The sequence below is a fragment of the Euprymna scolopes genome, chromosome 42 (genome assembly GCF_053919585.1).
Source record: "Euprymna scolopes isolate OS-2025 chromosome 42, ASM5391958v1, whole genome shotgun sequence".
NCBI lineage: Eukaryota > Metazoa > Mollusca > Cephalopoda > Sepiida > Sepiolidae > Euprymna > Euprymna scolopes.
Genome location: NC_136523.1, coordinates 63,637,287 through 63,709,375, shown reverse-complemented (window position 1 = coordinate 63,709,375; position 72,089 = coordinate 63,637,287). Strand labels below are relative to the sequence as shown.

General features: G+C 34.6%; 1 long non-coding RNA gene across 2 annotated transcripts; it reads left to right on the top strand.

Annotated features, from left to right (window-relative positions):
• Positions 1 to 28,290: 28,290 nt before the first annotated feature.
• LOC145267106 (uncharacterized) lies at positions 28,291 to 59,812 on the top strand. 2 transcript variants are annotated; one of them, XR_013864825.1, is made up of 2 exons: positions 28,291 to 28,525; positions 59,531 to 59,812. It is a non-coding gene; the product is annotated as an uncharacterized LOC145267106 (long non-coding RNA). The 2 variants fall into 2 exon arrangements; XR_013864824.1 differs by lacking the exon at positions 59,531 to 59,812 and adding an exon at positions 54,700 to 55,300.
• Positions 59,813 to 72,089: the final 12,277 nt, after the last annotated feature.

Below are 72,089 nucleotides of genomic sequence, written 5' to 3'. Positions count from 1 at the left end.
CTTTTTCCAACAAAGTTCCTAATTTTCATACCACCAATGTGGACCTTCTCTTTCAACATTGTTAGAATGTTCATCATTCCCTTTTCCAGCAATCTATACCTCCTTTCAAGCTCGTTCTTAGCTTTCTGTCCTAATTTAACTCCTTTTCTTATTTCTTCGATTCTACTAATGTCTTTCCGACACCGTTTAATACTTTCTTCAAGCTGCCTCTGCCAGTATGGCATTCTATCTTTTCTTTCTTTCTTTTTCTTCTGTAAGACGATTCGCAACAACATATAACGCTGCATATAAAAGCCTGTTAAGTTCCGTAATCGATATGTTCTTTCTTATGATGTTGTGAATTACTCCTTGAACAATTTTTACCTCGCTTTTCGCCTATCACTACTCTTCATGTTTGGAATATATATGATCTCCTCTCCAAGAAGAACCTCTCTTAACTTCTGAAGTACTTCTTTTTCTACAGAAGTCAAAGCTCGAACTTCATCACCACTTCTCCATACATCTGCTCCTTCCACTGGTTCCATTGTCTCTAAGTCATTGATCTCATCTGCCTTAGACCTTTCAAGCTTCTCATCATTTCCCCTAACGATAGGATTCCATTCCTCCTCAGTTGCCCGCCTCCCATCATCGCTTACATTTCCCTTCTGCACTTCCACTCTCTCAGTTCTTTCATCAGAGTTAGTTTCATCAATTTTACTTTCGCTATTCATTTCATTCCTAACCATCCGTTCAATCTCTTCCCTTACAATCACAGAAAGTAGGTTGTTATTTTTAATTTGTTTTAACTGGGATACCAAACTCGCCACACACCTAGCTCCTCCTCCCTTCGATTCCCACTCTTGCTTCACTTTTCGAATATATCCACCAGATTTGGTACTTCCACTTCTTACAAAGCATTACCACAGTACTCTTCTTTCCCCATCCGTCCATGTTTTTGTTGAAATTTCCTGTTCCAACTCCCTTCGTGTCTGGGGACATTCTCTGTCAATTCTCACTGTCCCTACACCCACTCACATCCCCAGAATTTCGAACAGTTGCATGATAACGACAGGACCCACCCTGTTGACCAGTGGGACACCTGCCGGACGCGAGACCCACGCAAAATGTTTCAGCTTCATTCACGTCGTTATTTTCAATATTTTGATTTGACATTCTCCCATAAATGGGGTTAGTGAATTTTACGTTACACCACCACCGATAGTTTGTTTGAGACATCATTTCTAGGAGGGTTCCGCACAAAGGATAAAGATCCTCTCTCGATCTTTCTCCTCCCCCACCACAACTATTACCACACGACGACCACCACCACCAACAACAACAACAGATATAAAATTGACAATAATAATAATCACAGTAATATCGATAGTAATAATAATACTAGCAACAACAATAGCAATAACAGCAAAAACAACACCAATAAAATTAACAGCTAGAATAACAGCTAACAATAAAAACATACTACTAATACTACTAATACTACTACTACTGCCACTACTACTACTACTACTACTACTACTACTACTACTACTACTACTACTACTACTACTATTACTAAAAACAACAAAAATAATAATAATCATAATAATAATAATAGCAATAATAGTAATAACCAATAATATTAAATGATTGGGAATGAATTTTTCCCTCCTCTCTTTCTCTCCCCGTCTTTTCCGTTTTTTTTTTTAAATAATAACTTATTAATCAATTAATTAATTATCGTTTTTTGTTTTTTTTTGTTTTTAGTTAACATATTTATGAGTAAATAAACAGATCCATCACATACGAAAGGCTTGTCCGGAGAGTCGCTTTTTCCTGTCTTTTCGTATCAATTCAAACATTGAAATAATAATAATAATAATAATAATAATAATAATAATAATAATAATAATAATAATAATAATAATAATAATTCTGATTTCGTTTATCCACGTCTCTCTGGAAAGGGATGGGATTCATTTCCAGAGGATTTCCCTTAATCCCGGCTTCAAACCAGGAGCTTCAATGATTAAGGGTTTTCCTAAGGATGTTGGTGGTACCTACAATTGCAGAGGTCTGAATGCCACCTGAAACATCGTTTTTTCAATTGCCCTTCCAGACGACTTGATACTACTCCTAGTGTACCAACTACGACCGAGATTATTTGTGTTTAAACCCCGTGTATCGCCTTATCTCCAAGGCCAATGGACCATAATTGCAAATGAGCATTTCTCATTCTCTCTCACATTCCTCTCATTCTCACATTCCTGTCCCAGGGTACTGAAAAGTCTACAATCTGCCAATGATGACCAAATCCGAACAATTATGTTCTAATTGATTGGTCGTTATGACACTTTTGTCCAACCATGACTCTACCTTGCCATCCTCATTTGTTCTCACATCATCAGGCTCCTCCTCAAACCATTTTCCAGCACACTTCACCCGAACCCTCTTACACACCTCCCAATATATCCGAAGTCCCATGCGATCGTGTCTTTTGCGGTACTCTCTCGGTACCAGTCCACTACACCCTATACAAGGTGCGTAATTAACTCTGAGGTCTTAGCACAAATCCGGCATTCTGCAGCAACTTCCTCTGCTAGAACCATTTTTTGAACAATCGTGTTCCTAATGCTTGCTCTTGTGCTGCATAAATATTATTATTATTATTATTATTATTATTATTATTATTATTATTATTATTATTATTATTATTATAATAATAATAATAATAATAATAATAATAATATTACTACAACAACAACAACAACAACAACAACAACAACAATAATAATAATAATAATAATACTTGTAAATTTTGTAATTGCTATTTTTAAATTGCTTATTTATGCATTTTTTATGTGTTGTTATCCTAAGATAAAATTTATTTTGTGCATAAATATGTTTGCTATTTCACTGCTGCACTTTAATACATTTTGGGGTTCTTTTAAATTTATAATAGCTAATTTTTCAGTTTACAGAGGTCGTCAAAGTTTCTACATGTGCTGGCTTGCCGTTCTTCTGTCCAATCGACTATCGGCAAGGGTCCAATTTTCTTGAGCTCTCGGTAGTGGTTCGTTAATGCTGTTTTTATTCGGCGTTTTTTTGTTTATGAAGGGCATTTGACATCTTCCTTCCAAACATTTGCACATGATTGAATTTGTCATTGTACGTCGTTGTGGTCTTGAAGATCTACACGGCCTGCGAACGGTAAGAAGCGCTAAATGTCGGATTGACTATCGACTTTTGAGAGCTAAGCTGACGATCAAACTTCACTCAAGACACAGGCATACCGCCACCAAATGTTCAAAAACTTTAAATGTCTCAAAACTTTGTCTTTCTCCAATTTTTTCAAAATGCGATAAACAGCATTGAACTAGAAGGAGATAATACATGGGCGAATTTCAAAACTAAAATGCTTTCAGCTGCGCATAGCAAACTGAGAGTCTAAAAAAGGCGCATGCTGGTTTGCTGGAACGTTTTCAGATGAAGAGACCTTTTCTTGTCATCAGCCCTCTATGACTTTATATTGTCATCAACCCTGTATGGCGAAGAGAAAGAAGTATCTGGTCAAACACACAAAGAATTAATACGTTAACTGCAAAACTCATGATCATCAAAAAAGCAGAAGACCAACTGTAAGCAGTAAAAACTCAAAACTAATTTATCAATTTAATAAAGAAATGTATGGACCATATCTGCTCCTGTCAATTAAGAAGATAGGAGGCTCACCATAACTCAACCGCAATTAGGTACGTTTACCGAAACCCAATTATAGATGAGTCTGTGCTGAATGCCGTTGAACAATGTGAAATTGTCGTCTCTCATGATAGTATTCCTTTCTGGAATGAAATAAAAACTGTTAAAATAATGAGTAAAAACGAAATTGATGATAACAGCAGATATATTGAAGCTTGGCGGGGACAAAATGGTTGATACTTTTGAAAATGTCATTAGTGATGTGCGGCAGTTTCATAGAACTAGAAATATGCAATTCTTGTGTTGTTTACATTATAAAGGCAGACCGTGAAACTTCCAGGGGCAATTCATTGATCTCTGTGGTGGGTTAGATCTTCTTTGCAATCATCTTGAACTGAAGTGCAGTGTGGATTTCGTGCTAACCGTGAGACAATAAACATGATCTACAGTGCCCAGCAGCTGCAAGAAGAATGAATAGAGCAAAATCATCTACTGTACCATTGCTTTATTGACACTGTGAACAGGTCAACTATTTAGAAGGTTCTATCAAAGTTGAATTGTTCTGAAGAATTGGCGAATCGGATTTGTTTCTTCCATAATGGTATAACAGCGAGAGCAATTCTGAATGGAAATCTTTCTGTCGAAAATGGAGTAAAGCATGGCGACATTTCTGCACCCACATTATTCACCATCAAGTTTGCAATAGTTTTTATTGCATTAGTAAAAGTTATTCAATCTTAGCAAACTATCGACACGCACAAAAATCTCTTCTCTGTTGACAAAAGAGCTTCTCTATATGGATGCTTGCAACATCATAAAACACCCCGTCGATAAGTTGCAACATATCATTCTTTTTACACGTGGATATGGATTTTTTGCTGCATAGATAAACCTCACAAAGACCACAACTAAGCCCCTGGATATCCTATATATTATGAATAAATGAGAAAATGTAGATTCGGTTGTATGAATAAATGAGAAAATGCTGATTTGTTTGTGTGTTTTAGTAGCACGATTTCAGAAATTTGTACCTTTGATAATGAGATCTCATTACGTATTGAAAAAGCTTCTGGCACACCTTCTCGACTTGAGAAACTTGTCTGGTCTCAATATATCAGATTGGAAAGTAAGATCGTGGTTTATGACGGCTCTTTCGTAAGAACTCCACATAAACATCAGATAAGGACACTTGGATGCTTTCACTAGTTATGCCTGAGACAACTATTAGGTATCACATGGCAGTACTACATCTCATATGAAACTGTGTATAAAAGATACTAATTTCCTAGTATCAAATCCATGATCAGGAAGAACCGTCTTTGCTGAGCAGGGCATAGTGTTCGAATGGATGAGACACAGCTGTTTTATGGTGAAATGTAGAATGGTAAAAGAAATGTAAATCCAAGAAACGATATAAGGATTCAATTAAGTTGGTTTCAGTTAGACAAGTGTTTTTCGCGAAAGCTTGTCAATAGGGGGGGGCATAGATTGGAGATCAGACGAGCATTTGCCATAAAAATAACGATAGAGAAGAGACGGCTAGTAACGTATATTCTGTGGGAAAGGGATTGAAGAGAAGAGAAAAAGACATCTCCTACTAGGTTGCGGTAGGTTTTACACTCTGTCAAGGCAAGATAGGTGGCTTCGAGTAGCTCCTGCCCAGATATGGCAACAATACTTCATCGTAAGACGTACTTGAATCTTACAGAGGTAGAGAATTCCAAGACACCAAGAAAGTGAGATATCTACTGGAGCGGTAGAATGATCCCACCATTTTCCCAACAACCTTAGCAACAGATTTGATGTATGTGTTCCAGTTCAGATCAGAAGTGAAGGTCAGATTCAAAAGCTTGTCAAAACATGGAGTCTCCCTAAAACGAGGTATATTCATTTCAATTGGTGCTAGACGGGTGTCAGAGTGTTGATAATAGAAAAATAGAAACTTGGTTTTAAATGCATTAAAATTAACCAACCACCTCTTTCCCCATTGCACCATATGATTAAGATCAGAAAAGAGAGAATCAGATAGATCTTTGTCATTTACGACCTTTGAAGTGTTACTTTTATTTATCTTAGTTTAACACACGAGACGATTGCCGACCATTCACGAAACGCGGCTAGCAAAAACAGCAACGAAGAGAATAAAAAACATCTCATGTAAAAAAATTTAAATTCTTATTGAAAATTGTACATTAAAAAAGTTTTTGTTTCATTTTCTTTTTGATCCAACGACGTTTCTAAAGTTTCTATTTGTTTTATCGTGTTAGAACATATTATATGTTCTCGTGTAAGAATATATTATAGGCACAGCCAAAACGGAAGGAGGAAGAAAGTGTTTTTTGACGGAGTTTCTCTTTAAAATCTACCAAAATTCAAGTAATCATCAAATCCGTACGAAATTTCACCAATTATTAAATTAAGAATGAACCTTATAACGGTGTACTAGTTTTTTTCATAATCGAAATTTATATATCTATTGGCTTCTTGAACAAAATATATTATATTGTGGGGAGGATGAGGATTGTAGATAAAACAAAGAAAACAACAAAAACAATCGCGCACGTATAAGATTTTAAGGTTGAAAATTCGAATTTTGAATGTGTTTAATTTTTCATCTTTTGTGTTTGAAGTGTGAAATTAGCGGAATATGCTAATTATAATTACTATCTTTCAGATTAGCAAACAAAATTATATATTTTCATTATTTCTAAAAGTATTACTTTTAAATCTTTAAAAAATAAATGAATACTTTTCTTTTAGTGAAACCACTGTAATCTGTGTGATACATTTTTATTTACTGTAACCTGTGTGTGATACATTTTTATTTACTGTAACTTATGTGTGATACATTTTTATTTACTGTAACTTATGTGTGATACATTTTTATTTACTGTAACCTGTGTGTGATACATTTTTATTTACTGTAACCTGTGTGTGATACATTTTTATTTACTGTAACCTGTGTGTGATACATTTTTATCACTGTAACCTGTGTGATACATTTTTATTCACTGTAACATGCGTGTGATACACTTTTATTCACTGTACCGAGTGTGATATTTTATTTACTCTAACCTGTGTATAATATATTTTTATGCACTGTAACCCGTGTGTGATACATTTTCGTTCACTGTAACCTGTGTGTGATGTATTTTTATTCACGGTAACCTGTGTGTGATATTCTGCCAATCTGAAACTTATGCTTAAATAGAATTTGTACTGCTTATAAAATTTTACTTCATCTCGTGCTATACACAGTAAGTGAAAACCATGAACAAATTCTGAAGTTATAAAGCAATTTACGAATAAACGTTTTTCCCCAAAATGACTGGTACTTATAAACAATGGTTTTAACGTGGATTTCAGTACTTACGGAGTCAGTCGCAAGTATCAACGGAAAATGCTAAATCAGTCATTTAACTTAATCCTAACACTTCCTATGTTTAGTGTCATTTGTTTTTGACATTTTGTCACAGCATTCAAATATTTCAAGGACTGGCTATAAATTTTCCGTTGATACTCATAACTGACCACATAAACAATGGAATCCTCTGGATACACACTCCTCACAATTACTTATTACTTAATTCCCAAAAGGATCGATAAAGCTTAAGAATTAATTTAATTTTTGTTAGTTTTGATCTTTCATACAATTAAAACTAATAAGTTACAACCACATAAAAAGTAAATAAGTTTTTTAATACAGTATCCAACCCCACCATTGCATTAAACTTTATATTTTTCGATTAGTTAAACTTTGATGTTATGTTTTCAGATTTTCAGAAACAGCTGCGCGTTAGTCGATTTTCAAATTGCATTTGAAATTTACATAACAACAATTAACTGACGTTTTTGTTTCGGAAGTAAATAATACGTTAAAATTGATACTAATAACATCTCTAAAACAATAGTTTTTAAAAAATATCTTTTAGATTCCAGACAATATTTTCTCAATGTTTCGACCGATTTAGTCATCAAACTCTTTTCAAACCCGGAAATTTATATTTAAAACTGAATCTTTTATTTTATCTTAGATTTCTTTCTGTCATCTACGAGGGGCGTGCGATAAGTAATGCCCCTGACCCACTTCCAGTTGTCTGATCTAGGTGAAACTTTGCATGTGCAATGATTTATATCTCTACGGGTTATGAGGCAAATTACAGCTCTGAACTAATTGTGGTTTCTGTTTTACGGGTGTTTGAACTGAGTCAGGTGTGAAATGAAGCCCGTTGAATGTCAAGCAGTGATCCGGTTTTTGTATTTGAAAGGACGCACACCACAGGAAACTTTTGATGAAATGAAAGAAACTTATGGTGATAATGCCCCATCATATGACCTTGTAAAACGCTGGCACCGTGAATTCAAACATGACCGGAAGTTTGTGGAAACAGCTCCCAGACCTGGTCGCCCCCTTCTGCCATTGAGGAGGCATCTGTCCGTCAAGTTGAGGCTACCATTTTGGAAGATCGGCGCATTACTATTCGCCAAATAGCCCAAGATGTCAAGATTAGTACAGGGTCTGTGGAAACTATCATTTATGACCATTTGCATATGCATAAGGTGTCTGCCAGATGGATTGCCAGGTTGCTCACATCATTCCAGAAGCGAGAACATGTCAAGTGCTCGAGGATGAAATTGGAGATGTGCCAAGAAGATAAGTCAAAGTTTTTCAAAAGACTGATTACACAGGATGAAACCTGGGTCCATCACTATGATCCAGAGACCAAAGCCCAGTCAATGCAGTGGAAGCGCTTGGACTCACCACCTCCAAAGAAGGCAAGGGTGCAGCCCTCCGCTGGCAAGGTCATGCTCATAGTCCTCTGAGACCAGGACGGAGTAGTGATGACAGATTTCCTGGCAAAGGGTACCACAATTACAGGAGCCTATTATGCTTCACTTTTGAGGAAATTAAGGGAAGCTATCAAAATCAAGAGGCGGCGCATGATCAACAAAGGTACCCTCCTCCTGCAGGACAATGCTCCGGTCCACAACTCGCATGTCGCCAGATCAGAAGCACGGGCGTGTGGTTATGATATCCTCTCCCATCCTCCCTACTCTCCTGGCCTTGCACTCATCATTTTCACCTCTTCCCAGCCATGATGTTGTTTTTAAAATGAAAGCGTTTCCCAGATGATGCAGCCTTGATTTCTAAAGTCACATCGTGGTTGGAGGACCAACCTGGGGTGTTCTACAAAAACGATCTCCAGAGCTGCATCAAACGATGGGAGAAATGCATAACTCTGGGTGGTTCCTGTGTAGAGAAAGACTAATAACTGTGCCAAGTTTCGTTGCTCTACTGCCATGAGAAGTGGGTCAGGGGCATTAATTATTGCACGCCCCTCGTATGACCATGTAGAATTCTTAAGTATTTTTTATTTTATTCTTATTTTTAGATAGTACTGCTTATGAGTATTGGACTTTTAATTTGCATAAACATGGCACTTAAAAATGGCTACCACAAATCACCGTTATTCGTTGCGTTTGAGAAACAGTTTCTATTTAGAATTCGACAAGATGCATTTAAAGAAGGAAGGTGCGAGGTTACATTGGCCGAGGCGTTGCAGAATTAACATCCAATAATAATAATAATAATAATAATAATAATAATAATAATAATAATAATAATAGAATAATTCGAATATTACAAATAATCCTCATTAAATAAAAATGTTGACATTCGATTTTAATAGGAAACAAGCTTTGGGCTAGGAGCAAAGTGTAGCATCTATTTTGATATTAAAATTCTTTTTTTAAATACAATCCTTCTAGACAGAGGCATTTTTTATTTTTGTTCTAATCTAGAGTGCCCTTTTTATAGAACTGCATTTCTCTCCACATTAAAAACTGACCTTATCTCTAACAATATCCTCGTGGAGAGGCAAGTAAATAAGAACAAATATATGCAAGTGATAAAGGAAAGAATGGGATGAACATGCTAATGATTAAACAAAAGAATCTGCTTATAAATTTCAGGAGAAAAACAAACTAAAACAAAACAAAAAAAAAAAAACAAATGCTGGAAAACCTGAGAAATAAAGTCACTTTTTCGCGCTTAAATTCGTTTCGTGTTCAAATCTTCACTTTCTGAAAATTAAAAAGAACTACAGGATTGAGCGATAAATTTGTCGCACTAAAATACTTTAGCTTTATTTTAAAACTTTTATTGAAAAAATCAATTCAGGTAACGACAACTGTAGTAGAGCTGACATCTATTCAATGTAGCCGCCTTCAGCCTCAACCATCGCCTCGATATGGGTCCGGAACTGAGAGCATTCCCTTTCCACAAGCGCCGGCGGAGGCTCTGCGAATACTCGGCAGATGGTGGCGATCAGGCTGGCTTTGGTGTTGTGGGAGGTCAGGTTGGTGATGTTCTCGATGTATGACCAAACGAAGTAGTCCAGTGGGTTCAGGTAGGGGAGGAGGAAGGTCAGTAAGAGAAGGGTACAAAGTCGTATCACTCCTTCTGAAGCCGGCGCGGAGTTCTGCTGCCACACCCACGGTCTGCCAGCAGCCACCTGATTTGCACCAGGTGATCACCACACTCTTCATTACATCCAGGTACACTTTGGTGTTAACTTTCAAACCGAGTTCGAAGATGTGAGGTGGCATGATGTGGCTCTCACTTGAAACCACACCAAAGACCATAACCGTGGCTGGAAACTTTATTGAGTTGAACATTCAGTTTTCACATTAGTTGTTAGAGTTAAACGGCAATATCTATGTATGCAAAGACACCGCCACATTTGTACGTACGTTATCACTACCCGTCTTTTTATTAAAAAATGACCTTAAAATAGAAAAAGTAACTCTGATTTCACGAATGTCGAATGTGAAACTTACTTGATGTTAAGGCGAAGCTGAAAGTGTGGTATTTATTAAAACAACAACAACATCGTACAATAATATCGTGTGGTTTGTGTTCTTTCCTAATGAATATGAATATATAGATTTTGGGGATAAACAGTCATATTTAGATTTATTTTAAAACTGCATTAGTTAGATAAGTATGTTTTGGTTTGAACGAAGATGTTAAAATTCTATCGTGCGGCCTGCGTTTGCGCAGAACATCCATAAAATGAAAATATGTTAGAAAATCCTTTTAATTAGCAATATAGAAAAGATGAACGATACGACTGTGGAATTTTCGCGAACCTCTCTAGTAGTAACAATAGTAAAAGAGTTAAAACTCAAAAGATGCGTAAAAAAAGTCAAAAGCGGCATATAAGAGTGAAAGTAAATAAGAGAGACTTGATCGAATTGCGAAAGAAAAATAAATTCAAAAAACAAAATGGTGGCAAGGGAAGGAGCACATCCAAAGGAAATAATCAGAGTTGACGAAGTAAAAAGTAATAAAGATCATATAAAAAATTCTGCTAAAAAACAAACATGATTCTTAAAAAACTCTTGCAATCATATTGTCATTTTAATTCATTTTAACGACAAGCAACTAAAACAAACAAGCAAAAAATTATTTTGCTTGCTATGTAGGATCGGTGTTAATTGCTCTAATTAATTAAGAACAATTAATTTATTCAAGTCTTTTTTCGGACTTGCTGAGTTATTTGTACTTATTCGCCCAATTTTACCCACTTGAACTAATGCACTCGTCTGACTACAAAATCTCCATTTATGGCTACTATTTCTTTCCTTTCGTCTTTGTTTCTGCACTGTTTTCTTTCGAGTGTGTGACAGTAACCTAATTCCAGAGTAGAAATATGAAAAACTTCTACCTAAAACAATATTGAAAAAGAAAAATGTAGTTTGCCTGAAACATTGCTGATAAAAAAAGAATGATAACAACGCAGAAAAATCGAAATGGTAAAATAAAGTATGAAATATAATATTTACTAATTGATCCAAATAATAATATTTGACTAAAACTATTCGACTGTTTCCGCTTTATATAAATATTAAAAAATTAACCGAAATAAACAAAATAAATGAAAATTATTAAATAGCAACAATTTTAAACGACATAAATATTGATAAAATCCTACACCATGCCGGATTTTTGAAAATTAATATTTAACAATGATTTACTAATTTGATATGAGAAATATGTTTTAAAATATGTTACTTAAATACTTCGTCTTCGATTGTTTTATTCACACCTTCTTTCACCATTCCGAGTTTTCTGCCTGCTTGCTATGCAGAAAATTCGAGAAATAAAAAGACTTACTCCCTTAATTAGGACGAATACCTTCAGTAAGCTTACTATGTTCGTTAAACGAATATTTTCTTCTTCCGTCCTATATCTGTCTTGGCGGCCATATTGTTAAAGGTGACAAATAAAAGTTAAACATAACGATATAGTTATATATTGCCACACCGATGAGACTTCGTTAAGATGAAACATATCTATATCGTAAATAAAATATTTATTATAAATAGTTATTTATCTAACAATAACAATATATATATATGTATATATATATATATATATATATATATATATATAGAGAGAGAGAGAGAGAGAGAGAGAGAAGAGAGAGAGAGCGATAGAAAAAGAAAAAATAGAGAATTTACCTCTAAACTCTGCAAAATGTAGTCATTAGCTATCTGCCCATTGCCCGTCCTCGCTCGGACCTCAACCCTCAACATGGTCGCTAATAAAACGAATGTTGCTACAGTTGTGGGCAACTCTTTTACACATTAGTGTACTGAGGTGATGAATAAAATAAGGATGAGTGGATGATTCATTTGTAAGTTACAATCTTCTGTAAGTTTAAGGTTCAATTTCCAGTGCGGGCGACATTCAAAAGACCATTGCAAATTACTTAGGACTTCTATCCACTCATGCTTGACGAAACGAAAGCATGCTACCCTCGTAGGTGAAATAAAGGGTTCCGTTTGAAATTCCGTATAGATTCGCAAGTTCGGGAGAAAAATTCCCGAATTGGACAAGACACATCTGAAAAAAAAAGGCCAGGGCTAATATCGACCGAAAGGTTGTAAAAATCACATTTAAGATGGGGACAGTAGTCCGAAGAATGCAAATAATATTAAAATCAGGAGGGTGAACTAAGGATCATTTAAAACCCTTACAGCAAACGCTTTCCACCCTCTTTAAACCTAGCCACCCAAGCAATCTTTATCTTCAAAATATATCGTACTCCTGATTAGCAACCAGGATGATTACGGGATTCTGCACGCGTGCCTACAAAGAACAGCTCCAAAGATTAAACTTGTCTTTATTTGAGTGACGGGCGGACATCATTCAGGCATTCAGCATCATAAAAGGGAATTTAAATCTGCTTTTTAAATCCTAACGCCAGTCACCATTGACACCTCACATAAAAGAAACCCTACCGTTACTACTTTTTTTTCAATAGAACAAACGCATCATTCTATATGTTTCTGATCCCTGAAACAGCCTCCCAGAAATGGTCTTTATGATTCTTATCACATTGAGGTTTAAAGTTACCATGGTCAAACATTCAGACAGTATTTAATGCACTATCTTTTTTTTACATGACTTTCTCGAATATTTTTAAGAGAAGAATTGATTAGAATTGATATTGACATTGGTGGACACCTTAAAATTTTCTATCCAGCTGTGTTATTCTCTATTATCGAACGTTTGTCGTTAAACATTCATAATATTGACAATATTATGTTGCCCGAAAGTCCACAGTATGTTTTTATATTTTAGGTAGGATTTATAAAATAAATTAAATTATTATGGTATTATTTGATTATGAAAGTATTTTTTTATCATGCTATCTACTAAAAACTTATAAAACTAAAACTAATCTTATTATGGTAAAACCCTCCAAGAAATTCCAACAAAATAAAACGAACAGCCTGAATATGCTGCTGACATTGCACATAGAAACACCTACTTGAATAGCTTTAAACGCAATAAATGTTTTGAAAGTAAAGTCGCATTTAAAACGACCAGCAATTCAATGCAATAGAAAACGCAAGAAAGTCATATGCTCAGTTCATCAAATCCAAAATAGAACAAAAGCTTGGTTCTCATGAGTTTTGGCGAAAAACAGAATCCTGACCATCATTAACGAGGTGGTTTCGTCAGCATCTGACAAAGTCAAACTCTTTGCTAAGAACTGTGCAGCAAACTCAATCCTGTGAAATTAGAGCCACTTACTTCCTGAATTTCCTCCCGAGACCGACAATAATCTGTTGATAATGTTGCCACACTCATAAACAACTTTGATGCCAAAAAAAAAAAAAAAAAAAACAAAACTGGTACTGACAATATTCCAGTCATAGTACTAAAATGCTGCAATCAGAACTAGCACTAATTCTTGCAAAGCTGCTCAATCAGTTCCCAAATGGGAAATGCTTTCCAACACCTTGATAAACCTCATTAGCCTAATATTTAAAAGGAGCAAAGATCGGTATTTTGTATCTCAGCACAGAAGAATTAGTTTTCTGTGTGTCATGAGGCAAGTTGTTTGAATCCGTGTTAAATAGAGCAATTGTCAACCACCTCAGCAGAAACAATTTACTTGGTGCAAGATTTGCAGCTGATGTACTGATTGTAATTTCATATCAATGAATCTATCGACAGGTGTTTCTTCTTTAGAGCAATAGCTCTGGACACATTCTATGATAACGTTTGGCATAATGGTCTAGTACACAAGATTTCCAGCTATGGAATATCTGAAAATGTTTTCTCAACGTATTTATTCTAGGTTTATACAAGAGATTGTTGGTTGACAGAAGTCCGAAGTTCAAAGTATCAAGAATCTCGGACCCAACGCTCTTTTTTTTGTTTTCATTAATGATCTCTAAAATCACATTCCAAGCGCATTCATCGGCACATACGAAAACAGGACTACTATTTATGGCAACACTTTCAAGGCAAACGACGACTACGATCTCTCTAAGTCTCTCTCCTCCGATCATGAGCACGTGGGGCAATAGGTCAATACGTGTCGAGTTAATTATAACGCATTCAAAACTAAGCTTCTATCTTTTCATCACCAACGCTCTAATCTCCAATTGGCTCCAATTCACATGAATAGCTTCTCGTCTCAACGACAAGCTTCTGGGACTAACCCTAAACTCCTTACTTGATATGGAAGACCCATATAAAATCTGTTGCAAATCTGTTTTTCAGGAAAAATGGGTGCATCATTCTGCCTCTTCACTCCCGACGACAAGAGCCGAATACGTGCCACATCTAGGAAAGAGCTGCTCCAAGTATCTATCTTGCCTTGATAGAGTTCGAAACCTAGTAAGTGATGCTCTTTTCGTCTCCCTGTACACTTTTTATTAGAGAAGAAATGTTGCGAGCCGTATTTGCTCTATCGTTATTTTCATGGAAAGTGCTTGTCTAGTATCCTCCTGCTAAGCATTAACAAAAAGCACTTGTCTAGCTCCAACCACTATCAACAATTACCCTACTCTCTATCTGGGCCTAAGTATAACAGCAAATTTCACGGACAAAGTTTCTTTCTTAGAACCGCCTGTAGAACTCTGTACTACAGGCCTGTTTTCCAACTGACTACAACTCGGTCGTCTTCAAGTCAAATGTAAACAAGTTCTTGTTGAGTTGTGCCATCAAATAATCAAATTCTACTAAATTCCAACAACTAACGATCGCTATGCTTTTGTCTCAGTGAGCATCTTACACTGATTAACAATTATCTTTAAGTGGGTCCCTTGTAAAAATATTGCTTTAATTTCTATGTATAAAATTGTTGGATGTTAATAGCTTCCAAAAACTTTCAATCTATTGCGTTTTTTACCCGCCACTTGTTTTACCATATTTTATCAAATTCCAATCGCTAGAGAATTCCGTTTGGTATGTATTTTCAAACTGATATTTTAGAATTTCGAATAGGAATCATTATTTTATATAAATTTAATATAAAATTATCACTGATTTTTTTTACCATCACCAGTGATTTTACCATCACCAGTGATTTTACCATTACCATTACATTAAAATTTTTAATTTTTAAAATGTATTTTTTACAATAGTAACAATATATATGTTTTTACATTGAAAAAAAGGTCTGTTTTATCGATCAATTTTTAGATGTTTTCTTTACTTTTTTATTTTATTTAGTGATTGATTTTCTAAATAATTTCCACGATTCTAAATTCGTGCAAGTGATGCATGTAAGTTTTTGTTTAACTAAAGCTCCGAATTTGTGTATTAATTCTGAAGAAGACCACACACACACACACACACACATATATATATATATATATATATATATATATATATATATATATATATATATACTAGCTGTACCCTACCACGCGTTGCTGTGGCGTAAATGGTGTAAATCAACTAAAAATGCATGTGTCTGATATGTTTAATTTTCCAATACTTGTGGATACACAATATTCTTGGTGGCTCCTGATTCAGTGTAAATGAAGAGATTGCCTTGTTTGCCGACTCTAGGACATATAATTTCCCATGTGAAAAGCAATCAGTGTGTAAATATAAGCCGCACAATTCTAAAGATTGTCCCTGTGTTTTGTTGATCGTGGTAGCAAATGCCAGTCTAATTGTGAATTGCAATCTCTTGAATTGAAATGGCATGTCATAGGACTGTGGAATCAGGACATCCTCACCTTTGAAAAGCCCCGTAAAAATTGTGGCTTCTATTAGGTTATTCATTATTTTTTTTTTTACTGAAAGACGTGTGCCATTACAAAGCTTGGGCTGGTCAATATTTTGCAACAGGATGATTGGCACGCCAGTTTTCAATTGTAGTACATGAGGTGGAATCCCTGGCAAATCTAGCAAATTCAAAAATTCTGTTGGATAGTTGACTGCTTCGTATTCTTCAAAAAAAGTGTCGACAGAGTTGTATGTGACTAACTCACCAGGAATGTTCAACTGAATAGTACTGTTGAGTTCATGAACATCTTTGTTTTTGGGTGCAAGAATGGCTCGTTCACTCAGCCAACTGGGGTCCTTATAGCCAAATTGGATGTTCGCAAAAACTTTTTTTAATCAAGTCTTCTTTTGTTGTCACTAAATTACAGAATTTTTGTGGCAATAAAATTCGCCCTGAAGTCACATTAGCCGGCACTTTTCCATCCCCAATTTTCAGTAATCGATTTGAAAATAACTGCTGAGTGATCTTTTGCTGCTGGACACGCATATTTCTAGTCAAGTGGAATGTTCTCACATGTCGCCAGAAAGTGGAATATTTGAGGCAAGCGTGTATTTCATCTGCTGGTGTTGATCGAGGAATTATAGGTAGCGTTTGCCTGAAATCTCCAGCTAGCAATAATACTGCATTTCCAAAGAGTCAGTCATTTTCACGCAAGTTATGCAATGATCGATCCAGAGACTCCAGTGATTTTTTGTGTGCCATTGTGCATTCATCCCAAACAATAAGTTTCCATTTCTGCAATAACTTTCTCATACTCGATGTTTTGGAAATGTTGCACATTGGAGTTTCCATAAATTGCATATTCAATAGTAGTTTTAAAGCTGAATGAGCAGTTATTCCACCTGGTAGTAATGTTGCTGCTATTCCAGATGATGCAAGAGGCTATGTCATAATGTGATCGAATGGTTGCCAAAATTAATTTAATTATGAAGGTTTTACCAGTTCTTCCTGGCGCATCTTAGGAAAAATTTCTCCCACCCTATTATTGATAGTCCGCATTACTTTGTTGTAAATTTCTTTTTACTCAGGAGTTAGATTTTTAATATTCGAAAGAATGTACAATAAAAGATCATCTGTGTTTTAAGTTTGTTCCCGACGCAATTCTACATCAAACAAAGTCGCAGCAGATCGATTCGATGACGTCAATCCCAATTGACTGAGAACTTTGTTTGCAATTTCTAAGCACAAATTTTCAATCCGTATCAATACCTCATTATAAATTTCTGCTGTAAAATCCAGGTGGGTATTTGCAGTTTCAATGCGTCTTTGATGCAAAATATCTTCGCCCATGTGTGATTTATATTTCTCCCATAACTCTACTGGAGATGAAGGGGAGCAAGTTGTCAATATGATGGCAAACAATGTACGAATTTGAATTGGATGCGATGTGTTACATGCATCATTAATGCATTCATCCCCGTGCCCGTCATTCTCCAATAAATAAGGAGCTTGACATGCACTGCGAAAAGTTACATGTGTTACACCATTGACAATTTTAAGTGCTGGAAAGACGTTGGACCAGAGACATTTACCAACAGCATGCGAAGAAAAAAAACATTCATCTTGTTTGGGATGAGTAGTATACAGTCGGCCTATTGTTTTTTCTTTGAATATTCCAGGGTGTCCGTCTACTCTATCTCCTCGTTTGCGTCGTTCAAATAATTTTCTACTCCTATTCCATGTGTAATACATGGGCACTTCCGAATAGAGCAGTGTTGATGCAAAGGCGTCATTTTGACATAACGTGAAAAAAGCCGTTAATGTTGTCGCCGGGGGATTAAGAGCTATCTGTTGCACATTTGAAAATGTAAAGTAAACGCGTTGTCCATTTTCTTAATGTACTAATAAGTGAAAAATAGTTGGACTTCGTTCATGTATGGGAAATGAAAGAATTCGCCATACAGCTTCATTACTGCTTATGTATCTTCCAGCTTGAAACTGTGCAATTTCATTGATATGTATGTTTGCATTTCTATCATTTCCTTGAGTTTATAACCCAAAACTCCCATATCGCTGCCTTTATTCACATACTTGCAAATGTATTTGATGGACTTAACTGAGTTACAGTATTCCACATTAATGTGCGATTTGTATGCTTTTGATAGCAAAGGTGAATATGGAACAACCCACCATTTATCGACTTCAATGTCACCATTGCGCATTTATATGATTGCTAATTTGTATGATTGCTAATTTATATGATTGCTAATTTGTATGATTGCTAATTTGTATGATTGCTAATTTGTATGATTGCTACCGCCATTTTCTATTGATCTTCTCCTGTATAAATGATAATCCGTCATTTCCTGTAACTGTCTCTGATAGTAATGCCCGAGGATATCGCTTAGAGCATTTTCCATCTTTCATACATGGTGAATTTGGATTTAATATACCACAAGGTCCATGTATCATATGTTTGTTACAACTTTATGCAAATCTTTATCAATGCCAGCTTCAGGTATTTCAGTACCTATTACATTATCGATTTGATCTGGACTGATTTGGTTATAGAGTCAGATTAGTATGTGTGAGTGTGTTAATCCTCTCTTTTGCCACTCCACTGAATACATCCAGCAGCACACAGACCCAAAGACTTTATGCTTGGCAATGAAATCTATTAGCGATTTCAGCTTTTGTGTGAAAACACGTGTTGTAATATCATGCTTATCCACTGATTATTGTCCAGAAAGTAATAGTTGCTGTATATCATCTCAAGCAGGGTTGCATGTGAATGTAAAGTACAGGTCAGGGCGGCCATACTGACGAATATAAGCAAAAACTGAGTGTACTCATGCATAAGACGTGGACTACCTAAATATGAAGATGGCAACGTTTGTTGCATTACCATCGATATGAACTTCATCTCGCAAATGAACATATTCTCCAGAGCGAAGTTTGGACTAATTCAAACGTATGAATAGCAAACTTTCAGATTCAATTTTTGCGTACATGTCGTAGAAGTGTAGAAGCGTACATGTAGAAGTGTAAGCCATGTTTAGTTTCAGAACAGTTTCCGATGGTTCGTTGTTCTAAACAAGTATTGAGAGGTGATTGGTTTGCAGTAGACAGAACAGTTTCCGATGGTTCGTTGTTACACACAAGTCCTGAGAGGTGACTTGTTTGTAGTAGACAGTTCCACAGAGCAAAATATTCTTACCGTGTCGAGACGGAAACAACATGCGAAATTGCTACAGAAAAGGTTTAATATTTATGGAGAAATTCTGGTTTCTGATTGGTTGGTAGCAGAACGTGAATTAATTCGATTCGTCAGTTCCTAGCAGCATCGTTTATAAATAGAATCGCCCGACTGTGTAGGATCATACCCCATTATGAATAAAAAAATATCGCAACATCTACGATATATTGGCGGAACAATTGGTAGCATTTCAGAATGTGATTAGTTTCATTTTCCCGAATCATTAATCGGTATGAATTATAGTTCATTGCGCTGCATTTTTTTATTTGTTTCCTCACCAGTTACTGGATTTATCATTGAAATGATATCCATCAGCACCATCCCAGAAAATAATTGGATATTGCAGAGCATCATAGCATCGATGAGTTTCTACAATGTTTGTCAACTGATCATTTCTCCTATGAAGGACAATATCCTTCGGTTGAATTTGATCTCCAACTATAACAATTGCCACCTCATCTATAGTTGGAGCATTGAATCTTCGCACGTGTTCTCCAGTAGGAGCTTTGTCAGCAAGAATAACAATATTGTGTATCAGATGGCATCATTTCAATTGCAGTTTTGAATAAACGCACTAAATTGTTTTTATTATGAAGCAGGTCTTGCAGTTCGGAAACAATGGACCTTCTTGTGTCAATTGAAATTCCACAGCGTGCATTCAGTTCATCATTTTTATCACCGATGAAATACAGTTGTAGAAATCTATGATGACCATCTGGGCAGGGAAGCAGAGATTCAACTTTATGGTAAATTTGTCCCTTTACTTTAAAAGTTGGCATAATTTGTAAAGAAAAAGCAGGAAGCAAAAAAACATGTGGAGTTTTGATAACGTTCGAGGTTTTATGTTTATTTTTATTTTGTTTGTTTATTGGTTTTGTTTTGGTTTTATTTTGCTTTGTTTTGTTTTATTTTTCATTTGTTTTATTTACCTTATTTTAATTTTAATTTTAATTTTAATTTTATCCTTGCGTAGTTCTAGTTATTGCCTAGTTTCAGTGCGTGTGTGTGAGTAAAATAAAACGAATAGGATATATCCGCTTCTGAATATCTGTATTAACGTGTGTGTGTGTGTGTGTGTGTGTGTGTATGTGTCTGTGTGTGAGTGTGTGTATACATGTATGTGTGTGGATGGGTGTAGATTAAAAGACACCGGTCAGTACTCAGTGACCATAAGAAATGTTTTTAATTTACGGACTGCAAGACAAAAATACTAAATTCTCAAGTATCTTATGCCATAAAAACCAAAAGATGAGATAGATAAAAAGAAAGGGAAATAAAAAAGATGTTTATTATCTTCAAAGACCTCACTTGTCCTCCCCCCGCTTATAACTCCCACCCAGGTTACATTCTAACTTTGTAAACGAAATAAGAAAATGTTTTTGTTTGAAATATCAGTTCTCGACGGTAATTCTTGGCTTGAAGACGTAATCCCCCAACGCGGGTGATTACAGAAACATGTATGCACATATGTAGCCATTAATGTTTGTATAAATAAATTTAATATACCTGCTCTGTTCACTCATTGAGCACTCTTTGGTAGACACATGTTGTTTCATTGGATGTACTTCTAGGAAACTAAACTCTACTGGCTATATATATATATATATATATATATATATATATATATATATATATATATATATATATATATATATATATATTCTAATGCTTTATTTTGTTAATACAACAGAAACTGGCAGACGAGCAGAGCTCGTTAACGTCATTGCTTGACTTGTGTAGCCTATACGCGAAATGCCTTACATTTTAAACATAAAATGAGAAATAAACCACAAAAAGTCTAAAAAAGCGAATACAAGTCAGAAAATTAAAATAGGAAAAATTGCCAAAATTGGTTACTTCCCACATACAAAAATATCTAGAGCTAATACGCTAAAAAGTCAAATTTCGTTACTGCATAATAATATTAAAGCTAATGTTATTATGGCTTGCGTTCTATTCTGTCCAAAAATCTATGATGGTCAAGATGTAATCTTACGTTAGATTTATATAAAAAATTATCTCCTATCCTAAAGACTAAAGTACTGGCTAAAAAGCAAATTCTCTAAAGACATACTCGATAAAGGTACACAGAAAGTAAATTTGGTAAAATTGGTGATAGTCAGAAAGTAAGTTATCATTTTACATTAAATTTATATGGGAAAGCGATCCCATTATAAAATCTAAAATAACAAAACAAAAAGAAACAAACAGAATTCTCTAGCGGCATGATTGATAATTTCACACAGAAAAACTGTGTGTAAAAATGACTAAAATAAGGATAAATACCAAAAAAGTTATAATTTTTTGATAGATGAGGAATTGCTAAGTATTGAAATTCTTTCAAAAAGAAGATATACTTTAGGAAATATATTTTTAGAACTTAAGGAAAATAATTCATTACATCTTTCTTTAGATGTTTAAGAAATGACTGAGTAAGGAAAGCATTGTCTAAAGTTTTCTTAACTGGAATAAGTATTTTTCCCAAAAAGCTAGTGGGAAAAAATATAGTCGTTTCAAGAAGATGAAGCAAAAAAAAAAAAAAAAAAAATAGGCAAATTCAAAATATCGATATACCATACATATTACTATTTAAGCACTATTTTGAATATTCCACAAAATAACTATATATGTTTGATATTATTCGATTTTATTTGTGGTTAGCTGCAGTCCAATTATTGGGGTAACGTTGCTTAAATTCTGTGATATCATAACACGCGATGCATCAACGTGATTATAATGTTTATAGGATTTTCTTTAACTTCATCCATGACTTATTTTTTTTTCAATATTTCTTTCCTCTCTTCGCTCGTAGCACTTTTCCTTTCCTATTAACTCATCTTAATCTTCGTCTAGTTCGCCAACTTATTTATAAATATCTAGTTGTATTTCTCTGCGACGGACAACATCTGCTGTCCTCCCACTTCCTTTAGATCCTCCCCTTCCTTTCACTCCCATTAAATGTTACATTTTTACCACCATGTTTTTGGCATTATATTCTTTGCGTTTACACAGTCTAATGTTACTTTTCGTAGCACTTCGGCTTCATTTTTTTTCTCTAAAATTCTTATTTCCTTTAATAATCTCGTCTGACTAAAATCATTTCTGTTGTAAGAAATAAATCTGACAAAAAATAATCAAGTCTAAATGTCTAGAATTCATTGTAGTTTCATACTTTCTAAATTCTGTCCTCCGATTGTAACTTTCTAAAAGATGGCGCTTACAGTGTATAATCTCTTTTGCTTTCTATAATCTAGAAATATATTTTCTGAACATGTAAATGTCAGCTTGTCATGTTTGATAGTTTAATCAGACAAAAGCTTATTGTTGGAACAAAAATTAAAATTTAAAAATTCATGACAATCTGTCGTACGTAAATATAAGCTATACAGACTTTCTCTGCATAATCGACTATAATAACAATATATATATATGTATATATATATATATATATATATATATATATATATAACTACTTCATTTACTCACATAAAATTAGTATACGAAAGTATAGATTTATGCGTAAACTTTAAGTATTTACTTCAAAAGAGCTCAATACGTAGGTAGAGCTAGTTAGTAATTTATAAAATATATATGGCGATTAAGCTACACTGAATATTCGGCGTTTCATCCACTCTAGGATTCGTCAGGCTTATGCGCGAATTCTGTGGTTGTTTCTTGTTTTTATATGGCCCTCTTCTGTTGAGGATTTTAGGTATCCAATCAGCTTTCTAGTATCCACCGCGCCCCTTCCTATCAGCCAATGGGCATGCATTTTATCGAACAAAGGATCTGTTTTAGAACTAGGTTAGTGGTTTAAGGCAGACATTTTCCTTTTTTTGTATATAAATATACATATGTGTACATACATATATGCACATATATATACATATATATATACATATATGTGTGATCGTTTATGTATATTCATGTTTATCTAATTTATTTATTTGTTTATTTTCTATTGTTTTTGTTAGTTTTAAAGCTATTTTGTATCGCTATCCTAGAGTAAGTTTTATTTTGTGAACACAGTTTTTTGCTATTTCTCTTCTACAGTTTAATAGATTTTGGGGTATATATAACTGTACAGAAGGTCAGAAAAACATTCGTACAGTCGGTTTCAAGCGTAACATAAGGGGGACCAGTTAATGGTAAATAATGTTAGGCTCTCGTTAGCCATAGTGTTTTCTGTGTGAGGAAAATTCAGGATCGCACATAATGTTTATAATGATGTTCATTTTTATTTAACTATAGTTTGTTTGTCTCTATTTTTATATATTTAATTTTATTTTAATATCAATGTTTCAATTTTTTATTTAATATTTTTTAGTGAATATAATGTTTAAATTTATTTTGTCCTATTCGTTCCTAATTGACATGGCTTCCGGTCTTAACCGATTGTTCCTGACCGGTCTAAGAGAGATAATTAATCTATCTTATTAATTCTTTAAACTTTGGTCTTTCTTTTATTTTAATTAAAGGAGGAAACTCATGAATCTTTGCTTTTCTATTTTATTTTATTTTATATATATATATATATATATATATATATATATATATATATATATATATATATATATATAATGAATCTTTGCTTTTCTATTTTCTATATATATATATATATATATATATATATAAACATCTAAACATCTAAGTAAATCGCGATATATCCAGACAGTCGTGTGAGATGGGTCAGTGGTAAGAGGTTTAGGCTCATTACCATGGGGTTCCGATTTCGAATCTCGCTAGATTCAGCCCCTCTGATGAGTCGTAGACGACGAAACACGTCAGTGGATAATTATATATTAAAAATAATATATATACCGCTCGCTATGTGGGGGTACCGGATTGGTTAAAGCGAGAATTATTCCCAACTCGCATATAGGTAAAAATGTACTTTCGTAAATAATTGAATTCGTTCAAAACATATCGCTAAAACCAAAACAAAGAAACATCTCTCTCTCTCGCTCTCTCTCTCGCTCTCTCTCTATATATATATATATACTTTGTTATGTTTTATACGCTTATATTTTTTATTAATCAATCAATATTCCATATGCTGTTATTTTATTTTACTATGTATCTGGGTATGTTTAAATGGTATCAGGTTCTAAGAGATCTTATATAAGCTATTTTTATTTCATTTACTTAATTGTAATGTCTAGGAAATTCGAGTGTATGGTATTCTTTTATATAGCCGTAAAAATTCCGAACTCTTTAATTAAAGAGTTAGGAATTTTTACGGCTATATAAAAGAATACCATACACTCGAATATATAATTAATTAAAAATTGCCTAAATATCTGTTTTCACTTTTGCTAAACTATTTTATGCGTTAATTTGACTGCATTTAGACTAGTCTTGAAGGATTTCCGTTATGTAAGGTCTTCATTTGTTGTTCAGTTTGTAAGGAGCTATTATCTGCTATGTATACAGGCCTTAAGGTTTTCACTGCAGACGTTTAAACAGGTCTTTTGGGGGTCATTTATAGTATTATAATGTGGTATTTTTCCGCATTACAAAGGGGGCACCGTTTTGAGGCTGGTGAGTATGCCGGACTTCTCTCTATGATCTTCCACTTAACGCTGAGTGGTGTTTCGTTGTATTTTAACTGCCATATTCAGGCAGCTAATGCTGTCTTTATCCTTGTTTTTGCCATAAAGGAACTGTTATGCATATAAAATCTCTGCTTTAAAGTCCCTTGTGTCTTACAAGAGTTAGGAACTTTTACAGCTATATAAAAGAGTACCATACTAAATCCGGTTTTAATCCACTTTTGCTGATAATTTCTGGATGGTGCTTCCACTGTGGAAGATCTGCAGCACACACCCACTCATCGGCTACACTTAGAAGATTCTGCTTGTAGGGCTTGTTTTTTTTTGGCCAGATGTCTTTGCCTCCTGCTGCGTAGAACTTTGCTGCTGGTTCTGGGCATTTAGCCTTACTCCTGTTTGCGAATTCTTTTAGCACTTGATTTTGTCGCCACGTGTATCTTCCTTGTGACAGAGCTGTTTTGCATGAGCTCAATACATGTTCAACGGTTTGTTTTTCTTTACAGATGGGGAAAGTAGGGTATTCAGATTTTCCACACTTCACGAGGTTAACATTGAATTTGTAGGAGGTCGTACACATATCCTATGATGAAACTTATTCTGAGCGAGGCCATGTGCCATAAATCATTCCAAATGAGGCTTCTTTGGAGGGCACTTTCCTCAGATGTCCACGGACCTTGTTGACCTTGTTGACTTTGTTGCACGGCTTTCTGGACCCTTGGGTGATCTTCTTCACCATTTCCCTTTTTGCTTTCCTTTTAGTTTTGTGACAACCATTCCACTTTGGATGATCCCAGACCCGGTCTTGGTGTGTCCCATGAACCCCATAATCCTCAAGCGTTTCTTCGCTGATTCGGCAACTTCTATGCTCTTTCATTTCCTGCCTGTTTTTAATTCTGGTTTGACAGATTTCACAAAGCGGTCATTTGGGTCTTCCAGCATACAGCTTTTCCTGTATTTATATTCTTCAAGGGTGGATTTAAAAGGGTGTTTCAGCTTCCCTTGTTGATAGTAAAATACGATGACTATGAGACACGGTGGGACCTAAATCCATTTGCACTTGCTGACCTTTGCCTCGATTGCTTACACTATGCTTGTGCATATGTTGTATATCAGCAGTGGCCATAGGAGCTTTGGAATGAGCATTTGAATTTGCAGACAGCAAATCACAATTCTCGATAGTTTTGAGTCCTTCTTCTACCATTTTTCTGGTCTGTTTCACCTTGTTTGTATCCTTAAGAGAGCTATCGTACAACCTTCCAAGGCTTTTGACCGTTTCATCCGAAACAGTCGAGATGGACTGATTGAAAGTTACTACCTCTGCCATTTTTCCTTTCCCGAGGGACAGGTTTCTGGACTTTTTTGGTTTGAACTTCATCACAGCGTCTACTCAGGACTTTGCGATTGCTGATCTAATTTGTAGAGATGATAGTTGTGTCATCCATAAACGGTTTCAGAGGAGGTTGAGGAGGTATCAGGTACCCATCGCCAAGATCTGCTGGTTCTGCATCACTGGAAGCTGTTTTTAGTATGACTTCCATTGCAAGCACGAAAAGTATTGGGGAAATAACACAGTCCATTGCGATGCCAACGTCGAGGTTGATCTAGTTGGTTGTGTATTCCTTTGTTGAAAATCTTATCAGAAATTCATCAAAGTACTTTTTCAGCATTTCACGAATATTGAGTTGCACATTATATATATATATATATATATATATATATATATATATTCGCTAGTAAATAGTTTCCTGACAAATACATTTGAAAAAGCAATAGCAATTCAGACAAACCTCGCACTTCAATTTATTTCCATAATAATGCGTTCCATTTTCCTTTTTTCCCTTTCTATACCGATTTATATGGTTTTTCTTATTTGTTATAAATTTTTTAGTTTGTGACTTTTCTTAATTTCGTAATCTTTTGAGAGAGTGAGCTAAATCGTATATTATCTTCGTTCTTAGTCAGTGAATATATTTTCTGAACGTGTAAATATCTGTTATGTCTGACAGTCTAATCAGACAAAAGCTCACTGTTGGAACAAAAATTTAAAAATTCATGAAACTCTTTCGTACGTAAATGCAGTCTTTCTCTACATATTTACATACATGTTTACAGAAAAAAATTATGGTGCGTTATAGTCTTGAAAAATAAGACATAGAACGTTACTGTAAGATATACTGTTGTGTCAATTAGAATAATTACTCGATTGTAGTATTAGGTAAATATTAATATATTTTCATCGTATCCTAAAATTTTAGCCTGGATTCACTCCATGATGAAATCATAGTGCAACTGTTTTCACGTCCGATATGTTTAGCATCAAACGAAAGAGATATGACCAATTGTAGTTCTCTTCTACTTGACCGTTCATATACTTGATACATAATCTTGTATATTTTGTTATTTGCATTTAATCATATTTTAAATGTTAATGTTACTGTTAAATGCTAGTTGATTTTCTTCCAACGACTAACGATTGAACGTTTTGTTATTGCAAGGGAAGTAACTCTTTGTGTTGCATGAGAGGTCTGTCCCCTTCTCCTGTAAGTGGGAAGACATACTAGATATGTAAAAATGATATTAGGTTAGAATCGAATCCTGTAGGCAAGTGTTAAAGATAATGGAAAATGGAATGTTAGAAATTCAGTCCATTGTTAATTCTATTAGAAATAGTTAAATATTGTTAATTCTATTAGAAATAGTTAAATATTGTTAATTCTATTAGAAATAGTTAAATATTGTTAATTCTATTAGAAATAGTTAAATATTGTTAATTCTATTAGAAATAGTTAAATATTGTTAATTCTATTAGAAATAGTTAAATATTGTTAATTCTATTAGAAATAGTTAAATATTGTTAATTCTATTAGAAATAGTTAAATATTGTTAATTCTATTAGAAATAGTTAAATATTGTTAATTCTATTAGAAATAGTTAAATATTGTTAATTCTTTTAGAAATAGTTAAATATTGTTAATTCTATTAGAAATAGTTAAATATTGTTAATTCTATTAGAAATAGTTAAATATTGTTAATTCTATTAGAAATAGTTAAATATTGTTTATGTCGGAAAAAGAGTCAAATGTCCATTCTTTTAGAAATCTGGATATTAAGTATGTCAGTTAAATGAATGCACAATGCGAGTTAAAATATATTGTTTAAAAATAGGTTCGAATTAGAACTGAGGATTCTTTTGTTTGCCAAAAGTGTGTAGTCACGTTGGTAAACACACTTCTGACGTCATAAACAAAGGAGATGTCTAAATATAGGAATCTGAGGATTCGAAATTAGAGAGTTGATGTGGATCAGATATTCAGAGCAGATCACACACGGTGATAGTCAGTGGAAGAGGAGAGTCCCTTAGAAGCGAAAGGAGGAAAATAGACGATGTAAATCGAAATTTGAATTAATGACGTCACCGATCGGTCGCTTGAATAACAAAGGAACCATCTATGTTTGTAATTGTTTGTGTCGTGTCGTCATTCTTTACAACCGAAAAGGTAAATGTGTTTATCATCATCTTGTAACGAACTTTGTACAACCCTTCCAAGTATTATGTGCTTCCGCCCTCAACAATAATGTATCTCCCCCCCTCCATATTTATCATCACAGTCGTCATGATGTTCAAAGAACTGTTATAAATGTCTTTCCCATCAGAATCGTTATTCGTGTATTATGAGCCTCGTTATATGTACCCCGTTAATGAGCCCCCCCCCGTTGCCACATAATATTTGCCCTTTGTTGTCTTGCTTGACCAAAACAGTATTTTAGAAAACAGGGTTGTGTTTTTTATCCGATCAACTGATATTGAAAGAACAAAATTCAATGAATTCCGGCAAACTTTTCCAGAGTGCTTAAACGTAACTGCCTAAAAAGTAAAATCCCATTTTAGTTTAGAGGGATGATTTAACCGAGGATATTTATTATTATTATTATTATTATTATTATTATTATTATTATTATTATTATTATTATTATTATTATTATTATTATTATTATTATTATTTTTATTATTATTATTATTATTATTATTATTATTATTATTATTATTATTATTATTATTATTATAATAATAATAATAATACTAATAATAATAATAATAATAATAAAAAAAAACAAAAAAACTTTACTATAGTAAAATAATCTATTAAATTTCTACAACGATACATTAAAATTTTAACATGAAACAAAAAAAACATATTAGTAATTAATTTTAATTCATAAAACACATTTTTAAATGTTTTTACAATAGTTTTAAAAATACATGTACATTTTAATGCTGGCAAAATTAAAACTCATGAAGTTTAGGGAGTATTTATAATTAATGCCTAATACCTTTTGTCACCATTTTAAAAATATCGAAAGTACTTGAATTTTAACAAGTATCTCGCATCAAAATTAATTATGATCGAATTAGAATATAAGAATAAATGCTATACACACAAATATGTAAACACACACACATATAATATATATGTGTGTGTGTGTGTATGTGTGTGTATCATACACACAAATATATAAACATATATATACACACACACGTAACTTTGTATATAGTGATATATTATTGTAAATAAAACATGAGTTCGTTTCAAACATTCTTACACGCATTCAAACTGACAAAACGGAAGTGGATGTTGAAGCGAAAACAGCAACAATACTTTAAAGCAAAACTATTATCTGTATGCATTAATTTATTATGTACGATTAAGTAACAATATTTTCGTTTTATTTCAATTATTGTCTTCTTTCAATGTCTGCCTTGCTTTTTATTGTCTTTTTTCTCCGTTTTCAAAAGCAATGGACTTTGTTTTCAGCTCAACCAACGTTGGCCAATTACATAAAACAAAAGGAAATGTATAATAATAAAGGCAGTTCATTTATCGTTTGTCTTAATTTCTACTCAGTTTCGTCTCGAGCTGACGTCTGCATTGATTACTGACTTACAATATAGTCCATGTCTACAAATATGACTTATCATTATTTCTGCAAATGTTCATGAGTGCACGAATATTTGATTTTGGTTCATCGACTTTTCTTGTAGGTAGTGGCAATATGTTCTTAAGTAAAATAAAATGTAATTCGACTTAATTTCTAATAGAAAAATAGTTCGTCCAGGTCGGAATTATTTTCAAATAGGCGCTATTTAAAAACAACAACAAAAAATATTTAGAAAGCAAAAGTAAATGCAAAACAAATAAACAAGACAATCAACACCTGTTTATGACAAAAAAAGCAAGGTTAGGTAGGTACAATTACACACGCACATAAACATACATTTATATCATGCACGCACGCCGATTGGTTGTAAAAAATAGGTGTATTAATAACAACAATCTGATTGGTTAACAAGCAAACTCAGAATATATAACACACACGGTAGCATAAATTCTATGTAATATCCTGTGTAGCTTAAATGCCATATATATATTTTGCAAAATTACTACCTTGCTCTCCTCACGTATTGACCACTGTCGAAGAAAAATACTGACAATAGATAGATAATTTTTTTATTTTATTTAGATCGATCGATCCCTCCGTTCAGTCTCGAAAGACAAAGGATACCCCCTGTAGGGGTAGCTGCGCGTGAAATTGTGAGGCAAGAGTTGCGCAATCATCAACCACATCGTTCCTGAATCGGCACTGTTTGCGTCCAGTGGCAAGGAGAAGTCCAGGACGACTGGTAGCAATGCCGAAATAAGCCGAGAGCACATACAGCACTTGGAATTTCCAAATGGTCACCCATTTTAGTACTGACCAGGTTCAACGTTGCTTAACTTCGGTGGTCCAGCGGGAACCGGTGCGTCAACGTAATTATGCCGTACATTTTATTTTATTTTCATACGTGAAATAATAATAATAATAATAATAATAATAATAATAAGATTAATAATAATAATAATAATAATAATAATAATAATAATAATAATAATAATATATATATATATATATATATATATATTTATTTATTTATTACAATAATTATTAAATACCTACAGACACTAGTGTTTCATACTTTCGGAAATCTTCAGTGCAGGATGTCACGATTAATACCAGTCGATAGATTCAAACCATCCCTGGCTTCATTAGCAAGGACCTAATCCATTCGGCCACCATTAACCACGAGAAATATTGTTAAAATTTAAACATTCATTTTTTAAATGCTTTTCAACGTCTGTCAGAGTGATCTGACTATTATATGATGATCTGCACATAAGAGCTAAATTGACCGACTTTATTTCAACTGAAAGTGCTCAACGATAAGAAACAGGTTTCTTAAAGGGGCTGGCAGTTTTTTATTTGTCCTTATTAATAGGATATTGGATGATCTATTAAAACTAATTTAAACTTTGAACTGTCATCAGCCATTTCTTATACATATCATCGATAACGTTCTTCCTACAAAAAGTATTTATTCTAGTTCATCAGATTTACTTGTGGATCGTTGCAGCACGTTTTTAAGAAGAATAAAATGTAATTCGATTGAATTCCTTCCAGAAAATACTTTAAATCGGTAGGATTATTTTCTAAAATAACTGCTCTCACGAGGCAAAAATGAAAACTGTATTGTTTAAAAAAAGAAAATAAAAACAAATTATAAGTTAATACACTCCCTGGCAACATCGGATGACACAGTAAGTAATTAATGAAATCATGTTCATTTTTAGTAAAGAATTTCATTAGAAAATCTTCATTTGTCAGAGGAGAAACGGTAAACTTTACAAATATAATCAGATTATTTCGTATTATTTGGATTTTTCGAACTACTGTTCTTTTCTTGAGTGTTATTTTAACGTTTCGATTGATATAATCACCAATCTCTTTCAGGTGCATTTTGTCGCAGTTGTGATTTTTTTCTGCCGAATTTGAAAATCTCCACAGAACGGGTATAAGACTTAATTAATTCATACTTTTATTCTTAGTGTAACCCATACAGAAGATTAAACCTTCGACCTAGACGAGTGTCAGTTACCACTGAATTGTACCTAGTACTTTATCTATCATGTCACGGATTCTTGTGAATAACAGTAGTCCGAATCATCGGAATAATCAAGCATTATAATTTTGATTAATATTCACCTACAAACAACATGTTTGAATTCACAGTCTTCAGACGAGTAACGTTTGAATATAAAAGTAAAATTAAACATAACCGAAAACAAATTATACATGCCATATATACATTCGGAGGTTACAGTTAGGATGTCTGCTGTGGAACGGGCTAGCCTAAATCCATATTCTTGGTCAGTCAAAAGTTTAGCATCTGTAAAGTGATGGACTAGAGTTTGGTTAATTATGGTTTCAAATATTTTAGCGAAAAGGGAGGGGGTGGTTAGCAGGGTCCAGTGTGGAGTTTGAGGCAAACCGTCTGGAAAGCATGTTAGCCTTCTCGGTTGCTGAGAAAACAACCTCATGAATGTTGGATAGTGGGGGACTTGTTGATTGCCCATTATTTACTACACTGTTGTAGATTTTCCAGAAGTCACGGGTTCCTAATTTCTGTGCTTCGATGCGTTTTTTGATGGTTTCAGTAAATTCTTTCTTAGCTGTCGCTATTTCTTTCAGTTATTTCTGGCTTCTATATACTTCAGTCTGTTTGATCTGGACTTATGTCGGTTAAATTTGCGGTACGAATGCTGCCTTTGCGCCATTGTAGCTGCACAATTAGAAGTAAACCATTGGAGAGAGTGGGGCTTGCTATAAAATTTATGCGTGGGAACATGTGTTTCAATTGCAGTTTTGAACCATTCACTGATCTCATTTGCGCACTGTTCAGCAGGAAGTGAAAAGATATTTTGCCATGGGGCGTCCCTGATGAGATCCCTGATGGCTTCCCAGTCAGCATTTTTATAATATCTCGTTGTTTTGAGCAGTGGCTCTTCAGTTTTGGCTCTAGAGTTTAGGGCGATTTCAACCATTACCACTGCATGATCGGCGTTCCCAAGAGGGTTGTGGTCATTCGTTACACAGTCATCGGGAACTGTGGTCAGAAACAGTGATACGTGTTGTTCTTGTTGGCCTGGGAAACGGGCTGGAAACATAACCCTTTGTGTTAGGGAATGAGACGTTAAGTGTTGTGGTACCAGCTGCATCTGCGTAAGTAGAAAATCCAAGCCAGAGTCTGTGGTGGATATTGAAGTCATCAAATACATGAACTTGCGTGCTAGTGTCGAGGGAAAGTGCTGTATCTATGCTGTTAGAGACTTTGTTTATTAGGATATAGTCCTGGGTCGAGAAAATAAAAGTAGCTAATGTTATGCTGCATGTTAAGTCTAAAACACATAAAGGCTTGATCATCTGATTCTAGTTTAGTTTCTCTAGTCAAGGGGAGGGTGTTTCGAATGTAGCCTCCAAGCTCGTGCATATATCTGTCAGAGTCCTTACGGCAGAGTGGGATACATCCAGCCATGTTAAAGTAGTTAGAGGGGATGGAGGAGTGTAGGTTAGTCTCACTTAGTGCTAAGATATCCGGAGTGTTTGTTAGGAGAAATGCTTCAACATCATTTAAATTAATGGGCTCTCTCTACCGTGCTAGAAAATTACTAACGCCCGAAAGTATCCTACATCTATTTAAGGCCACTATTCGCCCATGTATGGAGTATTGTTGTCATATCTGGGCTGGTGCATCTGCCACTAGTCTCTCGCTCCTAGACAAGGTTAAAAAGAAAGTCGACAAAGTTGACAAACCCGACACGCAGCTAAATACTACCCATTCACGGTAGAGATCCCTAGATATAAGAGAGCCTTCTACTATAGTAGTTTCTTTCCCAGAACAGCTAGACTTTATCATTCCCTTCAGGATCCCTGCTTCTCCAACTGTACTGACATGCAGAAGTTCAAGTGTAATGTGAACCGACATCTAGCTGCCCAACTCCCTACACAGTACCCCTGATGTTTATGCCCCTGATAGTAGCCCCCTACAACAAAATGGCAATGTGCGTTGTTTGGGGTGAAAATGTAATAAACAAAAGAAGAAATATTAATGTTATTTGTTTAATGTTCATGAGTACATAATGAGTTAATTGTCTCAATTTCCACTAGATCGTTGTAATCTGTTTAAACGAATATAATGTATTTTTCCCAGAAAATACTTTGTTTAAGAAGGAATTATTTTAAAATGTATCCATCTTAACACAGATAACGATTTGTCTATTCAAACTTACTTCACTTTGAGTAAGCATTAATGTTAAGAATATTCAGAATAATTTACCAAAAGGGAAGCAAAACAAATTGCAATTAAATAAATTCCAGGGCAACTCCAGACATCATTGGCAACTAATAAAATCATGTGCTTTTTAATTTTATTAAGAAACAGTCGTTTGTTTTGAAGAATTTTTTTTCAGAAAACTTTAAAATTGTTACAATAAACTGTTACCTCATATTCAGCGAATGAATAATGTTTAAATTTAATTAGAATGACTTTTATGCTCTAATGAATTACCGCCTATCAAGGTCGAAAGGCCATTCGAGGATGACAGTTAATGAGTTTGTCAGGTGGACGTTAAGATAACAACGTAGTAATAGATGCAACTTGGCAGGCAGAATTTGATTATTTAAAACAGCTGAACAGCAAGAATTTGTTGTAATTAGCTGAGAGGCAGCTCCGTTGTATTGTGTTCCAAAGAAAGGTAGTTATTAGAAAGCAACTTTGCCCATAGACGTTCCATTTCATTTTAAATATATTGAGAAAGTCATTAACAGTCGTTGTTATTAGAAAAGAAAAGAACATCTCCCACTAAATTTCCACGTCGATTTTCTATTAAATGAAGGCACTGAGCGGCATATCCCCAAATGTGTGAACAGTACTTAGTATCTTAGAACATATTTGATACATTTGATTTAATGCTTACAATATATCAACGTTTAGTTTAATTTTTTTAATCTATATTTTTAAAGACATATCGACAATTGTATGTTATTTAATATTAAGTAAAAATTCTTATTGTAATTGATTCCTTGCAAACTAGTTATGTATGCCAATCATGCTCCTAAGATAGCAGGAACACAACATTTCAACCGATAATAAATTAAGGTTGAACGTCATAAAAGATGTCCGTAATAGAAAAACACATCTTGCAAGTGAGTCAAAATCATTCGTTCTCATGGCTTAATGCCAGTAACAGAAATGAACTTTGAAAGAAAACAGTATTGAACGAGTATCATGGTTCACTTGTGACAATGAGAAAGTGACCAAGAGAATTCATTGTTAATGATTTCATTTCGCTCTTAGTGAATATTTAATGTAACCTTACGCCAACATTGAATCGGCTACATAAATAGCAATGTTATTTTCCTTAACACCTACATTTAAACTGCTGCTCAATTTTTACTATTCGGGGCTATATATATATATATATATATATATATATATATATATATATATATATATATATATATATATATATATATATATATATAAAGTGACAACGTTTGCATGTGGATTTATTCGAAGATTTTACTTTCATTTTGATATATCTATATATACTAGCAGGCCACTCGTCGTTGTCCAGTCTTAAAATATGCTTTAATATGATATTTTAATATATGCAGATTTATATATTTATCATTTTAGAGTCAGTACTCTATTGATTATATAATTGCACCCAATAAATAGTAGTGATTTCAAAAGTAAAAATATGTATATATATGACTTAGATACCATCAGCTAAAATCCAAATCAAAATATATAGTTCCACAACATCATTCATTACCCTCTGATATAAGACGATACGCATACAAAACCTAAAAAATAACTTCGTTAAAGATATACACGCATTTTTCGTATGCGTATAAATAACACGTTTAGTCGACTTACGCCTGCCAAGCTCCAATTGTTTTCAATTTTGAGCCCTTGCAGTTATTTTATCAGCTAAAATTCAAATTAAATTTGTTCTACAAGTAAAAACCCTCTATATATAAACATTCAAGATTTGTAGAACAAAAATTGATAGAATAGTTCAATAGAGATCGTTACTCACATAGACAGAAAAACAAAAAAGATACGTTATATATATATATATGGTGCTCGTCCGTCGAAGTTGACGACGAGTAAGGTATCAATCAGTTCAGCGTCGGGGGTCGGTGGGTCCTGAGATAGCTGATGAGGCCAATCCGTGCTCAGCAGACTCTTCCACACTCTGGACACGTGAAGGCGGTATCGACAGGCTGTGAACCGGCAGCTCTCTCCTTCCTCCTGTTTCGCTTCTGCTGGTCGTAGGTCATGCGTTGATCCTCTGCCCTGTCGGCTCCCAGGCTGATGGCGCAGCGCCAGGCAGAACGTTCCGCAGTGCGACTCTCCCAAGACTGGGGGCTGATGTCTTTGAGGGAGGTTCTCAGGCAGTCTTTATACCGTTTATTTTGGCCTCCTGCAGTCAGCTTTCCCTGGCTGAGTTCCCCATAGAAGAGTTGTTTGGGGATTCGGCCATCAGGCATGCGATAGACATGGCCTGCCCACCGGAGCTGGGTTTTGCGGATTATGGTGGTGATGGTATGGAGCCCCGCGCGCTTCAAGACTTCTGTGTCAGGAATTCTGTCTTGCCAGCGGATGTTGAGAAGATTACGGAGGCATCTGAAATGGAAGCCATTCAGTTGTTTTTCATGTCTTTTATATGGCGTCCAAGTTTCACAGTCGTAGAGTAGGGTTGTCAGGACGACTGCTCGGTATACTTTCAGTTTGGTTGCGAGTGTAATGCCTCTTCAGTTCCACACATTGTCTCTAAGTCTTCCAAATGCACTGCTCGCTGTGGAGGTCCTATGGTTAACCTCAATGTCAATGTTGGCGGTGCGGTGCTCGGTCGTAAAATACGTTGGAATATGATATATTGATTAATGCAGATTTCATATTTATTATTATAGAGAAAATTCTCTATTGATTGTTATATTGTGCCCAATTTATCTATCTCTCTATCTATCTACTTATCTATCTATCTATCTATCTACTTATCTATCTATCTATCTATCTATCTATCTTTCTATATATATATATATATATATATATATATATATATATATATATATATATATATATATATATATATATATTGTGCAATGATTTCAAAAATTAAAAAAAAAAAAAACTTCGGTGCGATTAGCTGAAATTGAAATTGAAACATTCAGTGCTCCAGCCATAATCGTTATTTAGGACTAACCAGACTTCGTTCTTTACAGTCTGAGCTAGCGCCAGATGGTTAAAATACAGGCTAAAAATGAAGCAATTTAAAGCCAAAAATGCATATGTACGCAATTTTAAGCTAAAAATGCATATGTACGCAGAAGATAGCCGATTTACTCCTGCCAAGGACAACTGTTATTTTTCACTTTTGACCCCTTAGCAGCTATTTCTACATGCAAAAGACCAAATCGAAAGTTTTCCGAGGTCGCCTGACATTGCCCGGTCGTAAGATACGTTCAATATAAAATTTTAAAAATGCAGATTTCGTATTTGTTATTATACTAGCAATTCAGCCGGTTTGGCTCGGGCTCTATGTACTGTTCATAACTTGCCCTACGTGTGAATACACTTTATGTAAGATTTCAAATGTTTACACCAAAATTGTCTAAGTAATTTCATAGAGACCGCTTAGGTAAAATTTTTATAAATTGGACGCCAATTTTAATTATTTTCATCTCAAATCAATATAAAAAGTTTTACCCATGTCCAAGTTACCTACATCTAAAATTTCAAGTCTTTAGACCCAAAATTGTCGGAGAAATTTCTTAGAATCGGCAAAGTCAATTTTTCAGCTTTTACATTTCGGCAGACAAATTTTCGCCCCCAAACTGATTCAAATGCTTGCGGCCTGTCTGAATACCCGTGATGTATTTTAAATGATTTGACCCAGAATTCGGTGAGTAGTTTCCTACATACGGCAAAGGTAAAATCTTTTGAACGTTGACCTTTCGGGAGCTTAAAATTTCGACCCAAACCAATTAAAAAGTTTGCTCTATCTCTGAATACCCTTTATGTAAAATTTCAAATGTTTAGACCAGAAATTGTCTAAGTAATTTAGTAGAGACTGCAGCGGTAAATTTTTTTTAAAACTTTGGCCCCTATTATGACCCCTTAACATTTATTGTGTTGGGCTTAAATAAAGTTATTAAGTTAGATCCATGTCCAAGGAACCTATATCTAAAATTTCAAGTGTTTAGACCCAAAACTGTCAGCGGAGTTTGGTAGAGTTCTCAAAGGTCAAATAATTGAACTTTGACCCCTTAACAGCCAAAGTTTTGCCCGAAAACGGATCACAAAGATTTTCACAAATACCAGTACCCTGTATATCAAATTTCAAGTATGTAGACTTAAAATTGACAGAGTTATTGTGTAGGGAAATGTACACACATAGACACACACGCGGACACACACGCGGACACACACACAGACACGTTAACTTTTATATATATACTAGAATTTCAGTCCGGCGTTGCCCTATAATTAAAATGCATTAAATAAATAAAATATATTTAAAGAGAAAAAATATAAACAGTTGGCAAGAAAGTAAAAAAAAAGAACAAAAAAGCAGTTGGCGTTTTGGTAGGATTAGGATGGGTTAGATTCATTTAACTTTATTTATTTATTTATGTATTTATTTATTTTTCTACTATAGAAGACAGAACTACAAAATAGATACAAAATCAGGGTAAGGAAGCGAAGTACCACCTACCCTTTCACCTGAAAAATGATTACGCACGCTGGCAGTCAAGTGAAATGTAGATAGCCAAAGAAATAAGCTAAGTGAATCTAACCAATCCTAATCCTACCAAAATGCCAACTGCTTTTTTGTTCTTTTTTTTTACTTTCTTACCAACTGTTTATATTTTTTCTCTTTTAAATATATTTTATTTAATGTATTTTAATTATATGCGTATATATTGTCTTTAACTCCTTGCTTCCATGCGAGCCGTCTGTAGTTAGAATTCGACTCGAAAAATGAATAGCTTAGTCAAATGAATACCTAACAGAAGCGAGGATTTATTTTGTTTTTTTCTACTATAGAAGACAGAAGAACTTTATTTAAGTAGTATACTTAATATCTGCAATTACCATACACTTGCTTGTATTAATAAAGTGGCCTCTATGATATCCATACCAAACCACTGAACTTAGCTTATAATTTAACTCTCACTATATTTGTAACTGCAATATACAGTATTTTAGCTGTGATACTAGGGCTAATTTTCTGAGTAGATGCAATACTCTGTGCCTGACCTTAATGACTACCTTTAAATAATAAATACAGAATACTAATTCCGAATCACAATGAACTAGTTGTCCCTCATAACTGGGGGAAAACCCTATCAGCTATCTACGAAATCTTAATATGCATCTTACCTCCAAGACGACTGCGTTTGTGTAACCTGCATGCAAAAAAAAAAAAAAAAAAAATTAAAAATGTTTTTTTTTCTTTCTTCAAACTAAACCTTACCTGTAACTCAAAATCCTAATGGAGATCTACTGTTGTTTGTAAATAAATAACCCCCTTTCTCTTGAACGCTAACAATCTGCTCCTTCGCACCAAGCCGCCACTAAACTCCTACATTGCACCGCATTTGTAGTGAAATCTCTAACTTCCAGCTCCTAACCCTCACATGCAAACTGTTTAATAGCCATAACTAAACATCTATACATTTCTACCTCTAAACCTGCATTAGAGCTCATTCCTATCCAGTAAGGTATTTAACAGCCAAAGTACGTACTCAGAAGCAAAGCGATCTACATTACATAACTGTCTCCTCCTAAAGAGTTTTGCAATGATTAATACGAAACTGAACCGACACATCTTGTTATGCAAAATGTCCCATGACTCTTACATGAAAACTGAAATTATCTTCTCGATAATAGAAACACACTTTATACCTACAACTTCAACTCTATTCGCTTCTACTGAAAACCTGCCCATATATCTATTCACCTAATTACACATGACTCAAAACTTGATGCTTTATCCATACTATATTGCACTTACATCTTGACCCTCCTATCATCTAAAATAGGTTGGGCACAACTCGTAGTTCAATTCTTAATACCTACTCATACAGTAACATTATCCTAGACCTAAGCTAACATAAATAAAATAAATAAAAAGGGAAAGACTCAAACCACATTATCTCCTCTCTAACAAGCCTTCTTACAATCATAGTTGCTCACACTGCATGAGCTCTACTCACCCCTTTATCCAGTAACAATGAAATAGCAATGTCCCTTAATCACTTTGAGGAGTGTAACTATTCAGCAGATATATAACCTCTACAAACAAACCCAGTAACACTAACTAATCATTCGGGGTCGCAGAAATATCTGGATTAGAACCTAGGCGTGGAGCAAACCCTCTCGGTGCTGATGGACCCAGTAGATCTTCCCAGATCATCCGTCTAGGAAAAAGAAAACTCTGAAACTAAACCAAAGGGGAGGGAAGCCTTTTCAAACCTAAACTGTTTAAGGAGTAGATAGGCTCTGTCTATCGCCCGGCTTCCATACTCCTTTTTTGCCTATTAGTCAGGCGCAGAGACACTATCTCAGTGATTCGACAGAAACACCCAGTGATAGATCTTGTTTCTTGGCTAGGGCAGCGAATGCCGTTTTTCCCATTCCTGGCACACCCCAACCCTAAAACTGGACATTTGGGAGTGCTTGAGTACAATATATGCCCGAGCAATTAGATTGGGTTGACCTTCTTCTAATGGGTTGAGGGTACCGAATTGACAGTTCCTCGCTGCTGTTCCCGACTAACTCTTTAGTAGCACTTAGAGCGGCTGCTTCATCAACAGTTGAATAATATCGGGATGTTGGTAGTGCCATGTCGCGTATGGAAAGGGACCCTGCACTCATCCCCGGTGGGCTTTCCTGAGGCCATAATCCTAATTGAAGAAAGGTCAACTGATGGTCTACTTGTGATGCATATCTGATGCTCTGCATGACCTCTTGTTTAGCTCCCCCTACCTAAACCAAAACTCTTTAAAAAATATGACGACAGTACAATCTAAAAATAAGCTTAAACCAGGTTTAGGGTCAAACAAATCCACCTTGCCTCCTCCATTGAGGCTTGCATTCACAAATACTCGTGGGCTTAGAACTGATTTAGCTGATGTTGAAACATTTCTCTTAACAAATACCCCGGATATCTTAGCACTAAGTGAGACTAACCTACACTCATCCATCCCATCTAACTACTTTAACCTGTAATCTGTAGTGGAATGGGGAAAAAATGGATGGTCACGTTCAATGCTGCCAAGACTAAATTAGTTTCCTTCAATAATTACAAGAAACCCTCTCTACCACCTATAGCAATGGCCAACGACTCTTTATCTGAGAGTCCATCTTTCAAACTCCTTGGCCTAACGTTCACAGGAAACATGAGTTGGAACAATTACATTGAAAGCATTGCCAGGGCCGCTGCAAAAAAGGTGGGCTCTCTCTACCGTGCTAGACAACTACTAACACCCTAAAGTATCCTTTACCTCTATAAGACCACCATTCGCCCATGTATGGAGTATTGCCGACACATTTGGGCTGGTGCATCTGCTACTAGTCTCTCGCTCCTTGACAGGGTTCAAAAGAGAGTCGCAAACCTGATAGGCCCTGAACTGGCATCTAAGCTTTAGCCTTTGTCCCATCGACGAAATGTTGCATCCCTCTGCCTTTTCTACAAGTATTTTAATGGTGAATGCTCTGATGAACTGCAATCACTTGTGCCCCCACGACGCGAGCATCCTCGACAAACCCGACAGGCTGCTAAATCCCACCCCCACACTGTAGAGATCCCTAGATGTAAAAGATATTTCTACTCCAATAGTTTCTTCCTCAGAACCGCCAGACTTTGGAATTCCATTCCAGGTCCCTGCTTTCCCAACAGTACTGACGTGCAGAAGTTCAAGTGTAACGTGAACCGACATCTTGCTGCCCAAATCCCTACATAGTACCCCAGTAGTTGTTGCCCCTGATAGTAGCCCCCTACACCAAAGTGGCAATTTGCCTTGTTTGGGGTGAAAATGTAATAATAATAAAAAAATACCTGCAATTATATTCATGCAGATATTATACATGATTTATACTTGCATAATATTTGCGAAAAAAGTATGTAGTAAAAACAAAATTGTTTCCATATATATTTATGTATGCGTATATATTTTTGTTAAACAAATCTATCTATCTATCTATCTATCTATCTATCTATCTATCTATCTATCTATCTATCTATCTATAAAAGTGAAAGTATCCGTGTATCTGTGTGTCCGTGTATCTGTGTACAGTTCCCTACGCAATAACTCTGTCAATTTTTAGTGTACAGACTCAAAATTTGATATACAGGTTACTGAGATTTGGGATAATCGATGTGATCGGTTTAGGCCAGACATTTTGCGATTAAGGGGTCAAAGTTCAACTATTTGACCTTTGAGAACTCTACAAAACGCCTCCGACAATTTTAGGTCTACACACTTGAAATTTTAGATATAGGTTCCTTGGGCAGGAATAATTAATAACTGGATTTGAGCCCCAAACAATAAATGTTAAGGGGGCATCACAGGGGTCAAAGTTTAAAAAAAATTGACCTCTGCGGTCTCTTCCAAATTACTCAGACAATTTGTGGTCTAAACATTTGAAATTTTACATAAAGGGTATTCAGAGATAGGGCAAGATTTTTCATCAGTTTGGGTCTAAATTTTTTAGTTACCAATATATAAATGTATGTATGTATGTCTGTTTGCATGTCTGCCTTAAACTTTCAAAAGAGGCGACGGATTTTACTAAGATCAGTATCGTTTTAAAATTCGATCGTTCATACGACAAATATCGAAAAATTTGCTAAAAACTAATATCTTCTCCTTCAACTAGGCACTTGTCTACAGGGGGGGTCACTTTTTTGAGCCCAAAATAATAAACTTTAAGGGGTCATAATAGGGGTCAAACTTAAAAAAATTGACCCCTTTTTTAATAATTCTGAATTTTATAGCAGTAATTTCTAAGTCTGCGATATGTTAGAACTTAATATCTCTAGGAATTGATTCCTGTTACAGAAATACGCAGACGTAAACACATATATACTACTGAACATATATTTCACCCTCCACATTTTTATTTCCATCGAAATCACATCTCTTCTCGAAGTTTACATTACACTGTAGATAACTGTTGATTTTATAAAATTATTTTTACATATAACGGCTTGAATTAAAGTTAAAAATGCTAAAAACAAATATCATGGCTCAAGTGTGCTTTATACAAAATGCGCCTCTGTCATATCAAAGTACCCACTGTTAATTTTATATGCGGGACCTTTCTGCTTGTACGGTTAAAAAAATTCTCAAATAGATTTGTGATGTTAGGCTGTATAAGGTGTTACATTTATCCAAATCACATATTCCTTCTTTCAACGGATTATTTGTTGTCTGCGTTTTTTTCAGCTGATTTTAGAGAAATTTGATGCGCTGAATCCGAGAATCACATTGCTCAATCAGGTCAAGTTTTTGAGCTACAGCCACGAGTTTTTGTACGTTTTTTGTTCACATATATGCATGTGTGGAACATTTTAGAAGTGGTCGAACAATTGTATTAGAAGTGGTCGAACAATTGCATCGATGAAAGTAATTATTTTAATATCAAGAAGTATTCAGGTTCAATAGTTTTGGGTGATTGTAGAAAAGGGATCAGTTTGAAATCATAAAACCTAAAAAAATTACAAACATTGGTGCTCAGCATGCACGAAGAAGGATTGGGTTGTGTGAGAAGAATTAATGTTTCATCAACGACCTTCTGGTGAACAGGTCTTCACATCAAGCTCGGCTTAATCAAGCAATTCACCAAGGCTCTGGACAAGGATGGTAATTGCTTCACTTACTTGTGCCATGCTTTTCAAGGATTGACCCTGGAGAAGTTGAAAGCATCTTTGACGGTCCTCAGATCAGGCAGCTCATTAGAGAACCAGAGTTCGAAAACTCAATGAACGGAGTGGAACTGAAAGCGTGGAAGGTATTTGTTCTTGTAACGAAGAACTTTCTTGGCACCAATAATACCAAATATTGCGCACAATTTGTCAAAAAATGCTGATTGCTTTCAGAAACTGGGGCTGCACTATTTTCAAATATGAATTTGTTTGCTGAAAACTTGATTTAAATGAGTGACGAGCAAGACAGGGTAAGACAGTCACTTAGGAGCTGAAAGAGATAGAAACCTGGTATCAGGATCGCTGGGGCACAGTCATAAGTTTAAACAATGGTGAAGCAACATGCAATTTACATTTACATTATCAATGCCTATCATTCAGTTTACAGTAATCGATGTTTCTATCAGGAAATCAATATATGTTGTTGGCAAAACATTTTCTTCTCTTAAAACATATTTAGGATGATATTTGTTGACAAAAATCAGCTTACAATCCCACAAATATGTAATCGATTTTGTCACTAGATCTAATATTTTAAAATCAACTTAACACAAAACCTGATATAATGGAGAGAAACGGATGCACGTTCCTGGTTCAGCAGTGCAAAAATTCCCTAGTCATGGAAATCTAGTCAACATTTAAAAAGTAAAAAATCGTTGCTTAGTGTTACCGATACTTATCGAAGACATTCCGATACAAAAACTGGCTTGGGTTCTCTACTTACACAGATGCAGCGGGCAGCACAATTCATAGCTACACTATATCTCACTCCCTATCACAAATTGTAACGTTTCCAACTCGTTTCCCTGACCAGGAAGAACAACATGCATCACTTCTAGATCTGTTTTTGACCACAGTTCCCGATGACTGCATAAGGAAGGCCCACACCCCACTCGGGAACGCTGATCATGCAGTGATAATGGTGGAAATCGCCCTAAACTCTAGACCCAAAACTGAAGAGCCAGTGCTCAAAACAACGAAATATTATAAAAAGGCTGACTGGGAAGCCATCAGGAGACTAATTAGAGATGCCCCATGGAGAAATATTTTTTCTCTCCCTGCTGAACAATGTGCAAACGAGACCACTGACTGGTTCAAAACTGCAATCGAAGCGCATGTTCCCATGCGAAAATTTCATAGTAAGCCCCACTCTCCCCAATGGTTTATGTCGACTTGTGCAACTGCCATTGCTCAAAAGCAGCATGCATACCGTAGCTTTAACCGACATAAGTCCAGATCAAACAGACTGAAGTATATAGAAGCTAGAAATAACGTTAAGAAAGAAATAGCGACAGCTAAGAGAGAATTTACGGAAACCACTAAAAAGCGCATCGAAGCACAAAAACTAGGAACTCGAGACTTCTGGAAAATCTACAACAGTGTAGTAAATAATGGGCAATCAACAATTCCCCCACTAACCAACAATCACGAGGTTGTCTCCTCAGCAACCGAGAAGGCTAACATGCTTGCCAGTCGGTTTACCTCCAACTCCACACTGGACACTTCCAACCACCCCTACCTGACTTTCCTATGCGGACAGACGCCACGCTAGACAATCTGAAAATCACCCCTGCTCAGGTGCATGCTATCATAAAAAACCTTGACACTTCAAAAGCATGTGGACCCGATCTTATCCCAGCTGTGCTATTAAAAAAGTGCTCAGCCGAAGTAGCTCCAGTTCTCTCCAAACTCTACAACAAATGCCTTAATGAATCTTGCTTTCCGGGCTGTTGGAAAACTGCTTCTGTTGTACCAGTATTCAAGAATTCTGGCGAAAGGACAGACCCATCAAATTATCGCCCCATTAGCCTCCTCCCACTTTTTGCCAAAATTTTGAGACCATAATTAACCATGCTCTAGTCCATCATCTTACAGACTACTGACTGACAAACAATATGGATTTAGACAAGCCCGTTCCACAGCAGACATCCTAACTGTGATCTCTGAACGTATATACCATTCACTGGACAAAGCGGGGGAGGGCAGAGCGGTAGCTCTATATATATCTAAGGCTTTTGACAGGGTATGGCATGAGGGTCTCCTCAGTAAAATCAGATCATACGGTATCACTGGTAGAATACTTAACATAATTAAATCCTTCTTAGATAAGAGAAAATCCAGGTTGTCCTCGACGGTCGTACATCTAAACAATATGATATAAATGCGGAGGTGCCCCAGGGTTCTATCCTTGGAACTCTATTGTTCCTGATATTCATAAATGACCTCCCCGACAAAATTGCCTCTGAGATGGGTATATATGCTGATGACACTACACTCTATGGCAGGCACGACAGGAAGACGAATGAACACATTTCTAAAGAAATGGCAGAAACACTAGAGGAAGACCTCTAATCTGTAGTAATATGGGGACAAAATTGGTTGGTCGCGTTCAATGCTGCCAAGACTAAACTAGTTTCATTCAATAATTACAAGAAACCCTCTCTACCACCCATAGCAATGGCCAACGACTCTTTATCTGAGAGTCCATCTTTCAAACTCCTTGGCCTAACGTTCACAGGAAACATGAGTTGGAACAATTACATTGAAAGCATTACCAGGGCCGCTGCAAAAAAGGTGGGCTCTCTCTACCGTGCTAGAAAACTACTAACACCCGAAAGTATCCTGTACCTCTATAAGGCCACCATTCTCCCATGTATGGAGTATTGCTGCCACATCTGGGCTGGTGCATCTGCTACTAGTCTCTCGCTCCTTGACAAGGTTCAAAAGAGAGTCGCAAACCTGATAGGCCCTGAACTGGCATCTAAGCTTCAGCCTCTGTCTCATCGACAAAATGTTGCATCCCTCTGCCTTTTCTACAAGTATTTTAGTGGTGAATGCTCTGACGAACTGCAATCACTTGTGCCCCCACGACGTGAGCACCCTCGACAAACCCGACAGGCTGCTAAATCCCACCCCCACACTGTAGAGATCCCTAGATGTAAAAGATCTTTTTACTCCAATAGTTTCTTCCCCAGAACCGCTAGACTCTGGAATTCCATTCCAGGTCCCTGCTTCCCCAACAGTACTGACGTGCAGAAGTTCAAGCGTAACGTGAACCGACATCTTGCTGCCCAAATCCCTACATAGTACCCCAGTAGTTGTTACCCCTGATAGTAGCCCCTTACACCAAAGTGGCAATTTGCCTTGTTTGGGGTGAAAATGTAATTTAAAAAAAAATATATCTACTAGGCTTATAAAGTACATTTGTGTGAAATTAAAAAAAATCGGCCCAGCCGTTTAGGAAATTGTACGAAACGAACACACACACACACACACACACACACGCACGCACACACGCACACACACAGAAATTAACAAAGTTCCTTTTATACATATATAATATGTGTGTATACATATATATATATATATATTTGTATATATATATATATATATATATATATATATATATATATATATATATATATATATATTGAATCACCACTTATCATGGCCAAAACTCACCAAAGAATAATCGTTAATGAGACGGAATTATTTTCCGTGAAGAGATGAGGTTAGGCACACAGATAAAAAAGGAAAGTTATTTTCCGTTGTGATAGTCAGATAACATTTTGCTGTGAGGATATTAGAGGGAAGAACCAAAAATTGGAGCTGAGAAAAATGAAGTAAAAATTGATTAGACATGCCTCTTCTGTTAGAAAAAGTTGTAAGTAAGAGAAGATATTACTGCCACTAGATTTCGAAGTCGATTTGTTACTCTTTCAAGGCAGGAATGATTGCAATATGCGCACATCCATTACTGTGGCAACAGTATTTTGACACGTGTCCTATTTTGATATAAGTAGAAGAATGTACCTTGAATCAGTTGATGGAGAAGTAAAAGAATGGGCAGGACGGCTTCCATTAAAAGCCAGTCCAAGAAGATTACCAAAACTAAGGCTTCTTTCAATTCATAAAATTGTAAGAACCCTTAGTCGTGAAAAAGAGGCGGGGCAAGATCAGCAAAGGTACCAACGCTCCTGTCCACAACGCGCATGTCGCCAAATCAGAAGCACGGGCGTGTGGTTATGAAATCCTTCCCCATCCTCCCTACTCTGCTAACCTTGCACCCTTTGACTTTCACCTCTTCCCAGCCATGAAGTTGTTTTTGAAAGAAAACCGTTTCCCATATGATGCAGCCTTGATTTCTCAAGTCCCGTCGTGGTTGGAGGACCAACCTGGGGTGTTCTACAAAAACGGTCTCCAGAGCTGAATCAAATGATGGGAGAAATACATAACTCTGGGTGGTTCCTATATAGAGAAAGACTAATAACTGTGCCAAGTTTCGTTGCTCTACGGCTATGGAAAGTGGGCCAGGGGCATTGTTATTGGACGCCCCTCGTATATGTTGTGGGGACATACACACCTTTATAATCGCTAAGATGGACTTGTGCATTAGGTATATAATCACCAAGCTAGACCGCTCAATGACAGCTATCCGGATGTAGTACAGAGACGACTCTCTGCGGAATTACTAACCTTTTCTGTACGACTAACCCTTGCTTGATATAAATGTTCTTCTTATTCTTACAAAGTCGTCGTGTTCCTACTTTCACCTTTTCCGACTCCACTACAATATATATGCGTGGTATGTTTGGAAAAGAGATAACGTCACACACGCATATATATTATATATCCATATATGTTGTATGTGTATCTGTATATATAAATATACATACGTACATACATACATACATACATACATACATACATATATAAATATATATATATATATTTATATATCGAATATTCAATTTAGAGTTGGCGAACAACTCAACAATGCATCGTAAAGGAGTAGCTAAAGGGAAAACACATTTCTTATTTTTGTCACCAGATCTAGCAGACAATAAAAGAATGGACATATTTTTTCTCAAGCTAGCGTTTTAACTACGAAAATGTAGAAGAAAAAATTGGGTTGAATAAAAATTGTGCTAAAATAACTAATCTATTCTCCATTGCTCTCAAGTTAGTTTTTTTTTAATTCTTTCTAAAAATTATTTACTCTCACATTCGTTTTTTTTTACTTTCTTTGGATGTGTCAGATTTCCATCGCAAGTAGAGTCTGTCCGTCTTCCGTTTCTTCAGTTGATTAGTCTGTTCTCCGTTCAGTTTGTTCATTTGCCGTCCTCTTGGTCGTTATGTCCGTCGGGCAAACGTTTTGCCCGTTCGTAGATTCATTGCTTGGCCTGTCCGTCGGTCGCTCAAGCCATCTGTCAATTTGTCATTCTGTTAGATCTGTCTATTTGTCAGTCCGTCGGTCTGTTTGTCGGTTGGTTTGTGTCCATCGATTTGTCAGTCAGTCTGTCCGTTCATCGAACCCTTAGACAGTCTGTCTATCAGTCAGTCGATCTGTCAGTTCGTCGGCCTGCCCCTTTGTCACTTTGTATGTCTATCGATCTGTCAGTCACTCTACCCATTCGTCATTTTGTCCGCCGGATGATCTGTCCGTCTATTCGCATGCCCGTCCGTCTCTTTAAATTTAAGTTCACTCTTGAATTTAAAATCATTTTCTATCACTTAAAATGCCATTAAAAAAAATATCTTCATCTCTTCAGATTAAAATAGCATTTTCATTAGGTTGACACGCTTATGATTTATAAGCATTAAATTTTCTTATATGTCTTCCTTTAGTTTGAAATGAAATTTTTTTATGTCTTTCTTTAGTTTGAAATTAATTTTTTTTATATGTCTTTCTTTAGTTTGAAATGAAATTTATTTATATGTCTTTCTTTAGTTTGAAATTAAATTTTTTTATGTGTCTTTCTTTAGTTTGAAATGAAATTTTGTATATGTCTTTCTTTAGTTTGAAATTAATTTTTTTTAGATGTCTTTCTTTAGTTTGAAATTAAATTTATTTATATGTCTTTCTTTAGTTTGAAATTAAATTTTTTATATGTCTTTCTTTAGTTCGAAATGAAATTTTTTTATATGTCTTTGTTTAGTTTTAAATGAATTTTTTATATGTCTTTGTTTAGTTTGAAATGAATTTTTTTTATATGTCTTTCTTTAGTTTTAAATGAAATTTTTTTTATATGTCTTTGTTTAGTTTGAAATGAATTTTTTATATGTCTTTCTTTAGTTTTAAATGAAATTTTTTTTATATGTCTTTGTTTAGTTTGAAATGAATTTTTTTTATATGTCTTTCTTTAGTTTTAAATGAAATTTTTTTATATGTCTTTGTTTAGTTTGAAATGAATTTTTTTTATATGTCTTTCTTTAGTTTTAAATGAAATTTTTTTAATATGTCTTTGTTTAGTTTGAAATGAATTTTTTTATATGTCTTTCTTTAGTTTTAAATGAAATTTTTTTTATATGTCTTTGTTTAGTTTGAAATGAATTTTTTTTATATGTCTTTGTTTAGTTTTAAATGAAATTTTTTTATATGTCTTTGTTTAGTTTGAAATGAATTTTTTTATATGTCTTTGTTTAGTTTGAAATGAATTTTTTTATATGTCTTTGTTTAGTTTGAAATGAATTTTTTTTATATGTCTTTCTTTAGTTTGAAATGAATTTTTTTATATGTCTTTCTTTAGTTTGAAATGAATTTTTTTATATGTCTTTCTTTAGTTTGAAATGAATTTTTTTATATGTCTTTGTTTAGTTTGAAATGAATTTTTTTTATATGTCTTTCTTTAGTTTGAAATGAATTTTTTTATATGTCTTTGTTTAGTTTGAAATGAATTTTTTTATATGTCTTTCTTTAGTTTGAAATGAATTTTTTTATGTCTTTCTTTAGTTTGAAATGAATTTTTTTTTATATGTCTTTCTTTAGTTTGAAATGAATTTTTTTTTTATATGTCTTTCTTTAGTTTGAAATGAATTTTTTTATATGTCTTTGTTTAGTTTGAAATGAATTTTTTATATGTCTTTGTTTAGTTTGAAATGAATTTTTTTTATATGTCTTTCTTTAGTTTGAAATGAATTTTTTTATATGTCTTTCTTTAGTTTGAAATGATTTTTTTTATATGTCTTTCTTTAGTTTGAAATGAATTTTTTTATATGTCTTTCTTTAGTTTGAAATGAATTTTTTTATGTCTTTCTTTAGTTTGAAATGAATTTTTTTTTATATGTCTTTCTTTAGTTTGAAATGAATTTTTTTTTATATGTCTTTGTTTAGTTTGAAATGAATTTTTTTATATGTCTTTGTTTAGTTTGAAATTAATTTTTTTATATGTCTTTGTTTAGTTTGAAATGAATTTTTTTTATATGTCTTTGTTTAGTTTGAAATGAATTTTTTTATATGTCTTTGTTTAGTTTGAAATGAATTTTTTTATATGTCTTTCTTTAGTTTGAAATGAATTTTTTTTATATATCTTTGTTTAGTTTGAAATGAATTTTTTTATATGTCTTTCTTTAGTTTGAAATGAATTTTTTTTATATGTCTTTGTTTAGTTTGAAATGAATTTTTTTTATATGTCTTTCTTTAGTTTGAAATGAATTTTTTTATATGTCTTTCTTTAGTTTGAAATGAATTTTTTTTATATGTCTTTCTTTAGTTTGAAATGAATTTTTTTATATGTCTTTCTTTAGTTTGAAATGAATTTTTTTTATATGTCTTTCTTTAGTTTGAAATGAATTTTCCTATATGTCTTTCTTTAGTTGTAAATTGTTTTATATGTCTCTCGTTAGTTTAAAATGACATTTTTTTATATGTCTTTGTTTAGTTTGAAATGAATTTTTTTATATGTCTTTCTTTAGTTTGAAATGAATTTTTTTATGTCTTTCTTTAGTTTGAAATGAATTTTTTTTATATGTCTTTCTTTAGTTTGAAATGAATTTTTTTTATATGTCTTTCTTTAGTTTGAAATGAATTTTTTTATATGTCTTTGTTTAGTTTGAAATGAATTTTTTATATGTCTTTGTTTAGTTTGAAATGAATTTTTTTATATGTCTTTGTTTAGTTTGAAATGAATTTTTTATATGTCTTTGTTTAGTTTGAAATGAATTTTTTTATATGTCTTTCTTTAGTTTGAAATGAATTTTTTTATATGTCTTTCTTTAGTTTGAAATGAATTTTTTTTATATGTCTTTGTTTAGTTTGAAATGAATTTTTTTATATGTCTTTCTTTAGTTTGAAATGAATTTTTTTATATGTCTTTCTTTAGTTTGAAATGAATTTTTTTTATGTCTTTGTTTAGTTTTAAATGAATTTTTTTTATATGTCTTTGTTTAGTTTGAAATGAATTTTTTTATATGTCTTTGTTTAGTTTGAAATGAATTTTTTTATATGTCTTTCTTTAGTTTGAAATGAATTTTTTTTATATGTCTTTGTTTAGTTTTAAATGAATTTTTTTTATATGTCTTTGTTTAGTTTGAAATGAATTTTTTTATATGTCTTTCTTTAGTTTGAAATGAATTTTTTTTATATGTCTTTGTTTAGTTTGAAATGAATTTTTTTATATGTCTTTGTTTAGTTTGAAATGAATTTTTTTATATGTCTTTGTTTAGTTTGAAATGAATTTTTTTATATGTCTTTGTTTAGTTTGAAATGAATTTTTTTTATATGTCTTTCTTTAGTTTGAAATGAATTTTTTTTATATGTCTTTCTTTAGTTTGAAATGAATTTTTTATATGTCTTTCTTTAGTTTGAAATGAATTTTCCTATATGTCTTTCTTTAGTTGTAAATTGTTTTATATGTCTCTCGTTAGTTTAAAATGAAATTTTTTTATATGTCTTTCTTTAGTTTGAAATGAAATTTTTTTATATGTCTCTCGTTAGTTTAAAATGAATTTTTTTTTGTATGTCTTTCTTTAGTTTGAAATGAAACCTTCCATGTTATATCACGTTTAAACTTCGCGAAACATTTTCGTTGATGTGTCATTTTTTTTCAAATCGCACTTTCCTCGTGCAGATGGAATAAAATTATCTTAAGAATATCTTTTTTAGTAATTAATCTGGGTTTATAAGGGGCAAAAGCAATTCGAGGCAAAAGTCAATGAGATGATGGATGAGCAGTTGGATGATTAAGAACCTTAGGAGAGGAATGAATATGATGAAAAAATGGACAAAATTTGAATTCCTATGAGAACAGGTTCTACCAAATACTTCTTAACCTTGGGTTTTTAGACAGTCGTGTTGTAAGCTTTAGGGAAGTAGTCCCATGTCAATGTTTTCACAGAGGGGAAGCTCTTGGAAAGCCACTCAAGTCATCGAAATTCTGTTTTATGCTAAGCACATTGAGAGAAAAAAATTCTTTACATTTATGATAACATCTTTTGTGGCAGCAAAATTTTGTTATACGAAAATGTTGATTTTTTTACATAATTGAATTTGCTTCTTTTTTTTTTTTCATTTATCTTTTATTCGTCTTAAGTTATTTCTATTTTCTGCTGCATTTTTTTTCTCTCGAGATGCAAAGTTAGCATAACAGAAAGCATATCAAATCTGTTGTTAAGGTTGCTGGAAAAATGGTTTGATCCCGCTAGAAAATACCTGACGAAGATATATCCAAATATAAAGTATTCTTGCTATATCTGAAGAGGTGCTGTTCAGATGACTCTTTCTTGCATTGAGTACAAAATCGACTTCGTAATCTACTGGGGATTGACTCTTCCGTTCTTTACATCCACTCTTTTAATAGACATTTCCAGTTTCTCTTTACTCATTTTTTTCATGGAAGATTCTCGACTGATCATCAATCTATAGTTTATTTTTGCACAACATTCATTGCAAGAACATTTTACTTAACATAAAAAATAACTTTCCTTTCTTTCGCTATGTAACTAGCGCCAGGAGGAATTTCTATGAACACAGCTTCCTTGCTTCTGATCTTTGCATCACATTAGTATGAGACTTCTCAGCATGAGTAAATTTAAATTTCCTTTAATGATGTTGTACGCTAGAATTGGGTTTCTTAACCTCTTCCCGATGTTCAGAAGATGCACCAAGCGTCGGCTTGAACAATTGAAAAGTTTTCAACTTGATCGCGACTTCTGAAAGCTAGCTACACTATGCAGTAATTCAAACCGAAAACCAAAGCAAACTCTTCAATTGAAATCGCCTTAAGTACTCTTATAAGCCTGGCCGCTTCTTTCTCCGAATCTGAAATTCTTTTTCTAGTTGCGTAACTAAAATCAAAAAGTATTTTCCCGAACAGAGTTTATTTCCAATAGCTTTCCATTTTGTGAAACCACTTGCTAAAAGAATTGGTTTCTTACAGACAACGACATAACCATCTTCAAGTCCAATCTCAACAAATACTTGTCGAACTGTATTCTTTAAGTCATTGCATTTTTTTTACTTCATTTAACGTTTTCAAGTCTCACATATTGTTCATCAACTGATTGACAAACGATTCATCTCGTTAATCATCATCATCATCATCATCATCATCATCATCATCATCATCATCATCAAGTGAACTTTGCCTGTCATAAATGGTGGCCCCTTAGTATAAAATTTTGGTATGCCTTCTTCGTCTTCTCTCATTTTCGTTTTCTAGTTATCAACTTCTTCCAACCCCTTATTTTTCCATTGCGTATTTGAACACACTTTCCAGATTCCATTATATTTATTTCACTCTTCATTCTCACCAACTACGAACACGTTCTTTTTTCTCATTACTATTATGTATCACTTTCCGATTTCACTCTTTATTTATTTTCTCTCTCTTTCCCTTTTTGTTGCCTTCCTTTATTCATTTTCTGTTGTTACAGTCTTTTTTTTTTTTAAATGTCTCTCTTTGTAAAATTACAATGATCTTATTCCAGTATTCTTCGTCTCTTTAGTTAGCTGCTGCCTAAATATCGCATTCAATTTTTTGTATATCTTTAAACCTATTTCTTTTATGTTTAAATAGTAGATGCTTCAAGTGATATCAATGGAGTGCACGAACGAAGTGGAGGGGCGGAGAGAAAGCGAACCGTACAACAACAAGTACTGATCATTATGGTGGCTTTGGGGACAGTGTGAAAAAGCACACAGATGATACAAGCAACGATACTGACTCTAGAAAGGAACAAAACACAAAAACGAATCAGCAAAACATGGCAATAAATGTCCAATAAAAAAGAAGCCAATCAAAGAAAGCTACACAAATTGACTGAAAACACGAAAAGGCTGCTCTATTTCTCAATGCGGCTTCGCAGTGAATAGCTTGATTGCGCAGACTCATGCGGAAGTTTCGCGACAACAGCTTGTGACGTCACGATGCAGTAATGGCGGATTTAACAAAGGCACCGAGTTGGAAGGCTTTCTTAAGTTTCTCTTCGTTTTTCCTGCTTCAACATTCAAGATTTTCGATATTCTTATTTTATTTCTACTATCATTGTCTATCTGGATGTTTTTTTATGTCTAACTTTTCGTTTTTCTTTGAAACTGTAGTCATCTCATTTACTTCTTTTCAATGATTTTCTAACAGAACTTTTTCATTCTTTGTGTTGTCGAGTTTTCAGGGCAAATAAACGCTATCACTTTATACGAAAATCCACACACAAATGGGTGTGTACGTGAGTTTGTGAATTTGTATTTCTGTGCGTATGTGTGTTCTTACTTTTTCATTGTTTTTTAAAACTTATTTTAATATTTTAGAGCAACTCATCTATTATAACGTCTTTTAATATTTGGACAAGAAATGAAGCATGTTTTATCAACCTTTTTGCGGCAAATAAACACTTTTCGAATCATTTAATATCGAAGCACATTGCGGTGTAACAACGATAGATAACCGAAGTTAAGCAACGGTGAGCTTAATCAGTATCAGACGAAGTTTATCAGTAATGACAGAACCGGTTATAATCGTCCACTCGTTGTCTTCATTTGAATTTGAAGTTGGATTTAAACAAGACGGTTGGCTGGTGAAGAATAATGACACGTATGAAACTCTCTTTCTCCATAACGATTTTATTTATAATCACATTCTTCGCCATTGGAATTTCTAATATTGCTTTTGTCTACTGCCTTAATCGTTTGACCGATATCTGCTCAAATATTTCTGGGTTCAATTATGCATTCCGTTAGAAAATGGTGGAATACCGAAGTCTTAACATTTGAATCAGTTTGTGCGTGTGTGCAACCTATTGAATGTTTTTCTTTCCGGCGGTTCCTGTCTTACAACTGTTGTAACAAAAGAATTATCCCTACAAAGCCACAACTGAAATTTAAAACAAATAACAATGTTTTAATTTGAGAGGTTAAAATGATACTTGACTTTGCTACCGAGTGAAAGGACTCACATCTCTTCAAACAAAACAGAAACCTTCACTCCGCTTAAAGTTATGTTTGTTTTTTGATAGGAAGATTATGTGGTTTAGAAAGACAGTCAGGACGAAGAACGTAACTAGGTAGAGTTAGTTGCATTTGGCCACATCTGACTGAAAAAGAATAGTGAACAAGAAATAGGATCATCATCTCCCATAAACAGAATCAGATCTGTACAATTAGTGTCGACTGTTATTCAAATGAAAACTGGAACACAACAAGAACTGTTCAGTATACTAACATTTGCTTATAAATGAATACTATATCTTGGGAGTTCCATTCTAACCGGCTATGAGGCAACTTATCTGAATTGTTTTTGTTTTTGATGTAGTCTACGCGTATTAATCTTGCTTCTGTGAAGATTATCATAACAACCATGCAGCTAACAATCTAGGTTCAATCGCGACAATCAAAAGCATGATACTGTATGTATATTTAAACTAAATAAGTCCGTCATGTAACTGATACAAAAAGAGAAAAAATTCCAATGGAAAACAGTCCCTTCAGTTAAGGTCCTAAGTACACCACCTCTTTTTCAGACCAATGGAGATTAACCTGATCTTTGCCTGTCTTTCTCTGAATATATATATATTTTACATGGGGGTCACCACTTATCAAGGCCCAGAGGGTATACATTAATCATTGTGATTTTAGCGTAGTAAATATTAGTGGGGATTTTGTAACTTGGATTACTTAGAGAGACGGTTCAGTAAGAACTTGTTCATGTTGGACTTGAAGACAATCAGATTGTAGTCAGCTTGACAGCAGGCAAACGGAATAGAGTTCCACAGGCGTTCAGTTCTAAGAAAGAAGCCCTATTCATGGAATTTACCTTTAGGTGTAGGCACAGATAAAGAGTGTGGGAAATTGTTGATAGTAGTTCTGGCAAGACGAGTATTTTTTGTGAAAGTCTGGCGAGGGGGGACCATAGATTACAGTTCAGATCAGCACCTGCCGTGAAAATAACGATAAAGCAAGGGCAGGCTCGCTATGTCTCTTCTGTGGGAAAGAAGTTGATGGGAAGAGAAAATGGTATCCCCCACTAAGCTATGAAGTCTATTTTAAACTCTGTCAAGACAGGATAAGCTGCTTCTAGCAGCTTCTTCCCAGATGTGGCAGCAGTACTCTATCGTTGGCGAACCTGGCTTTTACATAGGTAGAGAATTGCATCAGGAGTGAGATATCTACTGGAGTGGTAGAAGGATCTCACCATTTCCCCAGCAATTTTGGCGATGGATTTGATATACGTGCTCCGTTTCAGATCGGGAGTAAAGGTCATGCTCAGATGCTTGTCAAAATATGAAGACGAGAGCCATTCATTTCGATTGATGGCAGCTGGGCAACAGAGCGTTGATGATGTAAAAATAGAAGCTTGATTTTAGATGCATTAAAAATAAACAGCTACTTTTTCTTCATTGTACCACGTGCTCAAGATCAGAGGAGAGAGAGAGAGAGAGTCAGAGAGAACTTGGTCGTTTACGTTCTTCGAACTTCTACCATAGATGGTAGTGTCGTCAGCATAAATGTCTACGAATGATCTAAGGATGTGGTTTGGAGGATTATTGATGTAGATCAGGAAGAGAGCTGGACTCAGGATGGACCCCTGAGGGAATCCAGCATTAATACTGAGAGCCTCTGATTTCTGCCCATCAACCACTACTCTTAAGAACCTATCAGAGAGTAATAATTAAATAGTTGAGAAGACATTACCAGCTATACCATGACTGGAGATCTTGTGAAGTAGACCTTTATGCCATACCTTATCAAAGGCCTGTGATATGTAAAGAGCAATTGCACTTGAGAGGAAGCCTCCGTCAAGGGATTCGCCAATCTTATGAGATATAACTGTAAGCACATCTACTGTAGATCAAGCAATCATTTTGTGTAATCATTTTGTTTTAGTTTGGCTTTGATAATTTTAGTTTTTTGTGATTTTTTACGAAAGCTTGCGCGACACTATTTTTCGGCTATGTTCATGTATATGTTGCTGTATGCATGTTTCCTGCTTGTACACTTAGCTGTCATCATTAGAATCAATTATCTATTCTATTCTACTAGCAAGACAATTAAGTTTAATGAGGTAAATGCATTCAAAGAAATCGTTTGTTTTTCACGGAAGAAGCGGGAAGATAGCCTCAGCATCAGAAGAATCGCCATGGATTTGAAGCTGTCGAAATCAACGTTCGAATAAATACTGAAGACGAAATCCGAGCGGAAAAAGAAGAGAGAACGGTAAAAATCAATTGGCAGGACTGAAAGGAAAATGAAGAGGACTGTGACACGGCTTTTTACATCTGGAGAAAAAGTTACAGCAAGAAAAGTGAAGGAGAAATGTAAATGTGATGTAAACGTCCGAACAGTACAAAGAACGCTGCATAGGATTGGTTTGAAGTATGCAAAGGCTAAGAAAAAATCACACTAACAAAGAAACAGGAGCAAGGCTGGAGTGTGCTAAAAAGCATGTTCTAGAAGTGTAAGCCATGTTTAGTTTCAGAACAGTTTCCGATGGTTCGTTGTTCTAAACAAGTCTTGAGAGGTGACTGGTTTGCAGTAGACAGAACAGTTTCCGATGGTTCGTTGTTACACACAAGTCCTGAGAGGTGACTGGTTTGCTGTAGACAGTTCCACAGAGCAAAATATTCTTACCGTGTCGAGACGGAAAAACATGCGAAATTGCCACAGAAAAGGTTTAATATTTATGGAGCAATTCTGGTTTCTGATTGGTTGGTAGCAGAACGTGAATTAATTCGATTCGTCAGTTCCTAGTAGCATCGTTTATAAATAGAACCGCCCGACTGTGTGGGATGAATAAAAAATATTGCAACACATGTTGACTTTAAGAAGGTTATATTTACTGATGAAAAGCGTTTCAAGTTTAATGGGCCTGATGGATGGTGTACTTGGTCGAGAAGGGGTGAACCTGTTGTACTGAACAAACGACAGATGTGAGGAGGAGGAGTTATGGTTTGGGGTATGATCTTTGCTAATGAAAATATATGGTTGATGATTATAAAGAGAGATTGATAATATTTATTGAGAAGAAAAGTGATATCACAGACTATTAACAGTTTTTTAACGATGTCCGAAAAATAATGTCGCGTGTGTTTTGTAAATAATGATGAACATTAAATATTTTCCTTACCTAATCGATTTTCTTCAATTTTTAAAAAATTATTGTCTTTATATGTTTATGCTATTCTATTGAAGGAATTTCGCTACTCTATGGTAATCGGAAAGTCCAATACTAAAGTGTCTGAAAAATATTGTCGGGCTCTTGTAGGTTCGTGCAAAAAAATATCGTTTTCTCACATAAGTTATATTTATATATGATTTCTGAATTAATTAATTGATATATATATGTTATCATTTTGAAGCGCGTTTTTCTCTCAATCGCATTGTGTTATTCTCAATCTTTTCATTCATTTTTGCAGGCTTTTCGAGAATATAGACAAAATTCGAATTCGCATGATTTTCTTGTCCCAGTTCAAACTAGGCCGAAAAGCTGCCGAGACATATATCAATGATGTGGTCCAATCTCCCGTGCTTAGGTCAAGCAACTGACCTCTAACTTCTTCGGAAAGTGTGGCTCGTGATGTCAAGTCTACCGCGAGATCTCCACAAGCTTTGCATGCGCCAGGAAGAACGACAGACAAAATCAGGGTTTCTATCTACTAAAAGTTAATTTCACAAAAGTTACAGATCTTTTTTTACATATGTACAACGTTCAGTTACTAAAACATTTCAAGTTTCACAAATCTCTCTTTTTTGTCACTGGATGCTGATCAGGATGGCCGCGAGGGGGGTCGTCAGGCGTTAGGAGCTTCTTCCTTCTCGAGATTTCGGCGCAAAATCTGTCTGATTCGAGCGGTTATTTGCTTTTTGTAGAAACGTCACGGGTTGAAGTCTGGCGATCTGCTGAACCAATAAAAACCAGCCACGTATCTGGGGAAACCCCAGATACATTTGCGTGTGTACACTTCTCCAATATTACCAGTTTTTTAATCTGAGACCAAAAATGAAATCCCGTAAACACGACCCCAAAATCAAAACCTATCATTCAGAAAGCTAGTCTGAACGAGTGTTTTCCAAGTTAACCAGTACAATTCTCGTTCAACAATAAAATATATCTCTTTAAATTCAAGTATTTTTGATACCCGCCATTATCCGGGATTCAATTAGACAATCTTAGCATATTTATCCGGTGTTCTTCAGGTCCCAGGGGGGTCTCAATCTCTCCAATGGGGAGCAATTTGCTCCCTCAAGACGATTACGTTACACGATGCGTTTGGACCAGGTATCACTAAAAACAACATCCCCTAGAAAAAATATCTGATGATTATATCTGATGATATAATAAAATTCTATGTAACCTTTATTCTTAATCTTTCATTTAATATATAATTGCTCCTTTTAACCGTGTTGAGTCTTTTCTATCTTGATAGGTTTAATTTGTTAGAGATATATTCTTTATTTTCTACATATAATATATACATACATGTTGTGTGTGTTAGCGATGGGACGATTCCAATGTTTTTCCCGATTCAGATACAATTACCCATTCCGTCCTTAATTCCCGATTCCGATACAATTACCGATTTCGATTCTTTATGCATCTATAAATATTTAACGATAAAGTTATAATTTTTCCCGATTACCGTAAAAACACATGTTAAATATGCATATGTTTATTATTTTATTGTTGCTCTCTATAGGGGTCGACTCAGTTTGTTGTTTTTTAGAGATTGAAAGCATACGTTGACGGACTGATCCAACAACTCTTGAGAAATCGCAGCTCGGATTTATTTCTTAAGATCAACGATATAAAAATCCTGTTGGAGATGTACTGATGAACATTAAATCCTGCACTTTTAATTAAGGGCCCTCCTCTGCTTCCCTCTCTTGCCGTTCAGCTTAACAAGCTGACCGTGGTTTAATTTAACATACAGACGGCTATATGTTTGTTTATCTATCTGTCTCCATATTTTCAAACTTTATTTCTACCGAAATCAAAAGTTGCAGAGCGGCGCATGATTAGATTCTTTACGACAATTCTTTTATGTGTCTTTATCCGGTTAAAATAATTTTAAGGGGTCAAAACAAAAATGGGTCAAAATTGAAAAAAATCGTTATACATTTTGTACATTCATTATACATTATTTTAATTTTTAATTTTTTAATTTTTAATGTTAATCAGTTCATAAGCGCGTACAGTGGTAGCGTCACTAGGTTTTAATGTTTTGCTTTCGGTTTCGATTCTAGTTGATGGCACCCAAATACTTTTTTTTTACTTTTGAAATCATTATATATATACGAAATCTGGACAAATTAAAATATATTTAAGAGTATTTTACGACCGGGCAAAGCCAGGCTCCCCCTCACTAGTAAATTATATTTCTTCTGCAAAAACTTGTTGAGTTAATAGATATTTTTATGTAAGAAGCACGCAACTGACTTTTGATTGTAGTGAGGACCGAAATATGAATATTCAGAAGTCAACCGGAAAAAAAAGTATGTATTGAATAAAATGACTAATATATTAGACGCAAAATTTGATGACTTAGTAATTTCTAAAAACTGTGATGAGACATACGAGATGATTCACAAAGAAAAGTCAGTGCCGGCTGAGAATTCTATAAAATTTAACTGGAAGGTAAAATATTCATTCAGCTTCTCTGCAAGAGATGAGACACAAGATCATTTATTTACATTAACCTCCTCCCACTTCATTTTTTCACACATTGGAGAATATAAGGAATCGTGTGGCTGATTACAGCATTACAGGACAGCATTTATTGTAAGGGAAAAACCAAATATGAGATACGTTTGTATTGTTTTGACCCTGGGTGTTATTGGCACAAATTATTTTCACCCTAGGTGTTATTGGCACAAGGTTTTGATTGATGAAACCTCTGACCTTCGTTTTTATTTAATCCTTCCACAAAATACGCTCAAGCCAAGGGAAATAATTCTTTTTTTTTTTTTTACACAGTGATCACCACTTATCAAGGCCCGGAAGCCACTCAGGTATAAGGGTTATTGCAAGTACATTACGTTAGTGAGGAGATTTGATGAAGTGTTTACTTAAGGGGGCGGTTCATTAGGAATTTGTTAACATTAGACTTGAAGACATCCAAGTTGTAGTCCGGAGGGAAGCAGGCAGACGGAACAGAGTTCCACAGGCGTGCAGTTCTAAGAAAGAAGCTTTGTTCATGAAATCCGCGTTTTGATTTAGGCACAGATATAGAGTGGGGGAAATTTTTCACAGTGGATTCAGCTAGACGGGTGTTTTTCGTGAAAGATTGGCGAGGGGGAACCAGGGATTGGAGTTCAGACGAGCACCTGCCATGAAAATAACGATAAAACAAGGATAGGCTCGCAACGTCTCTTCCGTGGGAGGGGTTGCAGGGTAGAGAAAAGGGCATCCCCCACTAAACCACGAAATCTATTTTGTACTCTGTCAAGGCATGATCTCCTAAAACCCGTTCTTTCTCATAGCTGCCATCCTTGCACTGTTTTCTAGAAAAAAACGAAAACACGCGTAAGATGTCTATCCACGGTTTCGTAATTTTTTTTCACTAATAGTAACAATTAGCATAAGGATTCAATTAAAAATTGAATCATAGGAAAGTCTTCAAAAATACCCTAGTGACCCCTGAAAATTGACCTTTTTATAATTTACGAATACACCTTCAACACGAGGTCCGATTTCTTGCAATAAAGAGCTAATCTCCGTTTCTTTAGTTGAAAAAAAATGGTGTTAAGGTCGGAGGCCTTATCGATCAAAATGTTGTATTAATAACAAAACCCACGATGAAAATAATTGTCCGAACAATCAAAACAATGCAAACATTCATATCTCATCTCGAAAATTCAGAACTGCATGAGATACGTTATTTAAGATTGCTTTGGAAATGAATATTCGACATATTCGTGTTATTACCTCTCTTGAGTCATTTTACAGCAAAGATAAATGGATTCCAAGATGGCAGCACAATGCACTGTCACAGGCGTGTCCAGATTAAAAAAAAAACACATGTTAACAAAAAAAAAAAGAGTATCCGATAGTACGAGATGATTATGATGTGATTACTATTTACGTCTTAGTCCCCCTCTCATCGCGGAAAGATGTAGCACATGGTTGAAATGTGGAGATTGAAAAGCTAAAGTACAAGTACTAGTAAAATGCCTAAGCAACCCCGTCGGCATTCTCCAGTAGAGGCGCCCATTTGTATTTAGCAATAAATTACTCCTTCCCAAGGAGAGAAAGAAAAGCCTTGGAGGTTCTAGGACTAAAAAACAAAAAACAAAACAAAAACAAAAACAAAACAACAATAAAACCACTATAGAACGGATTGCCGAAGGCATATTCTGGTCTAGTATAAAGAATATCTACTTAATCTGAGTAAGCGTATGTACAGACAATTTCTACTGGAAACTTAATACGAATCAGTTTACTTGCTACTCAGTTATATTGATTATTTGGATACACATGAAAAGAAAGAGAACATGAGTGCCTATTACAGCGAACTTGAATGCCTACTGGAGAGAACTTTAATACCTACTGGAGAGAACTTGAATGCCTAGTGGATAGAACTTTAATGCCTAATAGAGAGAACTGGAATACCGAATGGAATGCCGACTGAATGCCTACTAAACGCTATCCTCGAGTGTCTAAGGTCTCTCTATACAGAGGTTTGCTAGGGCAACCTGGCATGAGAATAATTTTTATCTAGAAGTAAATACTGACTAAATATTCCAAATTATATAGTATTCGCGGCCCAAATAAGATCTCCTCAGTATGACTAACCTACACTAGTTTTTATGAAGAATAATGCGCTCTTTTCTAACTGATGTTACCTTAAGAAACAGCACGAAGCTATACTTCACCAGATGTATTCTTGTCGTGGAATCCAGGAGTAGAACCCCCCCCCCCAAAAAAAAGAAAATCTATATAATACTAAAAGTCTATGGATCTTGTATGTTTGCAATCAGATTTCCGGTTTTCAACATCCGGTTGCGCATGCGTAAATAGCAACGTCTTCAACCCGTTATTCCAATTCCGGAATTTTTATATCGCTTTTAATACAAACAATTTCATTTAATTTGATCAAATAGTTATTTATATATACAAATAATACATAGATTCATAGATAATTATAATATATATTATAAAATCTATTTATCTATGAATCTATTAATAATATGAAATATTACCCTATACAATTTATGGAAAGAAAACACCTCTCACTTTCCCTCTAATAGATTTCAACACTCCTACTCCCTCTGTTTTCGTTACGTACGCGAGAAATAGTTACGTGTATGTGTGAGAGAGAGAAAAAGTGAACGATGTAAAACTGGATAGAGTTATCCCCCTTAACTAATGCAGACCTTTTTACTAGAGGGCGTTATTACAAAAAAATTTCTTTTTCTTCTTCCCATGTTTTTTAAAGTCGTCTGCTTACATTTCCAAACGGAAAGCTGAATCGGTAAATGCACACATTTCTATTACATTAAATAGTGTTTTCCTTTACACAATGGGTACTGAATGTTTGCTTAAATTAAATGAAAAAAGTTACATTTTATTTTCATTTTCTATTTAAAAAGCCATTATTAACATGTGGAGAGTGTTTTTTTTATTATTCTGTACTTCCAACTAACAATTTCATTTAAAAGATGATATATCAAAATTTGAATTTAACTATAATAAGGATTATGATACCTGTTCAGTGCATAAGTATGACCAACCACTTATAATTCAGTAACTGTAATTTAAAAAAAAATAACAATTATAATAAACAGAACGACTCATAGAAATCTATCTATATTCTTTTTTTATTTTAATATACTTTCATAGAAATGCTTCTGTTATGTAAAAAAAAAAAAACTATTTTCTTTATGCCACAAGTGTCACGCTCATACATGAATTCCATAGCTAATATAACGTACTGACCCAACGGGTCACGGGTGGTCTAGTATATTATAAAATTTTATAACAGTCTATTGAGGAGAGATAAATAATGTTTTCAACTTCTGTACAAACTCAGTGTTTGAGGGATAAAAGATAACTTCAATAAAACATTCGAATACCTATGTGTCTCAGATAACGACCAAATGTTAGTCCTAGGAATTGGGGCACGTGATTTCTGAGAACTTTGACTAAAGTTAACTGAAACAAAAAAATCGTATTATTTTTATTATAAAAATAGATACAAGAGTTTGTTCAGAAGTAGACCTATTGGAGCTAAACGGAACTGTACTTCAGCCCAAGAGCAACAAAGTAACTACCGGGCTGATTTTCGATGACGTACTATCGACTGGTATGAAAAACTCATACGCTGTATTTATTAACCACACATCAACAGAAGAAGCTTAATAAATCGAGAAAAGCAACAAAAAAAATCTTAACTGTAACGAATTTAACTTGCATTCTGTGATTAATCCCAATTTGTTTTTTTAGGGAGTCAATCATTTCCATTAATCCCAGAACTATTCTGATTCAGAGAAGCGTATGGTTCAAATAGAGATTTTTAAAACGATTATTGGTTTACAAAATATATGCATACAAGACAAATTTATCTATGGACCAATGAATTACACAGAAAAAAAAATATGTAAAGAGATACTATAAACATAATCAATGTTGGGACTCCCAAACATTGATGATGATATTCAGACTGTACAAATGACATTGGTAATGATATTCAGACGGTACAAATGACATTGGTAATGATATTCAGACGGTACAAATGACATTGGTAATGATATTCAGACGGTACAAATGACATTGGTAATGATATTCAGACGGTACAAATGACATTGGTAATGATATTCAGACGGTACAAATGACATTGGTAATGATATTCAGACGGTACAAATGACATTGGTAATGATATTCAGAGGGTACAAATGACATTGGTAATGATATTCAGAGGGTACAAATGACATTGGTAATGATATTCAGACTGTACAAATGACATTGGTAATGATATTCAGACGGTACAAATGACATTGGTAATGATATTCAGACGGTACAAATGGCATTGGTAATGATATTCAGACGGTACAAATGACATTGGTAATGATATTCAGACGGTACAAATGACATTGGTAATGATATTCAGACGGTACAAATGGCATTGTTAATGATATTCAGACGGTACAAATGACATTGGTAATGATATTAAGACGGTACAAATGAAATTGGTAATGATATTCAGACGGTACAAATGACATTGGTAATGATATTCAGACGGTACAAATGGCATTGGTAATGATATTCAGACGGTACAAATGACATTGGTAATGATATTCAGACGGTACAAATGACATTGGTAATGATATTCAGACGGTACAAATGACATTGGTAAATATCATAAAACTGCATAAAATTGTGTTAATATGTTTTATTTTCATTTAGCAATATTCTCATCCACCTTTAAAACATTGATTTAGTGGGAAACATTAATGACTCTCTCTCAAATGGACCAATTAGCTAAGTTAAATTATATATGTATATACTGTATTATAGTGTGTCATTCGTTACTGATAAATATTTCCAGTAAGTTATCTTAGATTCCATAGCAAGGCTTTATCTGGTCTGGTGGAGTATCTAGATAAGTGGTGATATTTGGAGAAACATTACTAGGGGAGGGTGTACCATATTAAGAGAATATTATTTGGGCTTCGATTATTAAGTTTTCTTTTTAAAAATATTTGAACAAGGTTTACTTTTAGGGGGAAGTACAAAGTTATAATTCATAACACTGTCCAACACATTCTTTTGCTCAATGTTTCTAAATTGATTTAGACTAATTTTGGCGTGCTGACTCCGGAAATCATTTTTTCTCATCAGATCAGGTTATTTAGATATTTTCTATTTTATACATTTTTTTTATCTTAAAATTAGGTGTTCTGTCTCCCTGTTTTGAACCTATTATCTCCCTTTAAGTTAGTCTGAACTAATTTCCTCTTGCGGCTGGTATTTACTTACTTTTTGCAACCACTTACGACACAGTACGCCTTTTTCTTCTTAATTCGCTCTCTATCAGTAAGTTTTAGTAATTTCTTCTGGGCAATGTGTTTGTTTACCATGTGATGCAATGTGACATTTCATGTTACATTTCTTTACGCACTTATTAAGTCGTTCGATTTCTTTAACTCCTTCATTTGTTGTTATTATTTTTACTTTCTCATACCAATAATGTTTTCCCCTTTCAGCTTTTACTTTTTCTCTTAAAATAAATATACCAGTGAATTATGTACTAGTCTTCATAATCGTTATTTTTTAGAATAGTTTATCTGACTGTGCAGCGTAGGTACGTGCGACGACAGTACATTAGGCGGTTTTCTATATACATTCTAGCTTCATCATTACAATTGTAGGTGGTTATTGTGATGTATGTTAATTGATTATGACATCACAAACTTTAGTAAAAGTCAAATTTCCTATACAATAAGGTATGTAATTGGTAACAAGTGGACACTGAGTAGTAAATGGGCCTACCGATTGTGCCATATTTTTGTTGATTTCTGGGTCAAAGTAAGGTTTATTTTCTTAATGTTAGGGATTCATTTTTAAGTCAAACAGAAAATAATTAAGCTGCACTATTTTACTTTCGTTGCAGATTTTTAGAGCAAAAATTAAGCATGGCTACATCATCTTTTAAGCGATGTTGGTTAAACAATCCGAATTTGTTTTGTTATATTTGCGGGGAATATGCGTTGCAATCCAACAGGAAAGGGATCAGTAAATGTGTGAAGTGTGCTTATCTTGCTTACTTCAAAGTAATGCTGGATGATCAAGATAAGACATAGGTACTCCATATTTTATGCAAGTAATGTGTTGAGCATTCTCGACAATGGACAAGAAAGAATAGAAAGTCACTCTGGTTTGGTATTCCAATGGTCTGGCATGAACCGAAAAATCATTTCGATGACTGCTATTTCTGTGTAGTCAAAACGAAGGGAATCAACAAGAAGAACAGAAATTCGTTGGTTTATCCAAACCTCAAGTCTGCAATTAGGCCAATTTCACGCTGCAATGAAATTCCTGTTTCAGTTTTAAAAGGCTTGGCCGAATTTGAATTGGCTGGTTCTGAAGTAGACCAAACCTCTGTTTGGGCCACTGACATATGTTGAAATCAAATTTGTTCTGGAAAGGATTTCATACAGACAGCACAAATAGATCATATGTGTCGATTTGAAAATAGTTGGGTTTCACCTCGGTCTACAAGGTGGCTACATAACATTTCCTTGCTTCTTGTATTTGTGGGATAGCAAGGCAAGAACAGAGCAATGAAAAAAATTGGACTATGCACAGTGAACTAATTCCTAGTTCTTCTAATGTTCTGACCTTTCCGTTGGTAGAGCGTTCCACAATTGTGTTTCCTCCTCATCACATAAAGCTTGCCATCATGAAACAGTTTGTGAAGGCTCTGGAGAAAGATGGCGACTGCTTCAAATATATTTGCATAAATTTCCAGGCCTAACCATAAGGAAATTAAAAGTCGGAATATTTGATGGACTCCAGATTCGAAATTTAATGAATGACGCAAATTTCTGTAATTTTATGAACCCTGCAGAATTGAATGCCTGGACGGCGTTTACGAATGCAGTAAAATTCTTCTTGGAAAAAATAAAAGCGCCCAACTACAAAGAGCTTGCTGAAACATTACTCAAAATTCTCCATCAATTAGGTTCAAATATGAGCATCAAGTGACATTTTTTGCACAGCCATCTTCCTCCTTTTCCAGAAAATCTGGTTGGTGTGAGCGACGAGCAAAGGAGGGGCTACATATCTTCATTTATTAAAGGCTAACCAAAACTTCTTTACATGTGCGTTACGCTCAGTATTGATCAGCATATTTGGTGAAAATCATTAAGCAGCGATAAAACAAAGACTGTTGAAACTTGGTGGACAAGCCAGAAATAAATGTTTGCAGTAATGATCGCAGGTTTTATTTAAAACTCTGCTAACGTATTTCTGTCTAATACGAGTTCCTTTCTCACACGATTACAACATTATAATATTATTTAAAAAAGAGGCTACATCAAAAGGAAATCATTCTTATACTCTAGTCCAGGGTTGTCAGATTAGTCGTTCTAAAACTAATTTCGAGCAATTTGTCTATTTTCAAATCGGCACGTACGGACTGACTTAGGATGGAACAAGCAGAATATTATATAAATAAAAGTGAACAGCTAAACATTATCAATTGTATCTAGAATTATTTTAGTAAATATATTTAATAGTATAGCTTCATATGAACTGATATATACTACATGAGCATTACATTCGATAGCTGTATAGTATATTTTCGTTCTTGATACCACTTTTCTAGGATTATCTTCTTTTCAGAATGGGGGTAGTAGAGTACTACGCATTCTATTGTCATGATACCATCCTCTCAATCATCCCCCCTTAGCGGTCAGTATAAGTAGTTCGTTCACAATTATATATGTCTTCTAGACTAGCAAAACTATGTGTTGTGGATTGTGGAAAAGGTTATAAAGAAAGACGCGAACAATAAATTTAGGTAGAAAGAATATACTCTACAAGAAAATTAATACAAAGAAAGATTGTCGGTAGTTACGAGTGTTAAGTTAGACAGTTTGTAGTCTCGTTAGTTTGTAATATTTCTACCCTAGAGTATTAAGTCTCGGATATTTTTTATAATGGCTAGAATAGTACATTATGAGTGAATGAGTAAGTCCCCATAACTCTCCTCCTAAGACTTTACACCGCGAGGGATACAAGTACTTTTTCCGGATCGATAGTTAAAAGGTCCATAAATTTCTTTCTTCTTCACAATCAGCGTCTTTTTAGAACTGTTGGAGTGGTTCGATTGCGAAAGTGTCATACATCGTCGTAATGAACTGTATTTCTTCCCGAGGTGCATAGTTTGCATCATTCAACAAACGCTTTATTATCTGATTAAGGTGTCTTTTACTCCTGACTTTGAATGATGCCACACTTCCGATTTTTTTATCTATTGTTCCCAGTTCCTAAAAAACGTGTTGTTTTTGTAAGTTTTATAGAAAACCTTTTCTCCTGAGTTATAGCGTTTCGTAGAGATCGTTAATTTTATTTGCTTTGGTAACAGTTTTTCAACGAATCTTATCTTTCACAGGAGCACAGTCTTCGCTGGTGATAATTCTGATGTGTTAGAATTAAGGGCAATCCTATAGATTCGTAGAAACTGTTACAGTGCAGTTTCTGTAAGTATGGCACATGCTTTCTTAAATTCTCGTTTTAACGTCGACGAGACGTTTCGCCTGCTCGTTTGATAACGCTGGTATTACTGGGGAGTCGTGACATAATTAAATTAGAACGTCTCACATAACTATTTCAAGTCCGTGGACGTAAATTGAATCCCTTTGTCACTTATTAAGCAGTCAATAACTCTAATAAATATCCTTGTAATGGGTATTTTACATCTGAGAACTTTTGGCTATTTTGTGTAGCTGTCTATTACAATGAGGTAACCCAGTGACCCCGAGGAATCTGTATAAATTCTAGATCAGGGTTGGTCTGCTTTAGGCCATGACTTAAATATGATTATAAGTGCTTTTGCCATCAAAGCACAATCCTTGCATGAATCGACCTCGTTTTGATGTCTTAATCCATCATCGGCCAGTAACTTGATTAAGCATGACGATTTTCATTCTGTTTATTTCTGAGTGTCCCATATGAAAATTTCGCATAATCGTTTTTGTAATGCTTTTCGTATGACGACCCTCTTGCTGTATAGTAAAACATCATCATACAGAAAGTTATCCTGTGTTTGCTCGTCTGTATATTTGTGATTTTCTGTTTTATAGCACTAATAAATCAGTCGTTTTGTGCTTCGCATTTAATTTCATGTAGTGTGACCGGAAGGTTTTTGATAGTATTGCATATTATTATTTTAATTTCACTTTTGGTACGTAAGGTAGCATTTATCGAATTCTCAAGAGGTTCACTCTTTCTCGGGACCAATTTGCTAGGAGGAAAGGTACTCTAATTTGAAACTGCAAATCAACAGAATAGTACCCCACTTTAGCAGTCTGCTTGCTGTGTAGACGAGTAACGGATAACCAATAGAGTTTTATGGTCGGTCTGCAGTATAATAGAATCGTCTTTTTCTTCTGTCGTACCTGACTTATAATTTTGTCATTTGCTCTACAAAGGGAACTTTTATGTACCTTCAAAAGAGGTCAGGCAAATTTTTGTGTGGTAGAGATAGTTTTATCCCCAATGCAGGGCTCCACATTAAGCCATGGTGATGACATATTTTGATTATCATTGAATTGTCTTTTCTGTCTGCGGTAAGAACAATGTTCTTTTTATTTTCTCTGGCGATTGGGGCTTTAACTTCTTATGTATCTTTCTTACGTACTTTCAGAATCTTGTACTGTAAAGTGTTCTATTCAGAATTGCTTCCTGGGCCTTAAAATGCTTGGTTGTCTGGTTCTACAATTAATCATTCGTTACTAGAGCTTTTGGAACACTATCTGCTCGTTGGAATAATTCATCGCAAGATCAACGTTGTTGAATACCACGTTGTTCCAATACCTTGTGACCAGATGTATTACACTAAGGTATTTTAAATTCGATTTCCCAACGTGCGTTCTTGAATCCTTATTATATAGAGTGGAGACACTGGGTATTTAAAATTTGGTTTTCCCTAATGAGTTCTTGTGATTAAAAATTAGTACAAATCTATTTTTTGTACAGCATCCAGTATTCGCGTCTGGAAAAAAAAAATACTGCCATTATGTGCACGATTTTTAATACGTTTCGAATTTTTCGTGCCAACCACTTCCCCTGTCATCTTGCGTTCGGTCTTTTTATAATGTATGTTTAGGCCTGCTTTATTTTCGCCCTAAACCGATTCACCTCTCCTTGGTCAGTCTGGTCCCTCAGAGCGCCCTCCCTTAAGTCACATTAATGCCAGGCTTAGTGCGAACACCCGATCGTCATAGTGGAACACGCACAAGGGTTCCCGTTCT